General features: G+C 37.9%; 1 protein-coding gene across 4 annotated transcripts; it reads right to left on the minus strand.

Moving 5' to 3' along the window:
- Positions 1 to 18,445: 18,445 nt before the first annotated feature.
- On the minus strand, positions 18,446 to 52,150 carry HNRNPR (heterogeneous nuclear ribonucleoprotein R). 4 transcript variants are annotated; one of them, XM_032863713.1, is made up of 11 exons: positions 52,014 to 52,150; positions 48,626 to 48,791; positions 46,237 to 46,355; positions 45,499 to 45,606; positions 42,873 to 42,986; positions 31,445 to 31,621; positions 29,711 to 29,846; positions 26,824 to 27,038; positions 22,046 to 22,195; positions 19,870 to 19,991; positions 18,446 to 19,730 (listed from the first exon to the last, which is right to left on the minus strand). In XM_032863713.1, exons 2-11 carry the CDS (start codon positions 48,780 to 48,782, stop codon positions 19,118 to 19,120), a joined length of 1,911 nt encoding a protein of 636 aa, XP_032719604.1. In that variant the 5' UTR covers positions 48,783 to 48,791; positions 52,014 to 52,150; the 3' UTR covers positions 18,446 to 19,117. The 4 variants fall into 4 exon arrangements, with proteins under 4 accessions (XP_032719604.1, XP_032719605.1, XP_032719603.1 ...); XM_032863714.1 differs by having other exon boundaries at positions 26,824 to 27,029; positions 48,626 to 48,794; XM_032863712.1 differs by having other exon boundaries at positions 48,626 to 48,794.
- Positions 52,151 to 52,879: the final 729 nt, after the last annotated feature.

Below are 52,879 nucleotides of genomic sequence, written 5' to 3' on the forward strand. Positions count from 1 at the left end.
TTATGAAATAGGTTAATTCCTAAAAAATCCACTGAACATAAAATTTTTACAGACCACGTGGATGTCCTACTGATGACAAACTACTTTCAATCAAAGATGCCTTAATAATCTTTGATTGCTCTCCACTAGTTTTTGTTTTGAAGTAAATTCTTCAGTGGATTAGTGATTCTACCACATACTCGGATATCTTGCTAAATTAGATTACTATAAATGAGATGTAGAATGTGGCTTGTTCTAAATTTTTTCTAGATTGCCATCAGCCTTGTTCCTAAAAGATTTGATTATCAAGACAAAGTAGGAAAAGAGAGAATATAGATTATACAAATGTGGAAACTCATGTTCTGATTTTGCAGAACTTAGTCCTTTTCAGTCATTCATTACAAAGTTCTTCTTCTACAAATAAATGACTTTAAGCCAACTTCAGGTAATTCCAAGTGAAAAACAAAAACAAAAACAAAACAAAAACCACTGCAGGAATCTAGTTTCCAAGGAACACTTGACGGAAAAATTAATATGTTAAAATTTTTGGTGTCACTAACTTTATAATTTTAAAATGTGTGGCGTATCTTGATTTTAAAACAAAGGATGTTTTAAACAACTTTATGAACCCACTCCCAAGTTTTTGGGTCTTCTACAACCTCTAGTCTTAGAGAAGAACTTAAACAAGGATATGTAGGACTTGTCTAGGCATAGCTGGCTCAGAACTGAGACACTGATAGGGGATTTATAACCCAATGAGGGTTCTGGGGATCTAAGAAAGCATTTGGAACAAAGCAGCAGTAAGGCCTGATTCTGATAAATCTAAAATGTGTTTTAATATTTGCTCTTCATTTTGTAAGTAACTGAAGTCCTGCATAAAATTTCACACAAAGGGGAAATACTTCAAAGTGGTAACCATTTCCTAATGTAACATAAAACCACCTTTTTTGATCTTAAGGATTAAGAAAATTGATGTTACATTTATAAAATAAAAGAGAATCAAAATACCCACAATCATTTTGGCAAAATCTATACCATTTAAATTATTTTATAAATAATTTTCACACTGAATATGGCAGGTACGCAACTAAAGGAGATTTCATAACCCTAATTTGTAGAAAATGTTCCGTATGATATTTTTTACCTATGTCCTTCTTCAAGTGTGAGTGCTCCAATACATGCTAGTGAGAAAAAAGATCAAAATTAGCATCAGCACAAGGATTTTCAGTTAATACTGCAAATAGAGTCACCAGGGAAAAGAAGGCCAGAATAAAGGAAATTCAAATATGTGACTAAATGAGAAACCCTTGAGACAAACAAAATCAAACTGTATTACTTACCAAACCTCTACACCATCTCCTGATAAATATCCAGGGAAAAATGTGGGAGATCTAAAATGTATCATACACGGGCAAAGAGAACACTTTAATAGCCCTCCTCCTAAATAACAATTCAAAATGAAAAATTTTTAGACACAAGTCAATGAAGTATAATTATTTTGAAGTCTTTTATAACATCTCTATAAACTTATGAATAAATTCCCAGTTTTCTAATTCTGAGGATGCTAAAATCCTTTGAAAAAGAATAAAAGCAAAACAAAACTAACAAAAATCACTGAAATAAAGGTGGGGGGGGCACCCAGCACAGAACATGGGGAGGAGGGAGATTGAGGTGAAGAAAGAGAAACACCAAACTTAAAACAGAAACAAAACAGGAACGCTCTACAACACTCTGGCATTCTAGTTTTGAACAAACCAGTTACTGGGTGTCTGAATCATGGCTCTACTACAAAATGTTCCTGCATCTCAGTGTCCCCATCTGTGAAGCTGTGAAAATTAAAACAGACCGCCCAAAAACACTTGGCACAAATACTTGACATGCACTTGGCACTTAACAAATGGTAGTGCTATGCACAACACACGTAATTCACCTAAGTAGTTTTTTTAGTTGGCTGTTATTTTTCATTTTGCAAGAGCAAAAGCAGGGATCTCCCTGACTGGCTGCAGTTGAGTCCAGATTTTAAGAATGTATCTGATGATACCTAACTTTCACAACTGCTTTAGGTAAATTCTTTAAGATGTTGTCTGGACACAGAAGTCACGGGTCTACATAGAAGGTAGCTCTCTTCTCCTTGCCTGGAACCAACTACTGCTATTGGTGTCAGAAGGAGATGGTCGGCAGAGTGCCCTTGCACAGTGTGTCTGCGTGCTAAATGAAGGGTGAACTGAAATGTTCAAGATTGCTCTGGGGATAATCAAAGCGACCAGGTTACACTTGCAAGTACAAAATCAACTTCTTTCCTCTGAAGCTTCTGTAAATATACAGAAGTAAACATGAATCAATCACAAAATACGGAAAAGGAAGTAGTCTATGATGCTGAGGGCAGGGCAAGAGAAGCACACAACAGCAAATTTCTCCAAACTTAAACCTTATATTCTAGAATAAACCTTTTGCTCTTTTAAGCTTGTCATTCAAACCCTTCCCACAATAAATCTAATGTAAGAAAAGATTTTGTCTCTCACTCTAAAAAGCTGCATACATATTTGTAGAGAAAGATAAAAAGGAAAGGAAGTCTTAATTCTCCTACTTGCTTTGTCACACACTAGCTGCACAACCCTGGCTAAGCCTGTTTTCCCAGCTGGTAAAACTGGGATATACTAACACTACTACCTAACTCAGGAGTTACTGCGAATACTCAAGAAATGGAAAGCACCGAGGTTCGTGTATCCGGTACACAGGAACTCAATGAATGGAGCTATTCCTTGACTACTGCGAGGAGTGTTGGATTAGGTATCAAGTCAAAGGTCGGAATATCAAGAAGCCTTTCTTCTGCACTTTCCACAGGAAGAGACAGCTGGAGCGCAGATGTCATAAGGAGGCAAGTCTAATGGACTTCATCTAAAGTAGTTTATCACCATGACTAGAGAAAAAACTCTTTAAGACAATCTCACGTGTAGTATGGATGACTACTGCAGTAACATCACAGTACATTTACTTTCAGAAAACACAAAGCATGTGAAAATCTATGTACCCACCCGTGCAATTTTTAGGGCAGGACTGGCCAACTAGGCTGTTTGCTACTGTTTGGTCTACGTTCTCTACCAGAGCAGGCAATCCCTCTGAGACACGAGGTTCACCTCAAAACCTGACAGCAAACTCTCATAACCGAATGATTAATTCCGACCCTTCTGCATTTTCTTACGTATCATTTACCCACGGCACCTAGATAACAAGGTACAATACAATCTTGTCGAACTGCCGTTTAATTAATTCTAAATACTTCTGGGAGTTCTGGCTGGAGTCTACAGTCATTCAGTACACGGCGTTTATGATAACTCTACCATGTATTCCGGTTACTTCACAAATGAACACCGCAATCCAAGTCTCTTAAGAAAATGGAATGATCTCCACAATAATTGCTAGGGAGCAATCGAGTAACCTGGACGAGGGCGGTATAACTTTCCTCAAACTAACAGTAAAGGTTTAAGTAGAATCACAGTCAGATTAGGAAAGGAATAAAAGGTCTGAAAGGGGAGACAAGAAGTATATGAAAGGCCTCAAATGTCAAGAACTTAGATTTGTGACCATGATGTAACAGGAATGCTGGCATTTGTGAGAATTCCGGCAACTGTATAGGACAAAGAGGGCAGTAGAAGAGACTGAGTAGGACAATTAGGAAGAGGTAAAGCAACTTAGGAACAGACTTGTAAATCACAGAGCAATGCCTTTCTCACCTTTAAGGCTTGGCCTTGGGGGTCAAGAAGACTAAATGTGGATTTTTCCCCCTTTAATAGATCACTAGCTCCAAAAGGGGAATAGACTGTCTTACTCCCACTGCTGTATTTTTAGTACCCAGAATATTATCTAAAGGTGGCGTTCCCAAATTACTATCTAGATCTAAATGTAAACACTGCTGTAATGAGTAAAATGTAATTCACTTAGGAGATATTGCTGAATTCCTAGAATGTTTTAATATATGTTTAAATGTTTTACATTTAAATATTTTTTTCATTTATGTTGAAATCTAAACATTTAAATGTTTTAACACGTTTTCCAATGAACTCCAGTATTACAGTGTAACTGTAAAACAGGTCTGATACCTTTTCCTACATTGGTTCCAAGTCATTCTCTTAGAAGATAAAGAACTGCTACCCTAGGATAGTAGATTAATGACTAAAGAAATTAAGGGAAATAATCCATAGAAGAATAAGCATAACTTGATTAACAGAAAATTCAATAGAAGTAACCTGTAAGATCAAGAGGTGCTACCCAAACACACGAACTCTTCTATGGCTGGTCTATAAAGCTTTGTTCCTCATGCCGGATGCTCCGCCTTGTATCCCCAGTTGCCAGTACAGGGCAGGAACATATGTATTCATTAAGCGCCTATTAAATGAACAGAAACTGCTAACTATTTTTCAACATTATCAAGTTTCATGTGATCTGGAGGTACATATATGAGAGTGAAAGATTGGGGTGAGAGACAGAAAATCCAGTAGTCCTAACAGTGCTTGAAGTTCCTAAAGAGAGACAAAAGACACAGGGAGGGGACATTATAGGGGACAAGGAAATCCACAGAAGTGTGGATCAGACCAAGCCAGCAAAGGCCAAAGAAGTTTTGAGGTCTGCCTCAAAAATAACAAGATCAAGGACAGTGATGGCAAGAAAAAAGGTAACTGAAATGACAGGAAGGTCACTGATGCCATTAGCACCCTGGTTTGCCTGAAAAGCAATGAAAATATCTGTGATTACAAATCTTGTAGGCAGAACATAGAGGGATGGAGCCCCAGAGCAACCAAGGGTACTTTAGTTCATCAGATGTCTATCTGGAACAGAAGCTGGTCTTGGTGCTAAGTTTAACTAGAGCCAGTCTGACTTTCATGGCTACCTTCCAGGTCATTAAATAAATCCCAGTTCTGATATTGCTGAATTACTTATCCACCAGCTGTGTGCATGTATGTGTGTATATACATATACACATACATACAAACATACACACAGAGGCTATTACTATTAGAGAACAGATTTTTCCAAAGTTAACAGGCAGTCAGTCAGAATGCCACTCAACTCTGCTTGGGTAAACTCACAGGCTTCTTTCTCCAGGAATCAAAGTGAGAGGAAAACTACCAGGACGTTAAGTTTTGGTTCTGCTCTAGCTTTATTCTCTAACCCTAGTGTAGGCAAATCCTGTGAGTTATGTAGTGAAATGGAAACAATAATACCCCACTTCTAAAATGCACACACACAAATGGAAAGAGAACTGCAAGTAATCAGAAAAAAGTGTTAAAAAAAAAAAAAGGATAATCAGCACTACACAAAGCCATGGTCATGTATGTGCCCAGCATACTTCATGACCTTCAGGTAGCCACTTCAAAGACATAAAAGAAAGCCAGGGAAGGTACAAAACAGGGTAACTAAGAAGTGTTTACAAAAATAAAGTGGCTTTTACCTTCAAAGAGTAAGAACTCCAATCTGGAAAGAAAGACAATAAAATTGAATTCCATGTAAAATCATAATGATTGCAGATAAAATACCAACAAGCCTGGCTCCATTTTATTACAAGCAATTTAAAACAAATCCTGAACACTCTAACTAGGAGAGGTTTTAAGACTCATAAAAGGAAATAGCGAATCAAAGATGTTTGTGGCTTTTTTGTTACAAGTACAAAAAAAAGAGCAGTTTGAAAAATCATACACAGGTTTAAGAAGCATCGTTCGATTACTGGAGGCTGCTCGTTAGCATTTCTTTCCAAAGGGAAGTTGCACAGCTATTCAGGGGCGATCAGTAGTTTTACTATCACAACACAACATAGTTCTTAAGCTCTTACTCCTAGAACTAGTTTTTGTCCCCATCTTTAGTTCTGAGCTGGGAAGACCACCAGTCTAACATAGTAGTTAGCAGGATCCAATGTATTCTATTATTTCAAAGAAGCGCAATGACATTTACCCAATAAGAGCAAGTAAAATCCAGAAGGCAGTACAGGGGGTGATTAAAATGGAAACTGGGCTATCAGCCCCCACCTGGGTCCAATACCAGATTGGCTACTTGTGCTCTGGAGGTCTTAGACCACACTATCTCCAGACCTCCGTTTCCACACTTAAATACTTAAGTTCAAGTAACTTTAAAACAATGACAGCCCATTGGAGATACTCAGTATTAGCCCTTCTGTCAATGTATTTTTGACTGAAACTGTGTCAACATGTTAACTTCAGTTCTCTCTTGCTGACTGAAGTTCCCGCCGGCAGCCACAGGTCTTAGCGAACTTTGGAAAAAGGAGAACGTTCACGAGTGAAAAGTAAGAAGCTGCAAGCTGTGAAGGAGGGTAAGCTGGTGGGTTAAACCATAGTCCTATGACAATGTAGTCCGGAGTCTTTTTGGAAAAGGAGCCATCGTATCTTTTCTTTCTCAAGCACCTCAGCAGTGGCTCCTGTCACGTGTATTAAAATCCTGTAATACCGTGACAAGAAATGTATTATCAGACACTAGACTCATCAGCTTCAAAAAGACAATAGTGAAGTACGAAAACAGCCTGATCACATAAGGAACTTTACGAGTTAAGGAAATGGAGAAGAGTAATTTTTAGTAAATCTATCCCATTTGCAGGAAGGAGCATCTGTATGTCTGTTTATCCTCAGGGAGGGAAGAAATGCTTCAGAGAACTGTTTACTAGTTCGATCACGACCAGAGATTTCGCACTGAAAGGTTGAAAGTTTTCAGTAATAGATAAAAATGTAAGGAAACCTACCTTCACACTTGTTCTTTCAGATTCAGTCTCCTCTTTATATTATTTATATGTTCTTAAAAATTGAACTGTATAGGTTAAAATTCTTAGGATCAACTTACTTTGATCATATCCAGTGGGCACTATATTTTTAGTTAGCTAAACAAACAAAAAAAAATCATGACACAATTTACAAACTTTTCTGCTCACCAGGATAACTGAAATCATACACATTATTCATGTGTTCCAGTTATGAGCTGAAACAGGAGCACACAATTGCTTTTAAGTTTCCAGTGGTGTTTCTGGAAGATTTGGTTTGATGACTGTCGCTACGATTTATAAATCTATTACTGCCTCCCAGAATCTAATCTGAATTCTTTGAAGATAATGGTCACAGATTACCACGGATTACTAATATAGTCCTAACTCTGAACACACAGACCACTCAATGGTTGTGAAATGAATGGATCACGAATCAACCATCAATGTTAGGTATAAACTACACTTTTTAATAAATAGCTGACTTTGAGCCAATTATCTAGATCTGGTCGATGATGTTCTAAGATTGATCCACTTAATATCCCTTCTTAAGCATTAATGCCTTGATGGAGATGTTTACTGCACTTTCTGAAAAGAAAAACAAGTTAATTACCTTCATAATACCTTTCAAAGGTAAAATCCAGAATGGGAATTTTTGGTAGTTCCTACTACTATTGAGAGCTCACACTACAGAGAAATAAACTAGCAGCTACTGTCCATATTTTTGCCATCTTCCTTTTAAGGTGAAAAACATGTTATATTAATAAAATAAGATTAAGAATTTTCAACACCAGAAGACATGAAGATGTCTTAATTTGGGTTTATTATCTCATTGGAATTATTTAAATGTTTTTTTCAAATGTTTATTGATTAAACAAGATGACAAATTATATACTGAGACTTTGAGTGTTCAGCTGGTAGACTACAGTTACTCAACCTTCTTTCTTCAAGGCTACTACATCCATCTACAGACACTTAAATATATCCTGCCCTAGACAAAATCTCTGGGTAAATTTCAAGAGCACTTATCATTGCTTTGACCTATTGTCCAGATCAAGATAAAAGCAACACTAAAATTAATGCATAAATGTTATTTTTAAAAAAGAAATTAACACTGTCTTTTCAGGTAACATTGGCCAGATTATTAATGTAACATTTCACATTATTAATAACCTCCCTCTGGCAGACATTTCATCTACACCAAAACAAAACTAACCTTGTGGAATTTTTGTTAAGAACTAATTTTCTTAGAACCAGGCCAACTGGGGCGCCTGGGTGGCTCAGTGGGTTAAAGCCTCTGACTTCGGCTTAGGTCATGATCCCAGGGTCCTGGGATCGAACCCCATATCGGGCTCTCTGCTCAGCGGTGAGCCTGCTTCCTTCTCTCTCTCTCTGCCTGCCTCTCTGCCTACTTGTGATCTCTGTCAAATAAATAAATAAAATCTTAAAAAAAAAAAAGAAAAGAAAAAAAAAGAACCAGGCCAACTGATCAGTTACAAGCTCAAAGAAATGACTTGAGAACTTAGGCAGAGTAAATGAGCTTTTAGGCTCCTCCCCAATATGGTGTCACATTACTATCATGGTGACCTTAAATTCAGGACTGATGAACAAAGAATCCCTGATTCTATTCTGAAATACCCATTACTTTGAGCAATGGCTCAAATTACACAGAATTCTACAAGCAAGATAATAACAGTTCTTAAGAATTAATAGGCTTTTAACAAAACTACCGATTGCTACTGACCTATATATTTTCTATATGGCTCAGATTTTCATGAAATGGAACAGTAGTAAAGAAAATACCTGGAATAATCTAAAGCCATTATTAATTTACCTAGAGAAGTATTCTAAGGCCTTTTCTCCTGTATCAGGGAGAGCATCTTCGTTAAGAGTGTGTAAGCAGGTCTTACGCACCACCATACTGGCTACTCTTATGCATAATTTTGTGTTCTTGCGCATGTGTGCACACACGCACACACTCAGGTCAGATATAAGTGAAGTTGTTTAACAACCTCTTTCACTAAGTCCTTGAGAATGGAGAAGGGGGGCACCTGGGTGGCTCAGGTGGTTAAGCGACTGCCTTCGGCTCAGGTCATGATCCTGGAGTCCTGCATCAGGGCTCCCTGCTCAGCAGGGAGTCTGCTTCTCCCTCTGACCCTCCCCCTTCTCATGCTCTCTCCCTAATACATACATAAATAAATAAATCTTTAAAAAATTTTTTAAAAAGAAAAGCGGAGAAGGGCTGAAATCAAATATTAGATGATGGGAATGGCTTAATAGTTTAAGCCATTAGTTTAAAAATGCTTAAATGCTACTTCAGATGGGGGGTGCCTGATAGTAGAGCATGTGACTCGATCTCAGGGTCCTGAGTTCAAGCCCCATGTTGGGCGTGGAGCGTATGAAAGAAAGGAGGAAAAGGAAGAGGAAAAAGAAAGGAAAGGGAGAAAGGAGGAAAGAAATAGTACAGACAGAACTCAAGAATAAAAATAAGTTTGGATTTTGTGAGTAAAATATGCTGAAGTGAAATTTAAAAATTTAAGTCATTTGAAAAGTGGCACCCCTTTCTGAATCAAGTATAATCTTGCCTAGGTGAAAACTAGCTTTCTCAGATATTTTGGCCTAGATTTTTAGAGATGAATGATGGATGAGAAAACAAATGACTGAACTATTAACGTAACACATACATAAAAGGACACTTTAGCAATCCACTTTAATCTAGGAGAAATTTTAAATTCAAACTAGGTTGGCTTTATTTTAGGCTTACAGGGCTTTAAGGTAAACAAATTTTCTTGTAAAAGTAAAAATTTTAAAGTAAACATAAAATTTAACATTTAGGGGCACCTGGGTGGCTCAGTGGGTTAAGCCTCTGCCTTCGGCTCGGGTCATGATCCCGGGGTCCTGGGATTGAACCCCCACATCGGGCTCTCTGCTCAGCAGGGAGCCTGCTTCCCTTCCTCTCTCTGCCTGCTTCTCTGCCTGCTTGTGATCTCTGTCAAATAAATAAATAAAAATCTTAAAAAAAAAAATTTAACATTTAATTCTAACCTCACGTTATTAGGCCTATTTCTAACCCGGTAGTTAAGAGTGTACACTTGGGAGTCAGGAAGAAAAGGGTCTGAATCCTGGCTTTGCCACTTCACAGACAGGTGAACCACCAGCTATATGCAACAAATTACATAATCTCGATCTCTGAATTCCTCACATGTAAAGAAAGGACAATACCACCTACCTGAAAGGGTTGTTGATTACATAATAATACATAATGTGAGGCCATTCTTCAGCACAGTGGCTGGTACAAAATACTTACACCACAGTATGACTAACCTAACATTAAAAAAGCTTGGCTAAGGAAAGGAAACAGCAGAGTATTTATTTTCCATACTTCTCTGTTTTTATTTTTCAAAATAAAGTTTTAGAGTTGAAAATCAGATATTTTGCCACATTTATCAGGGACTACCTATCTTCTAGTCCCTCTATATAAAAATGGATACATACACCTGCCATTTCTATTCCTCATGGAGGATTTCCCATCTGTTGCTCTTAATCCGTATGAACTGCTTCTAGAGTCACCTTTAGTGATTTTCTTCCTTAATCTGCTTTGGCCACCACCCACTCAAGGTTTACTTTGATCTAATTAGTGAACGTCAACCATGGTTTTTCTTTCAGAGTTCAACATTTAAAGAAAAAGAAAACCACACAGGTATTCTGTAGTAACCTATCAACTTTCCCCTTTCTGAGGTTTCAGTACTTATTTTATCTTCCATGACTCTTATAACCTGCTTTCTGGTCTAATTCCTAAATAAATATCCCAGAACATTTCCTCAGTGACCTGGTCTTTTTTGCTTTTTCCTTCCTGTTGCTATTTTCCACCAATTTCCTCAAACTTTAATATTAAAGCCTGTTTTTCTAAACTCATTTCATTTTCTTAAAGATGGGCTCCTAACCTTTCCTTTCAATCCTGAACACTCTAATATTTGTGGTGGCCTTTGCCAAAGTTTTTAATCTCCGACTAGATCCAACTAGACCAACCAGATCCTGCAAACCACTGCACACATCTATATCTGATACCTTTTCTACTAAGGTCTACTCTGAATCCCCAGGGAGTGTGAGATAATCTATTGCTCAAAGTGTCCTCAGGGATATCGGTATCACCTAGAAGCATGTTAGAAATGCAAATTCTTGCCCCATCTCAAACCCACTGAATTATAATCTGTATTTTTTTTTTTAAATCCCTCGGGATATCCACCCACACTGAAGTTTGAAAAATACTGTCGAATGATGAATTGTGACCTAAACAGTTTTTAACCAGAAAATTAAAATCATCATAAGTTCTTTCAAAATTATTTTGACAGATGCAACAAATGGTCTCATTTACCTTTTTTCTCACATTTTGGAAAGTCAAACAGAAATGACATTACAACTAACAAACTCAAATTACTCTTCATTACTTTTAAAAAATTGTGATAACAATATTAATTATTGGTTGTATTTAGACAGATCAAATTTCTCCATACCAACTCTACATAAATATGATTAATCTGGTAAGGTTCTGCTTCTTAACAGGAAGCATGAAAAGTTTCAATATGACTAGTCAATGCTAAACACAGGTCATCTAACCACAAATTCTGTTACATCATAACCTGCCAGAAGTATACCCAAGTTGCTCTGACCACATCAATTCAGCAAAAAATATAAACCCCTTTATAATTAACAGGTTCAAATGAAAACAGTTTTAATAATATCTTGATCAATATAAAAACACAAAAATTGCAAAATAGTGATTTCGCTGATAAAAACAGTAATGGCTTTTTAAAACATATGAACTGCTGTTTGATCTACTTAAAAACCTAGACAACTGAAATTTGCAGTTTTAAAGGATTCTTGGCTTTAGTATTGAAAGTATAGGCATGGCTTTGTCTCCGAATTCTATTAAAAAGTGCTTGATACAGTGTATGAGATCTTCAATAATGGAATATTTTCGAAGTTAAGGAAATATTTTCCCTTTTGTCTATCTGAAAACTGAGGCTGAGCTCCTGCCCCCCACTCCCAATATTATCATCCTTGACAATACCAATCCTCACCGTTTACCTTTGTGGAAAATAATTTTAAAGTGATCAAACCTCATGTTATTTTAAAGGCATGACTTGAGTTGTACAATTATATGACTAATTTAACCTCCTACTCTCTTAATAAATGGATAGCTGGGCCTAAAACTCACCCTTTGGGAATTCTAAGTAAATAGGTGAATAAAACACTACTCATTAGTGGTTTTTTGGGGGTATTAGTTTTTGAGGAAATGCTTATATATGATCCACAAATTTCAAGTTTCAGTAAACAGAAATGTGATTTTCATAGCTACAGGCAGAAAATACTCCTTTATGTAAATATAATACACCCCACTGAAAATATCTAATAAAATCTAATTATTTCTAAAATTAAACTAAATATATTCAGGGCTTCGAGTAGCGCCAAAAGATACCAATAGAGCCTAAGCTTAAAATGATCAGCAAAAGCAACCTCTTATTTTTGGAAAAAACACACCATAAATCAGTAAGCTGCCCCACCCCATCCCCAGCTCTGTCAACACCAAGTTTAGATATTTTTTTGGTTAGAACATTCCTTCTTGTCTCTGAATGATCTGTTGATTTTGGACAAAAGAAAAACAAACAACAAAATCTTTCTGGAAAATACTAACCTAGAGGAGTTATTTTGTCTATTCCTTATCTTAAAAACAGCAGGAAAAAAAAAAAAAGCAGTAGGGTAATCACTTTTTCTTCCCTACAAGCTCACCTTCATTTAACAATCTTCATTCAAAAGAGACAAGGCAGAATATATTGATATTCCTTCTGAAGAGTTTCTTACTCAATTTGTTTATAGATCACTATGTCCCTAGCACTTTCCTCCTAGATCTTTTGGCTATTAATGGTACAGTTTGCAGAAAAATGAGCACATTTCTTCAGGTAAATTTCCATTTGGTGTTGCAGAACTTCTACCTCTTTGACTGATAAAGAACTAAGTACACCCTCAAGGGAAAGAACTCACAAGAAAAATTACTGTATGAGGGCTCTCCTCAAGAGTATGGAATCAATATGAAAACAGAAACCCTTAGCAAGTTTGAAGAACTCACTCCCAACATGGTGCGTCTTGTATACTGGAGACATTTCCCAATGATGCGCCTAAACCCTTTAACACAGCCTTCCTCAAATATTCCCTCACCACTTCTTCACTTGCTGGCATGTTGTGTCAAGGAGCCAAGAACACGGGGAATAAAATGCCTTCTGAAAGTACTGTACAGGTGTTTCCCTTTGCCCGACTCTGTATGTTTTCTAGATCATTTCCAAATGGATATGCCACAATTTCATCAGAAAAACTTTACTGGCAAACTTTTATGCCAAAAGCCAACATTCCCATCTTAAACCTGAAGACCCAGCTCTAACCCCCAGTAAAGCTACTTCCTGACATTTTAATAGACCCCCTCAAGTTCAGCTCTTTTGTTTTTACTCCTTCCCACTCCCTCACTGTCTTCTTTCAAGCCAGTACCCAATACCTAGTACTAAATGTGAAGACAGAACTCCATTTGACCACAAAAGTCTCAATTACAGAACTACTGAATCTGTTTTACACAATTGAAACCATCACACCCCACCCAAAATCACCAACACAACATTTTGAACATGTTCGATTTTATTAAAAATATTTAACATTGTACAAATATTCCAATACAGTTATGGTACCTGAACACTGTACCAAAAACATGATTTTTATTAAACTGATTAAGTGGTCTTGCAAATGTTCCTACTGTAATATTCTCATATTACTATATGCATATAGCAATGTCATGTTCACAGGAGCTTTCAGCTCAGTTATAGAAATAACCTTATAACATAGTACTAAACATCTTAGTAGAATTTGTTAAAAGTACAATTCTACCTATGTTACCGAACAGGCTAGAGAAGTTCCTTTTGTCCAGCCATTATAAACGAGAAATCAAGAAAAGCAATGTTCATGGGATCCTACAAAGTTACTACATAAAATGAAAGCCCCTGTTTGTATTTGAGGATTGAAGCTTTTCCCCCACTCCGCAGGGTCTCCCTTCCTGATCCCATGAAATGCGTTTTGTTGTTAGTATATCAAAGCCAGTAACTAGACTTTGTGCTGCAAAGATGAACTCCTGCGTGTTCCTACTGCTTACTATCAAGCTTTCCAAAGAGCACATTATTAGTGCAATCTTTATAATCTTTTCTATCAATGGTACAGCATAAAATGTGTCAGAAGAGAAACAAGCACCTCAACAAAATGATGTAATCACTGCAGTTCTTAAAGTATAATTTCATTATAGCAATTTACAAGTAGTCTACGACAAGCTTACAGACAAGATTTCAGAATACTGACTAGCACGTTTAACACCCAAGATTCATCCTAGACATACGTTCAACCAACAAAGGAGGCTTAAGAATATTAGGGAGGTTCTTCATGTATGAATATTCATTAATTACTTTTAATCAGTGACTACGTCATATTATAATTATTTTTTTATATGTTATGGTCAGAAATGCTTAGTTATTAAATTTAATTTCCTTGCTTTATAATTTACTATCATGGAATCCTCTACTGTGAGAGACTTTAATCTTTAATATCATCTAAAAATGGACAAATTCTACAACTACCTACTAATCGCAACAGCTGTCCTGGATTTCAGACAAAACACAAGTTGTTGACAGATTAATGGTTTTGCTATGTTCAAGGTTCTAATATTTAGCTAAGTAATGTCCTCTTGACTCAAAGTCATTATGTCAAATGTATTTTTAAAACAAGCCCTCTCCTGTTTGTGAAACTGCTAGAACTTTTAAGTTTCATTTTACAATGTTAAAATTTTTTGGAAGATTTAAAAAATAATTTTTCCTAGTGTTTATTTAAATCCTCCATCCTATCAACAACTTCTACTTTTGCTAGTCTCAGCGTGCAATAAACATCTCTTAAGATGCATTATGTACTCATCTTCCCAATAAAAATGCAAACATAATGAAGATATTAGAGGGACTGAAACCACAGTAAAATAAAGCAAATTTATTGTCTAAAAGTCTTGAGAATTTATCTTGTAAAGTGTCTATTTTCATCACCTAAAATATACCCTGAGTATTTTGTTACTTCATACTTGCAGACCTTTCCTGCTAACCTATACTTTGAGAATAAAAAGTATGAAGTAGTTATTATATGTTCCTATTAAGAACTAAATTATTTAATATTAAAGTCTTACTTGTCTACAAGGCCAACATAAATGCCCACTTATAAAATATGGGCATTCTCCCACACTTAATGTCCCACTACTGATTAAAAAAAAAATAGGAAAAAAAAAATTTCTTACCAACAATTCCACTGGTTATCGTCCCCAGCGAACCCCACCTAGCAAGTCGACATCATGACATGTCAGGTCAGGGCAGCCTCAACCTCGCTTCCCTGATAGTCAGGTGATAAAAGGAAGGAGTTAAAACAGGAAAAGTACACTTGCAGATTTCTGGATAACATCTGAAAATGGTTAAAAAACAAAAACAAAACAAAACAAAAAACCCAGAGCTTCTGGTAACCTCTAAATAAAAATTACATAAGTATATATATTTAAAAAGAAAAAAAAACTATTCTAGAAAGATTAACAGTAACTACTTCAAATTAAATATTTATATTCATTACTGACCAAATACATTAAATATGCAGTATTTTTAAGGCTTGGTGTTTGCATTTCAAAATTCAGAACTAATTCACAAGCTACTAGCACAAAAGTAAGCATGCTTGATTAGTGGATTTGTCATTCTGAATTCTCTAGTCAGTCACCCAATCCACAGGCTTACTGAGAACTAAGTTAACAGAAGCTCCCATTCTTAGAGAAACATAAACACACTTATAAATCCAGTACACTCTTTCTATAAGGCTTTTTCTTAGCTGCTCACTTAAGAGATGCCACACAAAAAGGGACAACACTAACATTTCTTTACACACTTCAGTTGGTTTTCTTTAAGAATACTGGATAGCTCAGTAAACAAAATTCTCTTTCAAAAATCAAAACTGCAAATTTTAACAAATGTAGAACTCTTTACAATTGACAAGTAATAGCCTTATAGCAAGTATTTACTGGAAGGGTTTTGGATTTTACAAATAATACACAATTAATAAAACATAGGTATGATTATCCAAATGGGCAGGAGGCAAATGATGTAATGAGTTTCCAGAATATTATGTGGCTTTATGCTAGGAATGGAATTTTACGTCCCTTCTCTTTTGGAATTTAAAATAGAATTTATTTTGATGCATGCTAATCTTTTTAAAAAGAGGGTTCACCTCTTAAGTCAGATTTCAAATGAGAGAAAAATTGTCTATTAACAGAAAGCATTGGGCTTTCTTATGCAGAATAACCCCAGTAACTAAGAAAACAAAAACAATTATGCTGAACTCTTTGCTTAAAAAAACTGACTACAGAACCGTAGCAACTCAATTTCCATATCAATTGATCAAATAAACTTGGATTTATTAGAAATCTGGCAACTTATTAGAACTTTTTTGCTTTAAAAAAATTAAAACACTGTCATTTAAATACATACATTTAAGCAACTGCTATAAATGAGTGATCAAATAAAAATTAGCATTCCATTATGGGGAAGGGGTATGTTTAGGTCAGTCTTAGGAAGGTACCTACAAAGAAGAGGTTGGCCTCAATATGAAGTAAATATATTTCCCAACACACATTACTATAGCAGGCTCGTAAGTAAAGCGAATGAATTAGGTTGGGGAACAAAAAAGATGGCATAAGAGCAGGGAATGAAATTTCCCAGAACTCGTTAAAAAAAATTCATTAAAATAAAGCACCTAATGAAAATCTAAAATAAAGACCTCCTGAATGAACATTTTTCAGGCTTATGTATTAGATTGTTAGGTTTATTTCTGTGAAAAGTTAAGTTCCAAATCTATTTTCTCTGCATGCTGCTACAGCAAGAGTTTACAAGAGTCAACAAGGGAAAAAGCTCTGAAGTGAGACTTAATGTTCAAAAAGTTGTGTTTTTCTGCAAAATAAAATAGCTACAAACACCCTATAAAGCAATTATTAGGGGACATCTCTTAGACATATTTTAATAGGTGAGAGTAAAATATTATTTGCAACTAGAAAGAATTTTGTCATGGAACCCAAGTTTTAGTCTCATGTTTTTGCTAGGGTTTTTATTTTAGGATGGGTAGGGGAAGCATAATCAATCACTTTTCCAGAATCACTTCTTTACCCATTCCTAATTTTCCTCATGATTAACTTTGTATCTGGTAACATCTAATTTTAAAGAAATACAAACAAATCAAATTTTACTTGTAGATGCTTTCTTCTTCCCAAGAAAAATCGGGATTTAAGTCTAATTTAGACTTATAATAACTACAAATTGTATTTTCAAAGTTTAAAAGCAGCATTTAAAGAATGTTTGGTGTCTTTACTTACATACATGGGCATAAGAAAAACTACTGTATCTAAGCTTTACCAAGTAAATACCCATGTTAATTTGGGACAGACTACATAATTCCTTTATGAGTTTCCAAAAACACAAAAGGAATATTAATAAGGTCTTTTAACTTACTGAACTACATAGTAAGTGTACTTTTAAAGAGAAATATAGACTTTCATCAGTAAATACTAATTTTCTTACTTGAAATCAAGAGAGAAGCCATGAAACTCAAAACACGATCTAAGCACGCTCGTAAGGAACTAAGTGGCTTACGGTCCTGAGATCTACTACTGCTGTCCTAAAAGACACCAAACAGGAACAAAACACAAAATAAAGGTGTGTTCATTTTAATTCCTCCCTAAATGGGTTATTTTTACAATTTAAAGCATTTTAGACCCACCTAAGAGTAAAACGGAAGAGAAAATTTTATGGTAATTTGAATGTGATCCAGACATTTCTGCAGTCAAGTTTGGATTCTTTTGTTCCTCTTACTCTCGAGCAAAACTGTCATTATAATAATTCAGAATTTCTAAAGGAAACCGGGAAATAGATGTTATAACTTGGCCAACAAAAATTTAGCCAGGAGGGTAGTAAAAAAATAAAAGAGATATTAACAGAAAGTCAGAAGTATGACTAGTGGATATTTTTACGCCTCTCTTATAAGGCACGAGTGCTTCTCAGAGCAAATTTATGTAGCAATAGGAAATTATATTCCTAAACCGGTAACTGAAGTGGTAGTCACGATTATGTACACTACAATTTAAGTTTAGTCCGCAGTGCAATTGACGCCACAGTACTAGCATTTTTTCCTGTTATACATTCACTTATCCAGCAAATAAGGTCTTCAGACAACAAATTATCCTTTATAGAAAGAATGTGGGCCAAAAATAAATTGCAGTCTGCTTCCCCAAGCCCATTTTACTTAACGCAGATTATCCAATGCCTGCAAGAATGTTCAAAAGCCTCTGAACCCGTTTTTATAAAAATAAAGGATAAAATTTCAAAATTAGAAGAGACTATGAGAGAACACCAATCAATAAAGTGCGATTTGGAATAAATACTAGAATTTAGACTAATCCTCAGTCTGATAGCCACGATACATATTGGAATAGACAAGAAAATTTGCATGAATTTGATCACTCACATAGGCAGTTATAATTTGAAAACAATATTCCTTGCAAAGGATTACGAATAAAATAATGTTTTAGGACACAATTGAATTTGAAATAGGTAATGTTTTGAATAGATTTTTTAGTTTTATTGAAATCTTACATGAACAAGAAATTGGAAATACAATCACATCAAAGAACAAATTGTCACGGCTTTGACGTTTAAGCCAAACAAATTTTGTAGGGCAGATTTCAAAAAGGTGTGAAGTTATAACAATTTAAAAACACAGTTAACCTACTTCTAGGAATGCAAAACATACAATCATAGGTTATTTTCAATACAAGAAAACTTAAATTTGTTTGCTTTAATTTCTTAAAACTACTAAGACAAAGCACTAGCTTGGATTTTTATTTACAGCATACTCCATACTCCTATGTCATCTATCCCAAATCCAAAAAAATGAAACTGTCCAAAACCAAAGGTTCTGCAAAATCATGATTTAACAGTGTGCTCAGCTTGTTTTTGAAGCTAAAATGAAGCCTGAAACGATAAAAGCATTGTAACCCCCAGAATAAGGGAACTCTGCAAGCCCAATAATGTCCAAGAGCATTTATGAAAAGAGGAAAAAAAATAAAAAGACTTGAGTATATATACAATAGTGATTTCTTCACCCAATACAAATGGCAGCAAACTGCTACTTAAAGATGAAACAGTTAAGCCAATTTTTTTTTTGAAGAATGTAGATCTAGAGCCAATCGGATCTTGCCAATATCATTTTCAAGCCCTCACTTGTCTATTTCCACTGTTGCCCATAAGTATCCTGATAAAATTCCTGGTTGTCATTATTGTAACCATAGTTACCAGAATAGTCACCACCTTGCTGAAGCGGCTGCTGAGCGATGGGTTGGGAACCCCAGTTCTGTTGGTTGTTGGTCTGACGGCGCTTGGAATCAGGTTGGTTGTACCCATCTGCCTTTCTCTTGCCTCCTACATTGCCCCCACGATTGCCCCGAGATCCACGGGAACCACGGCCTCTCTGCTGTTGTGCAGGACCCCCTCTGCCACCCCTAGAGCCTCTTGGTGGTCCCAAAGGTGCCCCCCTCTGTGAATAGCCAGCTCTACCTCTTGGAGGTGGTGCTCCCCGCCCCCTTGGTGGTGGTGGAGCACCTCGCCCTCCCCTTCCTCCTCCTCTTCCTCTTACTGCATAGCCATCATCATAGCCGTAGTAGGGATCTTCATAGCCTCCACGATAGTCGTGATAATCATAACCATAGTAATCATCATAGTAATCTTCATAGCCATAGTAATCTGGAGGGTAGCCATATCCACCTCTCCCCCCACCACGACCCCGACCTCTAATTGGAGGTGGCATACGAGGAGGAGGGTGATAGTAATAATCTTCATACCTAGCAATGGAGGGAAGGGAGAAAAGAAAAAAACAAATTAGCTTACTTCAAGTCTATTCCTGAATTTTTTTTATTAAGTTGATCTCTATTACCAATTCATTCTTTGTTTAGAGATATATTTACTAAAATGTAGACTCACGCAGTGCTTCTGGAAGCTTGTCTAGCAGCTTGGCGCTCTTTCCTTTTCTTGTCTGGTGGCTTGGCTAAGACTATTTCAATTTCTTCCCCTTCTATCTCCTTGCCATTCATTTCATCCATGGCCTACACAAAATTACAAAAATAGATTTATTTTACCTGTAAAAATAGAACTTTAAAACATAATTACATAGACATACCCTGCCATTTAATACAATTAATAAACAATTTATTTCACAACTATTTTAACTGGCAAAAGAATCTAGCCACAAAGCAAAAAATACAAAGTATTTATTTCCCTCAATCTTACCTTATGTGTAAATTATATTGAAAACAAAACTGATGTCCTACTCTTACATTTAAAAAGCTGGAAGGTCTTCCAGAGCCTCCTCTCACTGCTCCTTAATTCCAAAGAACTAACCCCTCAAGGTTGAGCCGTAACAAAAAAGCAAATCCACATCTGGGAAATGCCATAATTAACACAAACTTTTCAAGACTCAAATTTTTAAAATAAAAACATGGCATTCAGCATGTAAATCTGAAACTGCTCTTCCATAAAAATCTTAAAAATCTGAAAGACAAATGAGGTTACTGAATGAGGTTATCAGTGAAAATGAACAAGATACTGACCAAAAAATGCCTAGGTTTTCCCCACAACACTTCACCTAGAACAGGTACAGACTAATGAAGCCTTGAGTATTCACCGGGAGAGCAGTAATCGAAAGCATCCTACGCTCTAGTCCTTTATCTCTGTTGTTCCACCTAATAGCCTCTGCCATACATCCAAGTTCAAGTAACTCAGTAACAAAATGTCACACCTCCTTGCCACAGCCTTTCTGCTTCCCTACACAATCTTTTCCGCTCTGGAGAAACAGAAAAAAATACTCTATCCATAAAGAACATTCAGAGATTCACAAGCAACTAGACAAAGATTACATCAGTCCTCCTCTACCTGCTAACTGCTCCCCATGACCACACACTTCACCTAAAGCAACTAAGTCCACAGAAGCTTCCCAGTTGCTGACACATTTTGAAAATTTCACAGACCTCTCTGGCAAACCCCCCTACCAGTTTTTATACTTCTTTTCAATTAGAGACGAGTTATTTAGTAACAACTGAATGAGAAGCAATACTCAGAAGGTATAAATTAGTTATCCGTGTTTCATACCACTGGCAATTTCAGAAACCAAGCATTAAATTCTGCACTAAGCTGTGAATTTTATAAGCAATGCTGTCTCACTAATTAGCTTTCATCAAAAAGCAAGCCAATAAATTCTAACTAATACAAAGATTCTGTAAGGCACACTTTAGAGCAAATATCCTGGGCAGGAAATAGAAACTGCTCAAATTAGAGGGGGCCCCACTCCAACAGACCACGCCGAAGAAGGACCAGGCCTGAGTGAGTCACAGAGGATGCTCGACATACCTTCCCAAATAAAAAACTTCTGTTAGTGTTTTGTCTTCTCTCCCCAATTGGGAAAGGGAGAGGAACAAGAAACTACCAATTCACATGGAAGATACTGCTGATCCACTATTGGCAGAAAACAGCACAGGTATTCAAGTTTTACCCTCTAGCCACCACACAAAATGCTTTCACACTTTTCATTACTATCATCAAATTGACTATTATATTCAAGAAGTATCTCTAACAACTCCAGCAACACAGCTAATACTACTAGAATTCTGCAATGACTGAAGAAAGGCAAATCTATGAAGGACTAACCACTCTCTCTGAACACATCTGGTGAATTCAGTAGGTCAGTCGTGCTGTGTGAGAAGTCACACACACTGACCGCTCTGGTCTTTCACAGGTCCACAAAGTAAGGTAAACAAAGCAGTTATAATACGATTCATTACCCGTTTACCATTTACAGCAGCTAATTCCTACACCTTATAATATTTCCAGGGCATCATGCTATCAAATATTAGACTTACAAAAACAATATAGAGATTAAAAATAACTTGCCTGAAGTCACAAACCCAGTTAGTAATAATCAGGCTTTGAAATATGAAATCTTACCTGTTACACTACTACCACTTCACAGATTATTAAAAGTAAGTTCCAGAGTTCGGCAAAAGCTGAAAACCAATTTTATTTCAGTTTTTAAAGTCATTTTATGTGTTTAGCAAGTCTCAACAACAAAATTCAAATATCAAGAAGCGAAATTTCAAATTTCTACCTTAACAGCTGCTCCTCTGTCTTCAAAATGAACAAATGCATAATCTTTCAACTTCTTCACTCGTTCGAGTTTTCCAAATTCAGAAAATGACTTTTCCAATATTTCTTCTGTCACTGTAGTAGCCAAGTTTCTCACAAATAAAACTTTCACCTAATACAACAAATATAAAACACTGGCATTGGCTACTAATTTTTTGCTTAAGTCTTACATTAAAGTATTTCTTCCTAACTTCACAGCAGGCTTTCCTTCTCAAAAACATTAAATAATAAAGGTGCATCACAGAAGGTATAAAAATTGCCAAAAAAATTATTCTGTCAATCACCAATTTATATAGATTATTGGTTCCTTCTCCTGCCCTGTAACTAGCACTGGGGCACCTGGGTGGCTCAGTCGGCTAAGTGCCTGCCTTTGGCTCAGTTCATGATCCCAGGGTGCTGGGATTGAGCCCCACATCGGGCTCTCTGCTTAGTAGGGAGCCTGCTTCTCCCTCTCCCTTTGCTGCCCCCGCCTTGTGCTCACTCTCTCTGTCAAATAAATAAAATCTTTAAAAACAAATTCTAAAAAAATAAAAATAAAGTACCTAACACTGTGAACAGAACCTTCAAGGAGCCAAGAGATAATTACTAAGTTAATTCACAAATTTAACAGGTCCCTGAGTATCAACTGAAACAACATGTTTTGGGGTTTTGCTCCCTGCAGAACTGAGTAATTAAGCTAATTCTAAAGTTCATACGAAAAAATAAACAAGAATAGTCAGAAAAAAAAATTTGGAGACTAGCCCTACCAGATATAACAAACTATAATGCTTAAATCACTGAAACAGTATAGTGTTCCCCTGGATAAAACTAAAAGTTGGGGGTGCCTGGCTGGCTCAGTCAGAGGGGCATGTGACTCTTGATCTCAGGGTTGTGAGCTCGAGCCCCACGCTGGGTGTAAGGATTACTTAAAAATAAAATCTTAAAAAAAAAAAGTTGGATTCATACCTCAGACTATATACCAGGGTAAACTCCAAATAGATCAAAAAATTTAAAAGGGGTGGAGATGGGGAGAGTCTGAAAAATATTAAAAGAAAATAAAGGTGGGTGGATGGCTCAGATGGTTAACTGTCTGCCTTCCACACAGGCCCTGATCCAAGGGTCCCGGGATTGAGCCCCACTCTTCCTCTCCCTCTGCCTGCCACTCCCCCTGCCTGTGCTTGCCCACGTGCTCTCTCTCCCTCTGTCAAATAAATAAATATTGAAGGAAAGAAAGAAAAATAAAGGTAATTCTTTACATAACATTGCTCCAAGGAAGGCTTTATAATTTAGAAGCTATTATAGAGGTGCCTGCGTGGCTCAGTGGGTTAAGCGGCTGCCTTCCACTCAGATCATGATCTCAAGGTCCTGGGATCGAGGCCCGCATCGGGCTCTCTGCTCAGCGGGGAACCATGCTTCCCCCTCTTTCTCTGCCTCTCTGCCTACTTGTGATCTCTCTCTGTCAAATAAATAAATACAATCTTAAAGTAAAATAAAAGCTATTATATAAAGGAGTGGTAGAATTCACTACTAGAAATAAATGGCTTTCACATGGCAAAAATGACAGAAGTGGAGCCAAAAGACAAATGACTTCTATCATAAAGAGTTAACCTCTATTTTTTAAATATCAGAGCTCCAGAAAATAAGAAAAAGCTCAATGGAAAACTGAATAAAAGACATGCAAAATTCATGAATATAAGGTTCATACAAAGAAACACAAATGGCCCTTCAACATACTAAAAACTTAAATCCATGCATAGTAAGAGAAGTAAATCATAACGGCTTTGAGATACACCATTTACCAGACTGGCAAAATCCAAAAATATTACACACTATTTTGACAAGGATGAGGAAAGTGAGCCTCTTGTATTTTGCTGGTGGGAGGATAAAACAGTACAGAGGAATATGGAAATATTTTACAATAATACAAAGGAATTTTATAATAATTGCAGAAGCATGTACTCTGTGGCCCACAATTCTATCTCTGAGAATCTATCCTACAGATATATCTGCACTTTTATCAACTGACAAGATACAAGCTCATTCACTATAATATTGTTACAATAAAAGATTAGAAACTCTGCCCCACCAGTTGAATACAGTATAGTATACCCACACAACGGAACATTATGTAGCCATAATTGTTGGTAAGACATTTTTTCCCTTTTTTACATCTCTGAAATGGGAATCCAACTTACAGTTAATGTGACATGCAAGCACTGTTTCAAAATTTAATTGGCAACATTTAATAACTTCTTAGTAGTACACATAATAGTGATATACCACCTTAGAGATCATGAACTAGGATACTGAATAAAGCAAATATAGATCAGTGAATGCAGGTTACCTGTACCCATCATGTAAAAAGTCAGGAAAGTAAGAATACTCGTATTTGCCTGTATCTGTCTGAGGAAATACTACAAGAATAAAGCAGAGACTACGAAAACTGGGTGTGTACTGGGAACGAGGGAATACAGTAGATGCAGCTAGGTAGAGGCTGGACTTTTTTTTAAAGATTTTATTTACTTGACAGAGAGATACAGAGAAAGCACAAGTAGACAGAGCAGCAAGCAGAGGGAGAGGGAGAAGCAAGCTCTCCGCTAAGCCAGGAGCCCGATGCGGGGCTGGATCCCAGGACCCTGGGATCATAACCCGAGTTGAAGGCAGCTGCTTAACCGACTGAGCCACCCAGGCATGCCGAGGTAGGACTTCTTTAATCTATACCTTTCTGTGTAATTTTGATTTTTGAACTAAGGAATTCTATTACCTATTCAAAGAAAAAAATTAACACACCCAGTGAATAAACTGTTTCCTCAGATAAAGGATATATGAATAAAAAATTATTTGGGGGAAGGTATTACTTCAAGGCGGGGACTCTAACACTGTCCACCTCCATCTCTACCCTCTTTATTTTCACAGTGTTGTCACAGAGGTCAAACTCAACATTATGCAGGCCTCAGTTGGTTTACTTACTTTTTTTTTTTATAACTCAACACAGATCTTTTTTTCTTTTTCGAGATGAAACCAAAACATACGATATAAAAATTACTTGTTGAAAGTTTGTTTAAAACATTCAACAGGAAAAAAGTCCCTTTAAGAAATATAGGCTCTTAGGTTTCGGTTGATTATAAAACTGACCCAACTTGGCAAAAAATCTTTAATGAATTAGAACACTGATAATGTTAACAGCAGAAGGGTAGAGCACCCACCCTCCACTTTAGAAAACAATAAAGGAATCAGTTATTAGTCAATCAAATTTACTCAGTAGGTATTATTCAAGTTTACAGAGGCCTCTTTTTCATTCTGAATGTTGTTTATGATCTAGGAAGAATAGTTCCTAGAATAAAATGTTGAGGTTTTCTAACCCTATAAAGCTCAGGATGCACTTCAATCCAAAAGGTTATTAAGAGGTATGTGAAAAGTGTTGATTGAGCAAATCACCAGCCAAACTACACTTCAGATTCTCTGTGAATTTTATTCACCTCTTAAAATGTGTAATATATCTATACTGCTATTTTAAACATGTTTTTACAGAAAAAGTAATACAAACTCTACTGTTTCTACAAGGCAGTTCCAAATTGTAAGGGTGCTTAAGAGATTTATCCAACTCCAATAAAACAGAGGACATCCAAGTTCAATAGGTTTGCCCAAAGTCACAATTAATTGTATTAGAAGAAACAAATGGAATTAAAATCAAGTTAGTAAAAAATAAAAATAATCAGAGTTATTTAAATTCCTAGTCCCTTTCCTTAACACAAATCCATTCAAGGAATACAAGAAAAGGACACCGAGCAGCACATCTGAGAGCCTCTCTGGTTCATTCTCTGTGATCTTCTCTAACCCAAAGATGACTTTGCCTATAAAACTTGTTCACACTAGTATAAACTGGGGCTCTCCTCCAAACTAATTAGAGTGAAGATTACTTGCTCAGAACCTGGAATAAAAAGCTTTAGAGGAAGACTTCCCAGTCTAGGAGAATTCAACTACCAATTTATGGTCATTACAGAGTTGCTGCCTCACCAAGAAGGGAAGAGACACACCAAAATACTCAGAAATTCACTAAGATCAGCAGAGATGCAACTCTGATGAGTCCCTTCAATTCCAGCAGTCACCTGAAGGGAAAGCCTAACAATCAAGCCTCATGGCACCATTATTTACCAGGCAGGGATCATGGCAACGGAAGTATAAGGCTTAGGAGGAAAGTGAGGGCCTGCCACAGGATCTGCCATGCATATTTTGCCACCACCACACAAGAGCAAACACAATAACCCTCTGCCTTTCTTCATGGAGACAACAGTCTTAAGGGAACTTAATCATTAAATTAAAAAAAAGAAATAGAAAAATCAGCTATAAATCTAAATAAATTATCAATGGCCATGTAATAAGTCTTATTATGGTCAATGAAGACTGCAATTCATAATCTCCAAAAAACATTACTTCTGTCTGTAGCCAGTAAGACCTCTCTTTTTTTAAAACTCTGTATCCTTCCTCGCTCCTAGCACTGAACAAATTCTCAATGCTGATGGACATACTTAAACCAATTTCACTTCAGTTCCTTTTGCACATTTAATCTCCAGGAAAAGGGATGGTAACAGAAATTTCTAGATACCAAGAAAGACTGTTAAGTTTGGTATTAAAGCAGATTCTAGAATTAAGATCAAGAGCTATAAACTGTATTTATCATATAACTTTTAAAAGTTGAGCTTTATCGGAGTACAAAATTTAAATAATCATCTCACCCCCATCCCAAGCAACTGCATTTACCTTAGCCATGACTTCTGGATCTGGTTCTTCCACAGGGTCAGCCCATTCAACTGTAACTACATTTCCCCATACTTTTACTTTTCCACTCATCAGCCGGCGTCTGGCTTGTGCTGCTGACTTGTGATCCTCATATTCAAGGAAGCAGAACCCCCGATTCTTCTTTTTGTCATCGGGTTGATGATAGAGAATAACGTCCACCAAACCCTCTGTTAAACCAACAGCCAGATATATAAGCCAAAAGCATCCACCACACATCTAGCGGTTAGGCAGACCTAAATCCATTTGCCGAAGAGCAAAAAATATTGAAGAAGCCTCAAAATGATTCCCTAATTACCTAGTAGACAATTAAATCAGCATTGTTAGATATGGATTGTGAAACAGTATTTTATGTTCCTTTTTTTTTCAGGGTCCTGAGGGTACAGCCATAAGCAACAGGTCCAGTTACTGTATTCTGATATAGAACATACCATGTTTTAGAGTGTTTGATATAACAAGACCTTACAATTTATGAAACCAAGGAATTTAAAAACCAAATTATTAATATAAATTCAAAGGAATTTACATTCAACCAAGTAATCAAGACCAAAAATCATCCTTGGCTCTAACTTAAAAGTTACTGCTTTTACCAAGAATGAAAATGATTGCTGGGGCACCTGGGTGACTCTGTTAAGGGTCTGCCTTCAGCTCAGGCCGTGGTCCCGAGGTCCTGGGATCATGCCCCACGTCAAGCTCCCTGCTCGGCAGGGAGTCTGCTTCTCTCTCCCTCTTCCTCTGCCCCTCACCCCCAGCTCATGCTGAATCTCTCATGCTCTCTCTCAAACAAATAAATAAAATCTTTAAAAAAAAGAAAAAAGAAAAAAGAAAATGATTGCTAAATATTGGTGTCCCTCCGGTCTTAGTCCTGTGTTCTCATCTTTCCACATATGTTGTTTCTAGGTAGTATCAGCTAGTCTGTACTTTTAGAAGCTATCTATATCCTTAAGAATGCTTACATATTATTTCTAATCCAGACTTAAAGACATTTCAAATTTAGCAAGTCCAAAATCACAGTTACCACTCCCCGAATGTGTCTTCTCTACTTCCCTATCTAATAAATAGGACCATCTCCTGGTTCTCAAGCCAGAAATTAAAGACTCTTCCTTGATTTCCTTCCTTTACTCCCCTACTCAATTCAGAGCCCATCTACTTCTTTTCACCTTCACAGCTATTACCCTCGTCCAATCTTCTATCCAAACTACTGTGATAGCCTCAACTAACTGATTAACTTCTACTCTTAAGCCCCTCTAAACCATTACCCATATGGCAGTAGAGATAATATTCCGTAAACATGAAACAGATGTTACACCCTGCTTGAGATCTTTAAATACCTTCTCATTCTACAAAAATTAAATCTAAACTTCTTATAAGGTCCACAAAAGCTCTGCCTACTTCACCTAATTCTACCCTCAACTCTACAGTAATTTTAACAACACTGGCCTTCTCTCAGTTCCTATAATACACCGAGTTCTTTCTTGCCTCAGAGACTTGGCATGTGTTGCTCTGCTGGAATGCACAGTCCTCTGTTCTTTGTCTGCTACATCCTCCTCATTCTTCAGGTCTTGTCCGAAATGTCATGTTATCAGAAAAGTCTTCCATAAACATCAAAACGGGGATAATAGGTATTCTCTAGCTAAGTATCTCTTATTTTGCTCTTCTCAGTGCTTACCACAATGTGTTAATATTTCTTTAGTTTTTTGTGTTACTCCTTTCCCAGAATGTAAGCTCTACAAGGGCAGAAAACAGATCTTATTCACCACTGTATCCCAGCGCACAGCACAATGCCACCGCTTTAATAGGCACTGGACAAACACCTGCTGAAGGAATGAATACATGGATAAGAAGCCAGAAAGGAGCCGACAGGTAATAAAGTGATGGGGGCAAAGAACTGCGCCATTTGGAGCACGTGACCAACACAAGTGTGATGGAGAGTGGCAGTGGTTACAAAGTAGAATGCTAGAAAATCAAGATTTTGGAGTGGGCAGAATTTCTGGCAGCAAGATCCAGAACATGATCAGGATGTGGGGGGAGCGGAAATAGAGAACTGGAAATGAGGCAGTCATGAAACTAGGAGGCTAGGGGCCTGGACGGTCATCCGTGTACATGTTAAAGGTACTACAAATAAGTCAATTTAGGGAGGAAGAGCAAGACTCTGGGCAATCTTCAATTAACGAAAGACTGAATCGAGACTGAATCGAGCAACGGATGACAGCATCAAGGGAGGAGAAAGGACGGTTTATCTGGAGGACAAAAAAAACATGGCTTTTATGAGGGGAAGTAATGGTCTAAATCAGTGTTTCTTAAACCATAGCTAGACTGAGTTTATCTTCACCCATGTTTAAGGCAAATGAAATGGAACAGGAAAGATAACGCTAAATCATGTAAAATAAGTGAAAGTACAAGTTTTGTTGAACTTTGTTTCAGTTACAAATGTATACAGACCTGTGATGTAACGTATACTTCTCAATCAATTCTATGGATTTAGAATAGGAAATTTTAAAAAATCTGATCTAGACAAGGCAACAGGGAGGAGGAGGAGGAGGAGAAAAAACTCCCAGCCTCTTGGCCCTAAAGCAAGCTGAATGCCGGGAAGCCTTCACTGAAGGGCTACCAGGCAAAGACTCTGGCAAAAGCTAAGGAGCAATGAAGGCACAGAAGTAAGGGGACATTCCAAGAAATGAAGGCTATAAGGGAACATGCTTAGACCAAACCACTGTAAGGCACAAAGGAGACAATTTAGACACTGAAGATTTGTATTTTCAGATTAATATACACTTCTCTTTCTTGGTACTTATAAACAGCACCACAGATTTCCCAAAACTAACTTCTACTAAATACATTTTTGTTTTACCTGTGACTTTACTGAATTCTTCCAGAATGTTTTCCTTAGTCTTATTCTTCGGAATTGATCCAACAAAAAGCCTGTTGTTTGCCACAGAAATGCACACTCCAAGGTGTTTACCGGGGCGAATTTCATAGCTGTCACACTGCAAGGAAGAAAAGAACCAGATACCCCACAACCATCCCAAACTCAGGACAATTGTCTCACTCTAAAAAATTCAACAATGTAAGGTCAAACACTTCCTGCTTCACAAACTCACCGAGTTCCCTCACGCTTACCATTATAAAAATGTGTATTTTAAAACTTGTTACAGTCTCTCATCTTAGTTTGGTTTTGTTAATTTTCACTGCTCTTCTGGATATAAAGGACTGAGTTATTCACTATTTTTTAAAATACCTTACGTCGTATTTCAATGTTATCTATCTGAAAAATTTTCCAGAGAATTTCAGAAAAAGTACCCAAGACTGATCATTCAGGATCCTTGGAGATAAAATTAGATACAGATAAGCCAAAAGCAAAACAATAGTTAACTAAGTATAATCAATAAGAAGAAATTCAGAAGAATTTCATATTCTACAGAAAACACAGTATTCTAAATCTAAACATGAAAAGTTTTAAACTGCACAGCAAACACAATACCTTCAAAATTATATGAAATGATAGGAAATAAAAAAAGGCTTTATTTAAATCACTATGGAGATAGTTTCTTTGATAAACTTCAGCTTCCTCGACTTTAACATTACTTACCATTAGCCTACTAAAAGATACATGATTATTAAAAAATAAAAATCATCTATACGTTACCAAAAATTAGGAAATGAAGCTTTGAAATTTTCTTAATAAAAACAAGTTGGAAGGAAAAGTTCTTAATAAAAACTAAAATCTAGGTCAAGCTAGAATGGAACTAATTTAGAAGTGACTAATAGAACAAAAAGCCCTGGTGAAAGAGGTACCCATTCCAGAAGGCCTGGAACTAGACTAAGTGAGGCTTTTAAATGTCTGGAAAGAGTATGCAGAAACAATGACACGGTTTTTTTCTAAGTTCCTGAGATGGGTGTACCAACACAGGTAAGAAGATATTTCTCCTTTGCAGAACTGTTACAACTACTACTACTACAGGAGTACTATTGATTACTACGTACAAAGGGTAAAAGAAAATTACTAGATTACAGAAGATGAGCTATAAAATAGTAAAAAAGGAGAAAGACTGAAGACAGAGAAGACTGGAGGGTCTGAAAACAAAATACAGAGAAGAACAGGCATATACTCAGACAGTAAATTGTATGATTAGGTTGTGACAAAAATAAAAGTCTCAGATCATTTCCTGAATTGCATCCTAAAAGTCATTGTCACCCAGTTATATCCCCCAGAATCCATCCCAGCCTTCATTATACTTTTAAGAATCTTGTCCTGAAGTTTAACGGTAACAATTCACATCTTTTTTTGCCTAAAACCCAAAGAGAGAACTGCAGAAGCCAAATATTCAAATGAAACTTTAGATACTAACCAATCTAATAAGTAACAGAATTACAGGAGACTTTCTCGAACACATTACTTCTTGGGTATTTTACGTCTTTTTTACTTTTATCATCAGAAAAAAATAGAGCAAAGGTCACATATCAACTTTATCAACATCCCCACCATGAAGAGCAAAAACCAAAGAAAACGAAACAATGTTAACTGCGAATGTTTTTAATTGAGGCAGTCTGATCCGCCACTAGACAGTGAGTGTTTATCACATACCAGCTTAACGGCCTCCTGTGCAGCCTCCTTCCCACAGAAGGTGATAAACGCATACCCTCTGTTCTGACCAGACAGTGGATCCATCATAAGACGTAGATCCCAAATGGGACCAGCCTTTTCAAAAAGGGGTACCAACTCATCCTCATATAAATCTCTTGGTATTTTACCTACAAAGACCTGGAAAAAAAAAAAAAAAAGACAAACCTCTATATTAGAATCCCAATATAAGCATTTTAGAGCCACAAAGCCCAACAACTCTTCTTCTAAGGGGCTAGGGGCACAAAGATGGTTAAAGAGGAATGAAGACAATTTGAATCATTAGGAGTTAGCCCTAATGTTTACTATAATGACCGATGGTCATTAACACAGAATAATATTCTATACTGAAAAACGAAAATGATTAGTAAGCGTGTGCAAAATACCTCTGAATTATTTTTATAGTTTCTCTTTTTCTCACAAACACACAGAATAAAGGATATATATGTATCTTTGGGAAATATGATATCAGCATTTTTGTAAAAACAGTAATTGAATAAATACTGAAGTGGTCTTTCTCAAGTTTTCTCAACTCTCAGTGCCTAGGTGGCATGGTCAATGACTGTCCGCCTTTTGACTTCCCCTAAGGTCATGATCTCAGGGTTGTGAGACTGAGCCCTGTGATGGGCTCCACGCTCAGCATGGAGCCTGCTTAAGTTTCTCTTGCCCTCTGCTCTTCCACCCCTCATGTGCTCTCTCTCTTTCTCAAACATTTAAATCCTAAGGGGGCGCCTGCGTGGCTCAGTGGGTTAACCTCTGCCTTCAGCTCAGGTCATGATCCCAGTGTCCTGGGATCAAGCCCCACATTAGGCTCCCTGTTTGTCAGGAACACTACTTCTCCCTCTCCCACTGCTTGTGTTCCCTCTCTCGCTATGTCTCTGTCAAATAAATAAAATCTTAAAAAATATATATACATATATATAAAATCTTAAAATAACTACTACAAAAATTATGTAATAAGGATTAAATTATGATAAATATGTTAAACAATAAAAAACATTCTCAATGTTTAATACTAGACCCACAATTTCTTCAAGGTTCTACCACACAGGCAACAATAAAGACAATCTTGTACATTAAAACATTTGCAATCCACATGCAGTCCTTATTTAGATGCATTTATTTATTTGAGAGAGAGAGGAGAATTTCAAGCAGACTCCCCACTGAGTAGGGAGCCAGACACAGGGCTCGATCTCATGACCCTCAGAGATCATTACCTGAGCCAAAACCCAAGAGTCAGACACTTAACCGACCAAGCCAACCAGACGCCTTCACACGCAGCCTTAAAAAGTAAGTCAGCGTCTGCATTTGAGATGAATTTTCTTTCTTTTTCTTTAAAGATTTTATTGGTCAGAGACAGAGAGCACAACCTGGGCGAGCAGAAAGCAGAGGGAGAAGCAGGCTCCCTGCTGAGCAAGGATCCCAGAATCCTGGGATCATGACCTAAGCCAAAGGCAAACACTTAACCCACTGAGCCACCCAGGCGTTCCTAGAGATGAGTTTTCTAGTGAAACTCATCTACATCAACATTTCACACTCTGAAAAATGACTTGAATAATGAAACAGCAATCCAAAAGATGCCCAAATTATTACTGGATATTCAGTTTCTGAAGTTAAGCTCTATAACTGCGCTAAGAAAATCGTTTTCAAAATAATTAGATTTACCTTCACGGCTGTCTGGTAAAACTTCTTTTGAATCCCTAGCATAATTCTCTCACACAAGAGCTATTCAATTCTTCTGCCTCCTCAAAGTCTCCAACCCTCATTCACTAAGTCATCCAAGGAGGGCATGTGAGAAGGTCAGTGGTTTTCTCATATTCTTTCCTAAATTCTTTCCTTCTTCATACCTCAGAAAAAGAGATTTATTTCCTTTCCAAGGTTAACTTCCTAACCATAACAGAGCCCATTTCTTCACACCACCTTCTCCTGGAAATAACTGCAAACTTTTATTTGACTCTCCTATTTTGCTGAGTACATCCTTCCAAACATGCCAAATCTTCCGTAACAAAACAATATGCAAACAAGGAATATTTACCCATTTATCTTTCAAGCCCTTTCAAATGCTTTGAACACATGGCCATGTCTACTTTATTTCACTCACGCAGTTATTCAACCCGTCTACCATATCCTTAGTACTGTGCAGCTACGAAGCGTAAGACATCTAAGGCATCATCTGTGCAACATCCCTACAGAACTATATTTCTAACAAAAACTCACTCTGGAGAGCCCCTGGCATCTATGCTCTCTAACTACAATACTGACTTCTTCCTCTAACACTAAGCTGCATCCCCAAATGGAATCCACTAATGGATTTCAAACAACTAAATTCAAGTCTTTTTTCCCTCACTCTCATCTTGCCTTCTTGGTAAGCGCTAACACTGGTGATGCTGCCTCCTAAAAATTCTCTTCCCTTCAATTTTTAGAATCCTCCACTAGCCTGGTCTTTTTACCTTTAATTTTTTTCTCTATCCTTTCCACAGTGATTCTTCTATTTACCTAATAACAGTCTGCATGTTCCCAAAGTTATGGCTCTATCTAATCTTCCCTGTATTTCCTTCACTTCCAAAGATCATATCCATTCCCCAGTCTGTATCTATAGTCATCTCTCACATCTACATCCTAAGACCTAATTTTATACTTCCAACTGCATTTGGAAGCATATCCTATTGGTTGTCCTAATTTTACCTCAAATTATCAATAAACAGTAATATATTTTCTTGTTTTTTGAATATAGATGTTATCTATAGATATGAATGACTATGGAGGTGAATAGTACTAATAGTGATTTATCAATGTGTGAGAAAACAGTTCTAATTTTATTCTTTTCCTTTAATTATATTTTCTAAATATTCTGCCACAGATATAATTTTTTTTTAAGATTTTATTTATTTGACAGACAGAGATCACAAGTAGGCAGAGAGGCAGGAAGGGAAGCAGGCTCCCCGCCGAGCAGAAAGCCCGAGGTGGGGCTTGATCCCAGGACCCTGGGATCATGACCTGAGCTGAAGGCAGAGGCCTTAACCCACTGAGCCACCCAGGCGCCCCAAGATTTGTAACAAATGTTTTTTTCCAAAAATCAAAATGAGTAAAACCCACCCTTGTCAACCACTTCCTTTGATTTTCCTCATTTTTCTTGAGTAACATAATTTCTGCTGCTCCCTCCAGCCCCCAAGATGACCAAGGAAATAATACTTTCAATAAACAAAAATCTCAGCTATTTTGAATCCCTTCCATTCCTATCCATACCCAACTAAACTTCTACGTATCGGCCTGGAGTTGTTCCAATAAATAATACCTAGCCTACAGAACTGACTTCCAACCTACTCATAGAACTTCTCCAAACTTTTCATGAGACAGGGAATTCAATATACCTTCAACTCATATGCCATGTATTTTTCTAAGTTCTAGAGATACAGTGAATACCACAAACAAGGTCTAAGCATTCACAAGGTTTACACACTATTGATAGAGACAAAGGTTAAAAAATATATATATGAGGGGCGCCTGGGTGACTCAGTGGGTTAAAGCCTCTGCCTTCGGCTCAGGAGGTGATCCCAGGGTCCTGGGATCAAGCCCTGCATCAGGCTTTCTGCCTGGCGGGGAGCCTGCTTCTGCCTTACCTCTCTGCCTACTTGTTCTCTCTCTCTCTGTCAAAATAAATAAATAAAATCTTTATATATATATATATATATATATATATATATATATATATATATATATATATATATATATGATTTCAAGAGATATTAAAGGCTAAAAAAAAATAAAAGCAAGGAAAGGGAATAAATGAGGAAGAGGCTGTATTTTAATTGGAAGAGCCCCCCTAAAAAGGTAAGTCTGAACTGAGACCTAAGGTAGAAAATTAAGTAAAAATCTGAGGGGGGAAATAAAATCTGAGGAAAGAGCAATCCAAGGTAAAGAACATTACAAAAAGATGGGAGCACACTTAACATATCTGATGAACAGCAAACATGACAGCGACCGGAAGAAAAGTTGGGAAAGAGAGAACAGGGGCCAGATTAAGTTAAACCATTTTAGGAGTTTGCATTTTATTCCAGTTGTTTTTGGGAAGATAGCAGAGGGTTTTGAGCAGACAAGTGACTAGATAGGACATGTTCCAAGGGACTGGCAGCCAGGCAGCAGATGAACTGGATGGAGAAACAGGCTGCCCAGTCAGGTCACAAGGCAATCCAGGCAAGGGATGATGGCAGCACGGAGCAATAGGTTGATAGCTCAAAGGTAGGGAGAATGTGAGAAACAGTTAAGTTTTAAGTTATGCTGGGTTCATGGGGTGCCTGGGTAGCTCAGTGGTTAAACCTCTGCCTTCGGCTCAGGTCACATCCCAGGGTCCTGGGATCAAGCCCTGCATCGGGCTCTCTGCTCGGCAGGAAGCCTGCCTCCCTCTCTCTCTCTCTGCCTGCCTCTCTGCCTACTTGTGATCTCTGTCAAATAAACAAATAAAATCTTTAAAAAAGAAAAGTTATACTGGGTTCAGATCTACATTTTAGTTACTTTGAGCAAGTTTCTTAATCAGCGAGTCTCAGTATCTTCATCTGGAAATAACATCATCCAGAGGGTTCAATTTCCATGTGAGCAGAGTGCCCAAATCTTGTTCCTCATTTTATTCCCAGCTTAAACACAGTGCCTGGAACATATTAGCTGCTCATTTTTTTTTTTTAAAGATTTTTATTTATTTGACAGACAGAGATCACAAGAAGGCAGAGAGAGAGGAGGAAGCAGGAAGTACGCTCCCTGCTAAGCAGAGTGCCTGATGCAGGGCTCGATCTCATGACCCTGGGATCATAACCTCAGCCAAAGGCAGAGGCTTTAACCCACCGAGCCACCCAGGTGCCCCACCAGCTGCTCATCTTTGATGAATGTTCAAATGAACATCAACCTCATGCTATTAACTTATACACTAGGTCCCACACCTTCTCTTCCACTCAAGAACAACAATTTGATCATCAGCACACTAGTGATTATAATTTGTCACTTAAAAAAAATTTTTTTTCAGGGGCCCCTGGATGGCTCTGTCGGTTGGGCATCACACTTAAAATTTAAATGAAAAAAGTATGTATCCTGACTACGACACACCTTCCAGTTACTGTCCCATTTCTCTGCTACCCTTTTTGGCAAAACTGCTCAAAAAAGCTGTAGGTACTTGCTATCTCAAATCCCTTGCCTCCCACTCTCTTTAATCCTCTCCAAATAGGGCTTTCACCACTATTCTTGACAAAGTCACTGATGACATCCCTATTGTCAGGATCAAATGTCAATTCACGGTCCTTGTCTCACTTGGAAAGTTTGTTGTAACTGACCACCTTCCTGCTATGAAAACGCTCTTCACTGGACTTCTGGGATACCACACCCCTGATTTTTTTCTTACCTCATTGGTTCTTTCTGCTCAGATCCCTTTACTAGTTCCTTCTCAACTCCCCAATCTCTAAATGTTTTAGAGGGCTGCAGGGATCAGATTTTAGACCTTTAGTCTGGCTACACACACTTCCTTGGTGATCACATCCAAACTCATGGTTTTTAAATACCAAGTAGATGCTTATGCTTCCAAAGTTTATAATCTCCAGCCAAAACCCTTCCCTGAATTCCAGAAGCAACGGCTCATTCAACACAGCTCCACTCAGAGGTCTAAGAGACATCTAACTCTTAACATGTCCAGAACTGAATTATGATCTTCCAATATGCTAATCTGCCCTTCTCTACAGCAGTCTTCGTTTTAATCCATGGCAACTCCATCCTTCTAGCTGCTCAGGTCATAAGCCTTGAAGTCATCCTTGGCTCCTTTCTCTCATACCCCCATATCCCACTCATCAATAAACCCTGTTAGATGTGCCTTCAAGATATCCGGAGAATCTGACGGCTTCTCATCAGCCTCAGTTTATCAATCCTATAAATGACCATTCATTAACGGGGCACAGCACTAAAAAAAACTGTGGATAAAAGATGTCCTGAGCCAGGCGCCTGGGTGGCTCAGTGGGTTAAAGCCTCTGCCTTTGGCTCAGGTCATGATCTCAGGGTCCTGGGATTGAGCCCCACATGGGGCTCTCTGCTCAGCAGGGAGCCTGCTTCCCCCTCTCTCTGCCTGCCTCTCTGCCTACTTGTGATCTCTATCTGTCAAATAAATAAATAAAATCTTAAAAAAAAAAAAAAAAGATGTCCTGAGACAAAAAAAATACATAGAAGGATAATTGGTATTCATTTTGAAATATATTTTTTGGTGCGGCTGAGGTCTCTGGCTCAGACAGTGTTTATGTATTTGAAGGTATCTGTATTTGAACATTTAAAATGAATTCTGGAGGGGCGCCTGGGTGGCTCAGTGGGTTAAGCCTCTGCCTTCGGCTCAGGTCATGATCTCGGGGTCCTGGGATCGAGCCCCACATTGGGCTCTCTGCTCAGCAGGGATCCTGCCTCCCTCTCTTTCTGCCTGCCTTTCTGCCTACTTGTGATCTCTCTCTCTGTCAAATAAATAAATTTTAAAAATCTTAAAAAAAAAATGTGTTCTGGGAAGCAAATTCTGGTTCCTATTATTTCCATTAACATAATGCAATGGTGCTTCATAATTACATTGTTCACTATCCCTATTTCTTCCATACCCATTACAAAACACATAAAGCAAGGAGCACACAAAGTGGCACTGTGAAAATACACCCCACACACAGCTCAGTGAGGAAGTGAAGTGTCAGGTTATTACATTACTTATGTAACACTTGTGCCCGTATTTTTAGAACAGACAGGTTTGCTCTTTAAGCAAACCTAAAGTGAAAAACCTATATTTTCAGAATTTAATGACTGATCACTTTACATACAGGATTCATAAGAGCCAAGTTCCTCATACTCTGAAGTATCCTTTGAATGTCAGAAGTCCAACTTACAGATTTTCCATAAGAATACTATTTACTTTAGAAGAAATATCAACAAATCTGTGATCAACAAAGTTCCCAATATGATAATCAATGGGATCCAAAAAGAAACAGGCTAAAAATACTGATTTACTGAGAAGCAGGAGATGGCTTCATTTCAAGATCAGTTTAACACAGGACACTTAAGTAACTTAAAAAGGCTAAAAATAAACAGTATTTAAAACTAGGCATCATTCCTTTTTAAGTTTCTAAGCTCAATTTTTAATTAACTAAAATGAAATAGAAATGTTTTCCTTTTATTAACTTGTTGGTCCCTGAGCCGTTATGGGCCCACAGGAACTGTTCAGAGTAAGCACTCAGGCATATGCAGGTTAGCGTCCCCTGCCCCCTGCCCCTCTCAGAACCAACAGAATGGGGGCGCCTGGGTGGCTCAGTGGGTTAAGCCTCTGCCTTCGGCTCAGGTCATAATCTCATGATCTCAGGGTCCTGGGATCGAGCCCCACATCGGGCTCTCTGCTCAGTGGGGAGCCTGCTTCCCTCTCTTCCTCTGCCTGCCTCTCTGCCTACTTGTGATCTCTGTCTGTCAAATAAATAAATAAATCTAAAAAAAAAAAAAAAAAAGCAAACAAACAGAATGTAATGAATACCATAACAACCAGTTCTTTCTTTACTCACTAAGCATCAAGACTTGAAATATGTTTTGGCTGTCTACTACCCAACCATCAAATACTTCAACAGTAACAGAGAAAAAGGCCTTTGAGGCTCTGGAAGGAACAGAGTTAACAGGCAATGGAACACAGTCTTTTGAGTATCTACTAAGGCTCTTCCATTATCCTGCTCCTATTTGCTGTTTTGCAAACACAGCAGCTTTTCCTTATACATAATTCAATTCAGGTACTATTAAGTCATATAGTTTTACATCTCTGTTAAATACACTGGTTCTCTAACACCTCCATTAGTTAAAATACCAAAGAATTAAATTTCAATCTACCATTTCCTTTGAATTCCTCTACAAAACACCAGTGCTGTGCTCTTTAAAAAGTCCTTATTATCATGGAAACTAATGAAAACAGAGGCTGTTTCCCAAAACAGTTTTACAATGCCAGCGGAGGAACACAAAGATACTATAACCAGACTGCATCTGAGGGCCCAGACACACTAAAAAACACCCTTCAAAATTAATACCTATCTTTCTTATCTCAGGACAATGCTTAGAAACAATGCAAAGGAGTGCTCCTTTATAGGGTTAATTTACAGTAGATTTTTCCAAGACAAAAACCTCACTCTTCTCATAACTTAATTTTAATACTGTCAGACTCAGGCACTGACCCTAATTTCAACTTCCTCAATCAAGAGCTAAACTTTTTAATGACTATAGTGAAACATAAAAGAGCAAAAACTTAAACCTCACAGCATCAAAAATGACACCAACTAAAACCAATTTATTTATTAAATCAGTAACCCAGTATGTTAAAAACCTATTTTTCTGATTTTTTAAAACTTTAATTTTAGGGGAGCATAGACAGCTCAGTTGGTCAAATGTCCCACTCTTGGTTTTGGCTCACGTCATGATCTCATGGGTCGTGGAGCCTGCCTGAAGATTCTCTCCCTCTGCCCCTCCCCAACACGCTCTCTAAAATAAGTAAATCTTTAAAAGAAAACAAAACAACACTTTAATTTTCAACAGGTATAGGCCAAACCTCTTGAAATTTAACTTTATGGGAAGAACCCAAACCTTTATCCTAAGATTTTGTTGTAACAAACTGCTTGATAGGAGTGGCTCAGGCTCATACAGGGATTTCACTGCAAAGGTATCTGCTGTATGTGATGATATCTAATATATAGGAAAATGCATCTTTCCCCTAAAGACACACTACAATATAAAAGAATACCATATTTTACAATTAGGATGCCAACTTTGTTTCTAATTGGATACTCAAAATAGTTTATCCTATTAAGTTGTTTAAATGCTTTCAGCAAAATGGTACAAATACTAACAAACTCCTTTCTTATCTATATAAAACAAAGATAAAACAAGTCTCCATTAATGAGCTCATTCATAGAACAAATCTAACAGGCTAAAAAAGTTCATTTTTGTAATTATGAAATAGATACAACCAACTAATTTTATACCAGGCTATACTGGGTGTTGGAAAGAACATTAACATTATTATACAGACTTAATTTTTATTCCTAAGGTTTTTGTAACTAAAGAAACAAGACTAAGATAAATGTAATAATTGATAAATACTAATAAGGATATCACATGCTGGATGGTATACTATAGATAACTTTTTCAAACTATATCTCCCTCTTGGAGGTGGTTTTAGGCTGCCTCTAAATAAGGAAGAAGCAAAAGAGCAATTACATTATTTATTTATTTTATATGAGGGTTTAAGAAAACAAAACTTAAAATCATTTGGAAAAAAAATACCTATGACAATCGTTCAAGTAAGAAAGTTGAACTACATTTGTATATTGTTCAAAAGTTAATAAAATGTAGGGGTGCCTGTGTGGCTCAGTCGTTAAGTATCTGCCTTTGGCCCAGGTCATGATCCCAGGATCCTGGGATGGAGCCCTGCATCAGGCTCTCTGCTAGGCGGGAAGCCTGCTTCTCCCTCTCCCATTCCGCTTGTGTTCCCTCTCTCGCTGTCTCTGTCAAATAAATAAAATCTTAAAAAAAAAAAAAAAGTTAATAAAATGTAAATGTAGATTTGAAAGCATTCACAATCTAAACAGAACATTAAAAATGAAGGATGGCTTGAGGTACCTAGCTGGCTCAGGCAGTAGACTGAGACTCCTGATCTCAGGGTTCTGAGCTGGAGTGTCATGCTGGTATGGAGATTACTTAAAAATAATAAAATCCTTTTTTTTTTTTTAAAAGATTGTATTTATTCATTTAACAGAGAGAGAGAGTGTGCGTACAAGGAGGGTGAGCAGCAGGCAGAGAGGGAGAGGGACAAGCAGGCTCCCCACTGAGGGGACCTAAGCTGAATGCAGATGCTTAACCAATTGAGCCACCCAGGCACTCCATTAATCAATTATCTTTAAAAAATATATATACTATTCACTCGTATTCTGTATTTCATGACATTTGCTCCTAGAACAAACTTAGATGGCTCACAGTCCAATTCCAACTCTACAGTAATTATGGAACATGGAATAATTTATAGTTTTTTTTTTAAAGAGACACAAAATAATATATAGCTAATTTAGGTATCATGAAAAATAAAGATGCTTACAGTCCTCCTTAATACTGCTAAATATTAAGAAATAGAATATTAACTGTCATAATGCTTGAAGGCAGTTCAGGGAACAAAGACCAATGAATGTAAACTCTATTTTATATACAGAGACTACATTGGAATTACTTCTGATATAAATCTAAAAAGTTAATTGGTAATGTCTTTATTCACAAACTATTCTTTTGGCTACCTGAAAAGACACCAGAAAGAAAAGACCCTGCTGTAAATTTATATTTTGGCACACAGTTTTTACCATTCAAAGGATCAGAATTGGTGGGGCGCCTAGGTGGCACAGGGGGTTAAGAGACCAATTCTTGGTTTTGGCTCAGGTCATAATCTCAGGGCTGTGACATCAAGCCCTGCATCAGGCTCTGCACTAGCATGGGAGTCTACTTGGGGCTCTCCCTCTCTATACCTCCCCTGACCCCCGAGCCCCCCTGCGTGCACTCTCTCTCTAAAATAAACAAATCTTTAAAAAAAAAAGGGGGGGGTTAGAGTTATCTAACATAGAGGTATATAAAAAAAACCTCTATGAAGGCACAGATGGAACAGCAGAAATTGCTTTGTTCAATGACAGACCAATGTGCTCGACCTTTTATCTGATTCTACACCCTTCCCTTGTGTGACCCACTCCCATCAATAAATATCTCAGCAGGGGCGCCGGGTGGCTCAGTGGGTTAAAGCCTCTGCCTTCGGCTCAGGTCATGATCCCAGGGTCCTGGGACTGAGCCCCACATCAGACTCTCTGCTCAGAAGGGAGCCTGCTTCCTCCTGCCTGCCTCTCTGCCTGCCGACTTGTGATCACTATCTGTCAAATAAATAAATAAAATCTAAAAAAAAAAAATTTTTTTTTAAAATAATAAATAAATAAATAAATAAATCTCTCAGCAAGAACTAAGTACCCTTTACGTGGTGGGGGTAGGGCCAAGGAGGGAGGACAAGCACTATTCAGAATTACTGACCTAAAACAAAACAGAATAAAGCAAACGTTTCTCTTTCATAACTTCAACCCAAGCACCTAAAATGGTGTGTTGCTGGTTGCATGGTTTTAGCAACCAGTTCCAAGAACTCCACATTCCTTTACAGAGTGTTTGGACATCTACTAGTCACATGGTTCTCCTTGCTTATGACTACAGTAAAATGCAAATGGCTAGCCAAAGAAAATAATTATAGCTAAACTTTAAAAAGAATCAACTACTCTTCTCCATCATGCAACAGACAGAATAATTTACAAACTGGAAAGATTTCAGCAAACAGCTGAAGAACACTTACTTCTGTTCCAATGCCAGGTTGTACACCAGAGTACACACTGTCTGGTGGAGGACCACCATACTTCCTCTGTCCTGTGGTTACATCCAGAGTATAGCCAGTCCTTTCAAGCAACGCCTAAAGATAATTATACATCTGTTTATACTTGAATATTATACCACACATCAGTATATTAATCTTTTCCAAAGGATATCCCAACATCGTAGGCCATGTAGCTTAGGTAAAATAATGTCAGAACTCATACTGGTATCACTCGCCCATGTTGTTCCCCTTCATTTTACTCCTTTCCATACATTGTATGGAAAGTATTGTACACCAATTAAATCTCTAAGCACACGATGATTTTTTGATATGAAGGAACAGAAAAATGGGGCAAGGATTATTACAAACGTGACATAAGCCGACCCCAGGATACCTATCCATACTTCCGTATTGCAGCAGTCCTCATTTTGCATTTTCCTCTACTTCAGTGAGAGCTTTTCTTAACTTGTTCCCTTTACATACCATCTACCTACCTGTGATTCCTTAAAAAAAAAAAAATGTTCTCTCATCAGAAGTCCTGCCTTCTTCATGCAGCTTCTCTCATTCTCTATTCCTCACATCTTCCTACTGTGAATTTCAATTATAGTCAAGTAATTTAACCTTTATTTTGTTTAAACCTTTTGTATTTCTGCTCTATCATAAGCTCTATGAGAACCATACCATTTTTCATACAACACAAACTCAAAATATTTGGCAATTACCAAATGAGTATTCTCAGGTTTTAAAAAACAAAACCTTATGTTTCCTGATTACCAACCTTCTTCACAACATTAGGTACTAAAGAGGGATTATAGAAAAGAAGGTAACGCTCTTGCCCTTAAGGGTCTGTATTTATATGAGAGGCAACGGCTCAGACAAAATGGAAAAAAAGAAATGTCATCTACCTAAAAATGGGAGATTTTTACACTTCATGCTTTAAAAGTTAGATGGCTCCCAACTTGCGATGATTCAACTTACGATTTTTCGACTTCCGGATGGTACGAAAGTGATGCATTCAGTAGAAACCACACTTCAAATTTTGATTTTTGATCTTTTCCAGTGCTAGCCACATGCAGGATGATACTCTTGTGATGCTGGGCTGAGGCAGGGAGGCTCAGCTCCCAGTCAACCACTCAATCACAAGAGTAAACAACCAATACACTTAACAACCATTCTGTATCCATAGCAACCACTGTTTTTTTCTGTCAGTACAGAACTCTTACAAATTACCCGAGATAGCCAACACTTCGTTATAAAATGTGCTTTGTGTTAGAGATGACTTTACCCAACTATAGGCTAATGTAAGTTTTCTAAGCACATTTAAAGTAGCTAGGCTATGTGTGGCAGGTTAAGTGCCATTGGGTGTATTTTTGACTAAGGATAGTTTCATCCATGTCCAGATAAACCCATCCTAAGCTGATGAAGATCTATACACAATATCAAAGCAACAAGAAAGTCCAGACATCAATTTTAGTGGCTTTCAAAAGTATGGTCGGAGGACCCCCAGGATTCTGGAGTTACTTTAGGGTCTCTATTTTTCTACCTTTGACTAAAAAGAGCTGCTCTAATTTTAAGCACAGAAACACATGTAACACAATATACACACGATATAGGTTTTATACATTTAAACTTTGTCTCACATGTAATATACACATATCATATGTGCAATATATACCTTACCAAAAGCAAATACCCACTTTTGGGGAAATAACATAGGCCTATTCAATACACACCAATATATATATATATATTTTTTTTTTAAAACAACTATTTTGTCAAATGGAATTTTCACGTATTTATTTTTAAAATATTTAAGAATAGGTTATGCCATTTTACAGATGAGGGAAAAAGGTACAAAGGAGCTCTATGTAAACTATTCCATGTCAGAAACTACAAGTTCTATTTTTTGTCTAAAACAAAACCACACAAACAACTTCATTAAGTAAAATAACTACTTCAATTTGAAAAATCTATCGCTGTGGCAAAACATCAACAGCCCCTTAACTAAGGAATGAGGTTCACTGGTTTTTCACCAAAAGCCCTGTATTTATCTCGCAGAGCAGTTATCTAAACGATAACAGTAACTGGTGCTAGTTACACAGTTCTTGCTACATTCCAGGCATTATTCTAAGCACCTGACATGTCTTAATTCCTTTAATCCTCACAACTCTATGGGAATATGCCCAGTTTACAAATAATTAAACTGAGGTAAATAAAAATTCAGGAGTAAAGCTGTTAGAAAATACCTCTTTAAAAAAAAAAAAAGAGAGAGAGAGAGAGAAACAAAGTGCTCAGAAAGAAACCAAACCAAAAGACATGACTGAGTCAACCTCAAAAGCTATTAGCGGAAGCATCAATAAACACGTAACCTTCAGAGCCAGAACAATGAGACAAGGGTCTGAATTAAGGTTTTTTCCCACCAAACATACAACTGAATGTTTGCCCTCCGAATTCTTCTTGTGTAATTTTCCTTCAATTATCTCATTTCTAAAACACTAGCTTAAAAAAAATGTGGAACAATGAAAACTGTTTCTAGGAAACATGAAAAGAAACATTCAATCTCATCATTCAACTTATTACCATTGCAACGACCCGAGTCCAGTTTTACCTTTATCTTCGCTTCATCCGGCCCCTTTGTGGACTCTTGCACCTTGCTCCCCTGTTTCTCCCTTTGCCTGTAGGTCTTCATAACTCCACATAAAAATGCACTTTTGTTCTAGAATAGACAAGTAATTCAATGCAAAAGAATCAGCAGGAATCATCGAAGGGTCAAATACATAGTTAATTTACAGTTTCAAAACACCAGAATTTTAACCAAATATTTATTCATTTATTCGCTCAACAAATATTTGCTGAGTGGTTACTGTGTGCCAGAGACTGGAGTAGACAGCAATAAGACAGCCAAGACCTCAGGGTGCTTACCTTCCACACTGGCAAGTCTTCCATTTGTTGATATTCAAACGCATGTGGACTATCTTTGCCAAACATTCCAAAACTATTCCTCCTACCTATATTATTTTCCTCCAAGATAATAAAACAGGGTCAGATAAACCCAAAACTGTTTAAAATCGGAGTATTCTAAACCCATAAAAGCTTAGTAATAACTGTCAGCAAACCCTGACTTTGATTTTAAGTTTTTAAAGTAACTTACTAGAAAGAAGTGGGGAGAGATTTTACTTTCTGAGAACTCTCTTGTGAAAGGTTTTTTTTTCGTTTTTTGTTTTTTTAAATATAAGCAGAGGTAGTCACAAACAAAAAAGTATCAATTCTTTTCAGGAAAAAAAGTAATGGTAAAGTAATTTCAGGTCATTTGTTATTCAAAGGCATTTCTAGTAAGTGGCCTTACCTGAACATGTGATAAGTCACTCTCCTTGAACTGCTGTAGTACAGACAGAGCTCCTTCTTCATTAAATTCCCTGAGAGCATCAATTGCTCTTTCATCAAGATCGACATAAGCTACCAATCCTACAAATTAAATTGAAAAGGGGTAATGTTATTGCAACAAAAGGGATAACCTAAACCGTGCTATCAATGTTTAATCAAGAATTATATTCAGTACTATTACTAACAAACTACATTCTCATTTAATATGCATATAGGCAGCTATACAAATACTATACAAAAAGGTCAAGAGTACAAATATGAAAATAGAAGATAAAATGTCAAACATGAATTTCAATTCCTATAAACACGAATTTCAATCCCCCCATCCCACAGAAACCCCACAAAAATCCTAGACCCATTCCCCCTCCCCTTCTTAAGGCTTGGAAGATAAATCTGATGTACACAGTGTACTACAGATTAAGTATTAATACAACAAATTCTGATTTATGTTAGAGTGGTAAGCATACACTGTATTCTCCAAGGATCAAGCTTCAAATTATATGGACTATTGTAGTTGTTGCTAACCACACAAGAGGTGGGAGAAAAAAAAGAGAAACCATTTTTACTAAATAATTCTTTCCACTCTCCAAAAGGTATCAAAGGCTTTTCCTCCTTAGCACCAAAGAGAAAATGAAATGCATTTGTTTATCTGAGCGTCTACTTTGCTGCAATCAGAATGTGGAAAGGCATAATTTTAAACTCTTCTACAAATGCAAGTGCAGCTTGATTAATCAATTCTGAAAGTCATATTTTAAGGCATTTTTATGTTCTTCTGATGTGTCAAGCTGAGGTTTAAAAGATGCTGTGGCATTCACAACACTGTCAATAATGACTTTTTCTCAAATGGCATTAAGGACTTTACTATGGACTTACAAGTAAACTACACAGAAAATATTTGCACTGTATTCTATACATGTAGTATATTAACTGCACACAGAACATCTCAGTCTGAAATGTAATTTCTTAAGTCTGTTAAGTTTGTGTTGTATTTCTCTCTATAAGGAATATATTTCAGAATTGATCCAACATAAAATGGATATATTTGGCAGATTAAAACTCCAAGTCCCTATGAACATCAAAAGTGACTCCATTTTGATCAAGTGAAAAAGAACTTTATTCCATACAGTAAATATATTTTAAATAAATGTAATGCCATTTGTAAAGTTACTTTAAGAAAATGTTGCCATGAGTTGTTTTAAAAGCTCAAAGTGAGCATGCCTAATTATTGGAGTTTCCTTACTTCAAAATTCCATACCACCACCCAAAGCCACAACTCAGAGGACACCCATCGATCCATTCTGTCAATCCAACCCTACACCCAAACCATCAGCCTCTTGTCAATAACAAAGCACTCTGCAAGAGAGCACCTCTGAGCAAATCACTGCCTATTCTCTGTGGCAGAATGTCACAGAAAGTTCCTGGGGACTGATTTTCAAATGGAACCATCACCCAGGAGTCGTTTTTCCGGAAGTCATTTTAACGTCTAAAATTATCCTAAGCTTCTCAGATTTGAAAAAAAAAAAATTTAAGGACAAAAAAACAGATATTTGTTACTACAGTACTTAAGACACATTTGTGAGACCATTCAATTCTCTCTCCCAGAATCTGGATAGGCACACAAAACACAGAGGAAGAAAGTTTCCATCTATGGCCCCAAAGGGGGAGGACACATTTATTAATGCACAACACTCCCTAAGGGTAAATATTTCTCTCCCTCTTTAAAAACTTCAAACCGCTTACAACCGACCATAGTAAGATATTCAAATTTGCTTAAGCACTTATCCATGGGACTTCTAGATTTTTTTAAAAAGCAGCTGTTACAAACCAACACTTCCAGATTACGGAGAGATGTGGATTTTTGTCTATTAGAAACGAGACAGGCCACAAACTCTCACGGAGTCTGACATTTATTATCGTTTCAGACAATACTGTCTAACCAGTCCTCTTATTATGCCACCTAATCAGACCTAAGCTAATTTAACAATCACTTTAAGAAGCTAAAAGTAGAAAAGTAAAAGCAAAATGATGACTGATTTAGATTAAGAAAAACAATGTAACATTTGGTATGCTGAAACATACATTTTAATTGGTGGTAAATCGAAGACCAATTGATGTACACTTCTGAAACAACTAAGACTGCATATTCAACACTAAGAAGGCTTCAAAATAATGAAATAAGAATATCAAAGTCAAACCCAATATGCCCTCAATGAAGGGAAAGTAACAAACATTCAGCTCTACATAGATCAGAAACAATATGTATTATTTAACCTTAAAAAAAAATCTATAAAATTCAAAGTGGTTTGCCCTCACTTTCATAACCAGTCAGAAACAAGAAATGCATATTATACCTGTCTGAAATATTTCATCAAGTCTTTCTGCCACCTTCTGTGGGAGGCCTGCCTCTATCAGTGTCTTGTAGTGTTCTGTGTGAGTTACACTGGAAGTATCCATTGGTTCTTCCTCTTCTTTTAACTGTACCGCATTACCATTCACCTGATTAGCCATTTTATTATGCTGCTGGAAAAAATTCAGGAGCTATATTACATTAAGCCAGAAATAACTAGTTTGTAGGACAATGCATGATTTATCTAAACTAATTTGTATACATGCTGCTAATAAACTCTATCAAAATAATATTATATGCCTTTTGTGATGTATCTGACCTAAATTTGCAACAATAACCCTGTAAACCCATAGAAAATGTACATGGAAGCATTAGATCTTTAAGGAACTTCATGTACACGGGGTTAAAAAAAAAAAAAAAAAAGGCTTGAATTTACTGAAGGTAGAATTGCTGATTAACAAAAGCAGCTGTTGTGTCCTGACAAGCATATCAACAAATCACCACAAAATCCTAAAAAGCCCATCAGCTCTCAATTCTTACACAGTTTTTAAAAGTTTGATTTAGAAACAGAATGAACACCCACAGACCACTTAATCAAGGTTTAAGGACTTTCAAATTTTCCTAGTTCTGCTCCAAATCTAGGATAGGTGTGAGATCAATGCACTGCTGTTTCTAGTTCAACATGCTGGTGGTTTGGGTTTTCTCCGCCTCACTTAGAAAAAAAAAACAACAACAACACAACTTGACATTAATTTTTGTTCTAAAATTAATTTGCTATTCCCATTCACAGATTTAAAAGAAAAAATGACCAAGTTTAAAAACTAAACGATTGTTTTAAGTCCACGTAAAATAAAAAGTGAGCTATAATTGAGGTTGCATCTTTAAAAAAAAAAAAATCATGAGTACATATTGAATTTTTCGTATCAGTAAAGCCGCAAAAACATTTCGAAGAATGGACGGCTAACTTCTTCCAAACAGTTTCAACAAACATTACCTAATGAGGGTAAACTTAGGTCAGATGTCCCAGATTAACCTACCCGAATTATTTTGTATGTTCAACCTGTATATAGTACTGAAATGGACCAACTCCCTGAAGAGAGAGATTAGATAATAAAACCATACAAGGCCAGTCTCTATACTGCCTCGAAAGACAGGGAATTAAAGTGCACTTGTCTGTGGTTAATGTGATGAAGATAATAAGCAGATAAAGACATTGCAACAAATACTGAAATAGAGGACATGAAGATGAATCTCAAGAAGAAGCCTCCTTTTCTTGATGAACCTCAAGGTACCTAGTCAGCTACAAAGAAAATACAAGCTTCCTAAAAAGCACTAAACCCCGCAAGATAACCACACTTCCAGACGGCTTACAACCACTGTGCAGGTGCACCAGGTGCAGTTTTCTGACCTAAAACAACTTTTCATTTCAAAGTCCACTGATATTTGGTTGAAGTTAATGAGGAAGGGAGAAAGACCAAAGGGAACGAGGTAATAGAGAGTAGGAAGGAAGGAAAATGCAGAAAGGATTATTCTGAAAATAAGATCAATATCATGACTTCTTAGGATTACAAAACATTAAGACTTGAGAGCCCACTAAGGTCTACACAGACGCAGATTCTCGTTAAACTTTGGGTGGAGAAAGGTTTCTCAAGGCAAGCCTCAAATTCTGATGAACTGACAAAAACGAACACATTCAAAACTGGCACACTTTTCATCAAGAAACTACTTACAGTGTAAGATGAATACGTTTACTGATTAATACAACCTATTTCTATAAAGATGCACCCTGAAGTCCAAAATCTCCTTGTGAACATATAGTTCTGTTTTCCCACGCTCCCGCACCCCCAAATACAACCATAAGATCATCAGAACTCAAAAGTTCTCAGTATCACAAGACCCTTAACAGTTATTGCACCTGTGAATACTATTAGTCACAGAAAGAAAGCAAATTTTTAACAGGAAAGTTCAATGAACATCTGCTAAGGTGATTTTTTTTAAGTATGTGTAAAGCAAAAAAGACAAGTTGTGTATTAAGCACAAGATAGAAATATTTATGACTACCATTCCATTGCAAAGGTTCTCCTACAAGTTGATTCTGAAATTGGTTGATATTGTCAAAAAGTTTGTAAACTTTAACAAAAAAAAAGTAAAATAATTAGATTCCAGGAAATAAAACCTTTCAGATCAAGGAAAACCTCTCTCTTCAAGCCAAATACAATGTGCTCATTTAAAAACCTCTTTTATGTCGTATGAGACCGTTTAAAACTTGTGTCAATTCAATACAATGCCACACAGCCAAACCATATTTCTGGATGCAGCAAATATACTGTGACTGGAGTCATTTGATCTAAGCATTTTTGCAAAAAGTAGACATTTAAATAAGATTTTAAAGGGCTGCTGGGAGATTTGGGAAGTCAGCACTAGCCCCTCCCTGACTTTTTCTGAACATCTCTGTGCAAATTCTTCATATTAAGAGACGGGCTTTAAAAGAACCAACGAAATGAAAACTAACGGTTATCTCATGAGTTAGGAGTGTCAAGCCCTTATCCTACGACTGACTCATGAGACATAAATTGAGTCTCTTGAGGACAGCAAAAATCTCAAACAGGTCAGCATGAGAGGACTGAAGCTTTCAAGAACCCCTTAGCCTTAAGTTTTACATTTTGGCAACACGATTGCTACCGTATAAGAAAAAGAATCGCCTTTCCAATTTAGTGCGCCTAAGACATTCTTAGAATTATGCATCTCAGGCGCCGCTTGAAGCCTAAGTTTCACGGCCTCGAGTAGTCATTTTTTCCTTCAAATCTCGGCTCGCAGCATGCAGAATGGGGGAGGGGAGGGAGGCTTCCTACACAAATCCGCCCTCGGGCTTCAGCTCCCACAAAAGTTTTCTCCCGGCTCAGGTAACCCGGGGTTTGCATCCCGCCCTCTGCCCACCCCACCCCCTCATGCCCGTTGCGATCAGCAACACATCCCACTCGTGGCTAGGCCGGCCGAGACGAGCGCGAAGCGGCTCCGGAGGACAGCAGCGAAGGGGCCGCGGGCGTCTGAGGCCGCGGGCCGGGCCGGCCGCGTGGAGCGGCGGGCGGAGGCGGGAAAAACACGGCAGTCCCCGGCAGGCCGCGCGGAGGGTGCCCGGCGGGCCGGACCGCCGGCCGGGGGCTGGAGGGGCGGGGAGAGGATGAGCGAGGGCAAGGAGGCGCCTCGGCCGGGCTAGGCCCTCCGCTGCGCGGCCGGACGAAGCCGAAGCCGCCCCCAGCCCATCCCCACCCCCACCCCGGGGCCTCGGAGCGAAAACGAAACTGGGGCCAAGACGCCGAGCCCGGGCTGGGCCCCGTCGGGTCGGATCGGGGCTCCCGGCCCCTCCCCCCACGGGCCGGCGCGAGACTCACCAGGGCAGAGCTGGGGCCGCCGGCCGGGCCCGTGAGAATCAGCGCGAGGCGCTTTGAAAACGACTAGAAATGGCGCGCGCGCCACCCCCTCCCCCCCTCATGGACAGAGACGCGATCCCGGCAGCACGCGGGGTTTCCCGGAACTGCTTCCAGGGACTCCGAGCGGCCGGGCAATCGTCTCGCGCGGCGGCCTGAGAGGCAGCTCGGGTGTCCAATAGTAGCGGAAAGAAGCGGCTCACGCTGGACGACGGGAGAGCCAATCGATGAAGCCGTCGGCTGAGCCAATGAGGGAAGTCAGCGCCGCCGGCTGGGGCGCCTCCGGGGCGGGGGTAGGAACACAAAGGGGTCCGTGGTGGAGCCCCGGGTAGAGAGGCGAGGCTGCGGGGCACCGGGCCTTGAGTGGGCGAGGCTCTTCGCTCCTCGTCCGCGGGCGATACGAGACCGAAAAGCTAGGCCTCGCGTCGCGTGGCCGCCTCCGGAACCCCGCCCCCTACTGTCCGCTCCGGCCCCGCTCCTTCGCGGCCCTCCCGCCCCTCCGCCGGCGCCGCGGCGTCCCTAACCTCCCTCCAGCCGCTGCCGGCGCCGCCGGCGCCGCCGCCGCCGCAGGCGTTCGCCCCAGACACGCCCACCGCCACGCGGTCGGGCCTCCTTCTGGGTCATCTTTTGGGCTCCGGTTGAAGCACAATTTAAGGCTGATTTGGCTGGCCGTCTGGCTGGAGAATTTCACGGACAAAAATCATCTCTTGGAGCGATCGGAAAACTGTCCCCGGACTACCCGTTGCACATCGTTGGGGCAGCTCGGAACGTGAGAAATCGCTGAAGTTGGCACCATTCCAGAGCACTGTTAACAAATGCTAGAGCAGGGA

The sequence above is a fragment of the Lontra canadensis genome, unplaced genomic scaffold (genome assembly GCF_010015895.1).
Source record: "Lontra canadensis isolate GAN:19392208 unplaced genomic scaffold, GSC_riverotter_1.0 scaffold25, whole genome shotgun sequence".
Taxonomy (NCBI): domain Eukaryota; kingdom Metazoa; phylum Chordata; class Mammalia; order Carnivora; family Mustelidae; genus Lontra; species Lontra canadensis.

Coding starts and splice junctions, on each gene's coding strand:
- HNRNPR (XM_032863713.1), bottom strand. CDS start 48,782: ATGGCTAATCAGGTGAATGGTAATGCGGTACAGTTAAAAGAAGAGGAA. Junction 29,847..31,444: donor CACAGGAGGCCGTTAAGCTG/GTATGTGATAAA, acceptor TCTTCCTTGCAG/TGTGACAGCTATGAAATTCG. Junction 22,196..26,823: donor ATCCAGAAGTCATGGCTAAG/GTAAATGCAGTT, acceptor TTGTTGTATTAG/GTGAAAGTTTTATTTGTGAG.